This window comes from Alosa pseudoharengus, unplaced genomic scaffold, assembly GCF_046254945.1.
Source record: "Alosa pseudoharengus isolate Yale_2024_CS ecotype anadromous, Long Island Sound unplaced genomic scaffold, YU_APseudo_1.1 YU_APseudo_1.1_scf_7, whole genome shotgun sequence".
Classification (NCBI taxonomy): domain Eukaryota; kingdom Metazoa; phylum Chordata; class Actinopteri; order Clupeiformes; family Clupeidae; genus Alosa; species Alosa pseudoharengus.
Window position 1 is genome coordinate 10,164,178 of NW_027468859.1, and position 72,089 is coordinate 10,236,266.

At 39.9% G+C, this 72,089-nt stretch overlaps 3 protein-coding genes and 3 pseudogenes across 3 annotated transcripts; all 6 read right to left on the reverse strand.

Annotated features, from left to right (window-relative positions):
* Nucleotides 1–8,195: 8,195 nt before the first annotated feature.
* LOC143110310 (uncharacterized) lies at nucleotides 8,196–14,480 on the reverse strand. Its single transcript, XM_076273195.1, has 2 exons — nucleotides 13,652–14,480; nucleotides 8,196–8,374 (listed from the first exon to the last, which is right to left on the reverse strand). The coding sequence occupies exons 1-2, from the start codon at nucleotides 14,478–14,480 to the stop codon at nucleotides 8,196–8,198; spliced, it is 1,008 nt and encodes a 335-aa protein (XP_076129310.1).
* Nucleotides 14,481–19,496: 5,016 nt separating this feature from the next.
* LOC143110311 (uncharacterized) lies at nucleotides 19,497–20,429 on the reverse strand. The gene has a single exon (XM_076273196.1). The coding sequence runs from the start codon at nucleotides 20,427–20,429 to the stop codon at nucleotides 19,497–19,499; it is 933 nt and encodes a 310-aa protein (XP_076129311.1).
* A 4,559-nt stretch (nucleotides 20,430–24,988) lies between these two features.
* On the reverse strand, nucleotides 24,989–25,921 carry LOC143110312 (uncharacterized). The gene is made up of 2 exons (XM_076273197.1): nucleotides 25,512–25,921; nucleotides 24,989–25,427 (listed from the first exon to the last, which is right to left on the reverse strand). Exons 1-2 carry the CDS (start codon nucleotides 25,919–25,921, stop codon nucleotides 24,989–24,991), a joined length of 849 nt encoding a protein of 282 aa, XP_076129312.1.
* Nucleotides 25,922–36,284: 10,363 nt separating this feature from the next.
* LOC143110314 (uncharacterized) lies at nucleotides 36,285–37,460 on the reverse strand (annotated as a pseudogene).
* A 10,081-nt stretch (nucleotides 37,461–47,541) lies between these two features.
* Nucleotides 47,542–48,717, reverse strand: LOC143110315 (uncharacterized; annotated as a pseudogene).
* A 10,541-nt stretch (nucleotides 48,718–59,258) lies between these two features.
* On the reverse strand, nucleotides 59,259–60,434 carry LOC143110316 (uncharacterized; annotated as a pseudogene).
* Nucleotides 60,435–72,089: the final 11,655 nt, after the last annotated feature.

Here is a 72,089-nt window from a genome sequence, read left to right on the forward strand (position 1 = left end):
AAAAACAGCCAAACGGGAAAGTTGTGTGGAGGTAGCCTACAGTGCAACCAGGGGTTAAAGTGGGGCGAAACGGGGCGAAATGCAGACACCTCAGATAAATTAATAAATACATATCCTTTCATACCAACGATATAGCGCGATGATATTGTTAAAATAAATGTTGAGTTAATTTTTCGCGTGTAGCCTACCAGCAAATTGTAGCCTGCCTCTCCTGCAAGATCACGGTGTTCAACAAATCAAAATATAATATCACCCCCTGGCCCCGCCTTCGCCAACACCCGTTATCCTATGGTTATATTTTTGACCATTTCTGAACTGTGAAACTCAAATATGCATAGATGCAGATATCATTACTATACAATATAAACACTGGGTCCTTTAAATAATGATTACAGATTTGAGCTTGTGACCCAGTGAGCTTTTTATACTTGAAATTGCACAATGCATAGAAAACTTCAGATTAGTTTACTACTGAATGAGAAGGAACACTTATTGATTGAAAATAAAACCATCTCATTCCTCAAGACTAGTGACACTGAAATGGTCTTGAGTTGATCAAACAGAACACAATAAAATGGTTATTAAAATTGCCTCTTTATAATTCACAATTTTGGAATCCAACATAATCTGTTGAGAGAGTGTAAGTGAAAAAACACCTTTAAATGATTTAATAACATTCCAAAATGTTACTGATTTGCTACCACAGTCTGACAGATTGCTCAAATAATAGATTTAGGTAGATTTAGCCCTTTTCTAGAAATAGGGGCATTTACATGTATTTCTACATTTATTTATGTCTTGTGGTAATCTATACATTTCCTGCAGAAAATGTGGTGCTAAGACACTGGCTGTCTGTTTGTGTGGGTGGGTCCTGGGGGTTGCTGAATAGATGGGGCAGAGGGTTTGTGTGTGTGTGTGTGTGTGTGTGTGCAGGGGCGGAGTGGGGCACTAAATTCTCCCGGGAAAATTCTGACGGCACCGCCCCCAAACACGCACACACATCAATAGCACAAACAAAATAAATGTCTATATTTATGGAATAGACCACCGGAGGAAAATAGGGGAGGGTCATGTCTTTTTATTCTGTGAAAACAGCAAAATTTCAAAGTGGCTTGTTTGGTGCATATTTTCCATGTAGCTCTCAGTCTCAGTCTTCACACTTCGGGGCGGGCACCCCTCTGCACACAACGTTTACCCCTCATTTCCTTTTTTCTTGCAGAGTAACCTGGAGTAAAATAAAGGCCTCACGCTGTGGCTCTCCTAGAGACTCAGTGGAGACTGAGGGTCATCTAGGCACTAGCAAAGATTCTAGAGCGAATGTGACTTCTGGCGCCACACTACGTTCTCTTTTGTTCCATGGCTGTCAACATTGAACATTGAAAATAAGGAAGATTTCCCGGGTTTCTCACCCAAAATACGGGAAAATGGCAACATTCGTCCCCATTAACGTTGGAAGGGCTGCAGTAGTAGCAACAAAGTAGCCTACTTTATTCACAGCCTACCGGTATATTCATTTGGTCAACTTTATACAGCCCTAAAAAGGCTAAATTTACCTTTGTTTTACTTTTAGTTTACCGTGTAACTTTAAACAGTGTGCATGCTTAACATTAGTAAAGCATTGTGCTTCATTAATCCACACATCCAGCTCCTAACATTTTGACAAGCATCAAATGACCTTGTTCCTGCCCATCTCTAGCTTTGCTGTTTCCATCCTTTCTGTTTTTGTTGTTTGCAAAAAAATATATAGTATTTATTGGTAACCAGCAACAAGTGCAATTTGTTAATCGCTGTCATTCTCTCTTCTGCGCAAACAAAAATGTGTTACGTTCGAAATAGCCTATAGTGCGTAATTCTGCTTGATGAAGTTGAACACATACATTTGGTTATTTCACAGAAAATAAATAGCCAGTTTATGGTCTACAGTGCAGAGTTGGTAAGTTATGGTAGGCCAACTTGGAGTGAATATACAAACAGGGGAAATTCTTTCTCTACTCGTAGCTGAGTAGCCTGATATAGGCAGGTGCGCACATAGACATACGGCCGAATATGAAAGCGCCAATGAATCGTGCTCACACGACAACCACGCCGTTAACTTAAATAGGTTAACATCCAGGGGCGGAGCTACGTGGTGGCCAGGGGGGGCCACGGCCACCACTGGTCAAAGCTTGGCCACCCTGCTGGCCCCGCCAGCTCCGTTCAGTGAAAAGTAAAAAAAAAAAAACGAGGCATTGTAAAAGTAAGAAGGAAGCAATAACATGAACGTTTTGGTATATCCCAGTTTTTTTTTTTTCCGAACTGTTTACAACTTAGTGTTAACTAATAATTGTTGCAAACTGGTACTACGAACAAAATATTAGTGCATTCCTGGATCTACATCCTTATGCATGCTTCCTGCCAGGACTTTTACGGGCTTTTCCCAAATCACGAAAGTAACGTTGATGCAGCGGTATAGTAGCAGATAGTAGCATCCATCAGGCAAGTGTTATTTAAATAAACTCCTGGTGTACTTACAAACTTTTCAATGCCTCGTTTTATGAGTAAAGAACATAGTTGTACTACTGTAGAAGTTTCGTACCATTCAGGGCATTATTAGTGGGGTAATTTAAGAGATAAAAGTAGGTTCCATTACGCCTGCAGAAAGTCATTCGTTTCTGACAGCGCTACTCGACCAGGGTTCGACCAAGGGAAAACACGTTCTGGGAGGGTGTGGTGCAAAGGACCCTAGGGTGAAATTACTCCGAACCATCGCTTTAACTGCGTGACAGAGCAGATGTGGGGCTTTCCAACTAGACTAAACACTTGTCTGTGCGATCAAGTATGAAAATAAAAAAATCATGAAATTAAATCAAATTGCATCATATTTACAGTTCACCTGCGCACCCATTACTCTCATTTGAATTAGGCTACTCGCGAACCCGTGATCGCAGATATGGCAAGCATATCAGAAGAAAGAGGAGGCACAGGGCTATCCATTGGTACCAAGTATATTGATCCTTCAGGGCTATAAAAACAGACAACGTGACTGCAAAATAATAACTTCATATAGCTTGACTTACTTACCCCACGTTTTGCGTGTTGTGGTGGCAAAGCATGTACATAATCCAACGCTATCATGTTTCTCTATGGCAAAGCATGTTCATAACCCGGTTTTGAGATCCTAGCAAATTCCTGTGGCATCCAATTCAAGACTCGACAAGAATTTATTCGACAAAGGAACACCTTTTTGCCTTCACTTTGTTCATGGCAATGCAGTAAAAAGTTCTTGTAGAATCATCATGAGTGCACACACAGACTAACACGCAAACTCGGGTCAAGTCGGGTCAGATCAGTTCGTGCCACAGATATGGAACGCAGAAAGGTCATTTTTCATTACTAAATAAAAAAAATGGCATTTATTTCTGTAAGGCTCACACCACATGTCTGTAAATTGCTCAGCCCCAAAGCCCCCCTCCACCATGGTTCTTATATTGCCAGATTCAGGACAGTCTGCCCTACACATATGAAAGTCATGTCCAGCTGATAGAGATACATTTCAAAATGTAAGAATTGTATAATAGGCTTTTTGTCTTTGTATTATTTAAAAATCTAAATCAAATCAATGCAAGTATTAATATATTAATTGGTGGCAGATATGGGTGGCCTAGACTGTTCTGAAAAAATATAGCTGTCATGAGTCCTCTCACTCCACCGGGTTACCACCTTAATTGGTTTCCATTATCTTCTACTCTGCTCACCACTCTCTCTACTCAGCCTAACTAGCTCCACCTGTCCCTGCACTGCTCTGCTCTAATTACTCTGCCAGCTGCGCTGCATTACCCACTAACCCCAGTATTTAAAGCCCTGTCTTTCAACTCTCCTTTGTCAGATCGTCTGCAAAGCTCACACCCGGAACCTGTTTGCTCGCGCTTCTGGCTGACTCTTGTTTTGTGACCACGGACCTGCCTGAATCTTGGCTACTCTTCTGCCCCTGAAAACCAGACCTGCTTTCTGCTGTAACGTAGTGATGGCGAACTGAAGCTTTCTGAACCAGTGAGGCTTCCAATCCAATTGTATCGAAAAAAGGTTCAGTACTCGAAGCTTCAGAACTCTATGAGGACCTCTGGTGGTGAAAGTTAAGGATAGCATTGTGTCACAAACTGTTTCGTAGATATTAGCCATGAATGGCTTTGAGTCGAAGATGAATACATTTTGAGTATGAATTTATGGATACATAAATAATGACACAATTACTAAGCCTATTTGGGACCTTGCATAAATAAAAATGTAATTGCCTTCTCCACACAAAAAATCAATAAAGTAAAGATTTTGGTTGTGAACGTGTCTTGTGTTTGTAAGCAAATACATCAATTTAGGAGGGAGATGAATGAAGAACACACATTTCTGTGATTATTTTGAGTGTGTAGCCTAGAGCAACTTTGTCTCCTCAGCCAAATAGGTGAGATAGGCAGTGCAGAAGGCATAGGCTATGAGCAATCTAACTGTCTGCCATGTAGTCTACTGCCAGTGTAGTGTTTATAGAAATTGTTTGAGTCAATTGATTGGGGAAGTGCTGTGACGGTTAACAGTGATAGTGCTTATGGACAATAACAGTGTTCATGGACAGGTCAGTGATGGTGCTTATGGACAATAACAGTGCTTGTGGACAGGTCAGGGGGATATGATTGTGCTTGGTGACAAGTGTTTGTGGGAAAAGAAATTAAATGTCATTTTTATTAAGGAATAAAATTTGTTCCACTGTGCCAGGGCTTAGTCTGTTTCGCTTCTTGCTGACCACTTCACCAGCTTTAGAAAAAACCCGCTCACATGGCACAGAGGAGGCTGGTGTGCACAGGATGTTACGGGCCAGCACATACAAATGAGGATACACATGCTTGTGCTGTGCCCAAAACTGGAGTGGGTCTTCTGATCGAGGAATGTTCGGCTCACTCAAGTACCGCTGCACCTCTACAGTTGCATTAGCAGTGGCACTTTTCACTCTCCTGGTCTCCGAAACATGTTGGTCCAGCAAATCCCATAGGCCAGTTCCTGAATGGCGACAAAAAACAATGCATTACAAAAATACAATATAAACATGGCAATATTGACCATAGATTCATACCTGAGGATTCAGCAGGCTCTTGTGCTGCTGGGTCAGGTGGAGTGCTGTCTCTTAAAAGAGAAGAACATTCTGCTGTGAGCCTTCTCACAGCATTTTGTGAATTTCCTGAATTGCAAAACCCCATCGCTTTGAATCGTGGATCCAGAAGAGTGGCAAGGGAGTGTTGACTGGCTGTCTCATAGTGACTCAATCTTTCCGTCATAAGCCGTGTGAGGTTGTTGCAGAGTTGCTTCGCCATTTCACCCTTCACCTCCCTGTGTTTGGATGTTATGGCATGCCTCAACATTCGCACAAGGGGGATAATTTTGGAGCCAGAGACAGTTTTTTCGGCTGACAGCTCCACTGTTGCCTCCTTTAGGGGAGACAGTGCTCCAAGGCTTTCGGCTATGCTCTGGTATTCAGCAGAGGTCAGAGCAGCCAAATCGGTGCACAGCGACACCACTGCAGCACCGACGGGTTCCCTTTGCTCATACAGCCTGGACATCATGTCATAGGTGCTGTTCCACCGTGTCTCCACTTCCTGCATGAGCTTGTGAAGAGGTATCCCCATCTGCTGCTGGATGCTGAGGAGTCGCTCTCTGGCGACGGTGCTCGTCCTGAAATAGGCCACAATCTTCCTTGCCTTGCCCCTTATTTCTTCAAGACCCGGTGTCTGGTCAATGGCTTTTTTTACAACCAAGTTTAAAGCATGGGCAATACAAATACTGTGCCTTAACTGCAAAATAGTCCCACATGCCAACATGTTTGCAGCACCATCACTCACAAGGCATCTCAACTTTCCCAGAATCCCCCATTCCTCCATGACAGCAGTCTTTTTAGCAGCTATGTTGGCTGCCGTATGCCTCTCTGGGAACTTCCCCACAGACAATAAAACAGTGGACAATTTGTCATCACCATCGATGAAATGGCAAGTGATGGCAAGATAAGCATCCATGTGGATTGAAGTCCACATGTCTGAGGTCAGACTCACAGCTGTAGCCTTCAGCAACTCTTCTTTGGCCTTCTGCTTTTCCTCCTTATATCTGGACTCCACCATGGCTTTCAGCGTTTGCCGTGATGGCAAAATGTAGGATGGATCCAAAAGGCTCACAAAAGCTCGGAATCCAACATCATCCACAATTCTGAAGGGCTGTGAGTCTTTTACGACCATGTCAACAAGAGCTTTGTCCATCTTGTCCTTTCTAGTTCCTGCAACACAACAAATGTACATTAATAAATTATGCAGTATGACTACATGTATACTTGATAAATGCATGCATGTAGGCCTACTGAATGTGAAAAACACAAACAGTTAAGACAGAAGTATATTGAGACACCAAGTTCACACTTGAAAAGGAACAACTGAGTCAGAAGAAAAATTCACCCTGGCTGCTGGATTCAGCTTGTGCAGAGGCAGAGGCATGCTCATGCTTGGCACGGAAGTGCCTCAACATGGATGAGGTGTTGTTGTTGTAGGCCAGCTTTTGGTCACAAATCAAGCACTGGACCTACAAAAGAATACACAACTAGTAGCCTAAGTGAGGTTTCAATTGAAAGGATGTGCTTCAAGTTTGGCCATAGTGTGTGACCATTCATTTAAAAAAAAATATGAGCTTAGATGATACATGATAGATCAACAGGTTTTGTGAATAGCCTAGGCTACCCCAAGCCTATATCCCAAATTATAGAATAACACTATGCTTGGCTTAATTTATATGAAAGATGTGAATATTAAGAAGCTATTGTCTATAGTCACAAACAATTTTATTATGAAAATATTTAAGTTGTGGCTAATTCAAATCTAGACTTTCCCACATTATGGAGAGCCTATAGCCTAATATAGCCTACACATCAGCGTATCCCAATAAAACAACATAGCCTATGCCTACCTTGTTGGGCGAAATCAGATTAAAGTGTTCCCACATCTCTGAACGCCGTCTCTTCGCAACAGGTTCCATGTCTAATCTATAGACTCTATCACTCAAACTATATGAACTCGCTATAAACTCTCTACTCACTTTCTATTCGCTATCTATTTGATAAACTCTCTACTTGCTATATACTTACTTGCAATAAACTCTCTATTATAATCACTCTACTCAAACTTGCTAGACTATGAATGAACTTTATACGCTTTCTCGCTATGTCTTCTATAAACTCCAGGCTAAACTTTCTACTCACTATAATCTACTCGCTATAAACTTTCTACTCACAATAAACTAAACTAGGCTACTCACTATAAACTCTACTATAATCTACTCGCTATGAATTTACTATGCTAAGGACTCTCTACTTGCTTTAAACTTTCTACTCACAATAAACTAAACTACTCGCTATACACTCTAAACTCACTACTCGCTATGAACTTCCTAGGCTATGAACTTTCTACTTGCTATAAACTTTCTACTTACTATAAACTATCTACTGGCTATACACTTTCTATGAACTCTCTACTCGCTATAATAATCGCTATAATAATCTCTCTATTCACTAACTCTCCTGACTCTGTTGACTCTCCTACTGCAACAACCCACAAGGGCGCGCCCCGTTTCGCACGTCTTTAAAGCTTTGAACCAAACTTCGAAGCAGTCACGTGGGTGTGTGTGAAACGAAGCTTCGGACGTCACTAGTCACGTGATTCTCACGAAACGAATCAAGCTCCGATACAAAGCTCCATTCCAAATTGGTTCATATCTGCGATACATGCCTCGAAGCAGGAGGTTCACGGGTAACATCACTACTGTAACGACTCCTGACTACTCTTCAATCCCGGTAACTCTGACCAGTCTTCTGCCTTGCTACTACGATTTTTGGATTTCCCTTGAACTGTACTTCTGCCTCGTTTCATCCGCCCTGTTGTATCTGTGTTCCCCCCCCAGGACTTCCGGACCACCCACCACCTGCGTCATAGGACGCATCGCTGCCACTGGGGGGGACACAGACACAGCACGTTCCCGGTTACCCCTGGAACCCCTGGAGCCTTCATTCACTCCCTACTTCCCTTTTCCCTTAAGTTTAATAAACTTTCTGGTGTGACGCAATTGTGGTCCTCTGGTCGTCTGTCTGAACCGTGACAATAGCATGGGTAAATGGCACTTACAATGACCAGGATAAATGCTTATAACTGTTGTTTTTCTCCTGTATGTGTCCGCTGATGACTTGTGATGTCTGACTTAGTCCTGAAACTCTTCCCACATGTACTACACTGATGTGGCTTTTCTCCTGTGTGAATCTTCTGGTGTTCCTTGAGACTAGATGTTCGACTAAATGACTTTCCACAGTCAGAGCACACATGTTGTTTTTGTCCTGTATGTGTGCGCTGATGGACGGTGACCTCTGACTTAGTCCTGAAACTCTTCCCACATGTAGCACACTGATGTGGCTTTTCTTCTCTGTTTATCTGGTAGTGGCCATATTCTTTTAAATCAGATTCTTCCTCCTGTTTAATTTCCATCAGTGGAGACTTTTCTTCTTTGCAGTTGAAGATTTGTGATGTGTGTGTCTCAGTCTGAGAGTCATGATGCAGTCCGGGGTTTTCATTTTCTCTCTGACACGCAGACAGATACTCTTGAATGAAATCATCAAACTCTTCTTCTTTTACCTCCTCTTTCATTGGCACAGGCAGCAGTGTTGGTTCAGTAAATCCAGACATTTCAGATTCCAGATCTCTTTTGTAGTCCAAATCCAGTCAAACTTGTCATCAATTGAAGGATTAAGTAGCACACACGTTCAAATAAAATAAATGAAGTATAGGAGTACTGATAATTACATTTATAGAGTATATGTTTAGAGCATCCCAGTGCCTGCCTGTACACATATGAGTTCAGAAATCTGACTCTGCTGGGAGGTGTTGATATAATGCCTCTTCTGTCCCACCCATTACGTTACTGGATTCAAATCTAACCAATTGATAGCAGGAGCTTTTGGAATGCAAACTTGACTGACTAGACTGTTTACACATTTGATGGTCCTCAGGTGGATATGGGCCTAGTTCAACTTGCCTGAAAGAGCGTTAGGTGGGGGTTGGGTGGAGGTGTGAAATGAAAAGGGGTTGGGGAGGAGGGGCGGGGTAACCAACAAAGAAAGCTTCCATTTTTCCTTAAAGCTTTTCCTACTTCATGCCCGTGCTAATTTATTTTATTTACTTCACTTCCGTTGTAGTTATATTTTTGTCCATTAGTATTTTGCCTCTGTGTTTGTATTCTTAAACAAACAAAGACAACAAGTAGGCTCAGTATGATACCATCTACAGTACCCTCCAGAATTATTGACAACTTTGGTAAAGTATATCAGCTAATCTTTTGGTGATTTATTGTTATCTCACAATGAAAACAATGAGGAAAATCCTCTTTGAGAACAAGGGGAAAATCTCATGAAAAAATAAATACTTTTAACAAAAACACATTGTCTGCAATTATTGGTACCCCTAGAGAATCTTATATACAAAAACATTTTCCTATTTATATTCAACTCATTTAAAGGGAAACTTGGCAGGATTAGCTATATTTCCCCCTCTGCTGGAGAAATTGTGCATTATGCTATTTCAAACTGTGGAAAAAGGTAACGATAAAGCACATGGATTTGTTTACAAGCTACCGAAACGGTTAGCATAAGTGCGGCAGAACAATATGGATGTGACAAGGTAAGAAACACGATTTAAAACGAGTTTCTTGTTTCTCACTTCTCCTTCCGGGACAGCAGTCTCAATGTTGCAAGGTTGGTTTTCCGCCTGGGGACGCTAGGGGCAGCGGGGAAAGTCACCATTTTCACCGGAATAGGTCATTTAACCAAAGATTGTTAAGGCGGAGCAAGATACTTCATCAGGAGCCACTTCCGGGAACCCGGATCGCACGAGGGGGGGCTCAAAATCCCCCTTTATGCAGAGCAGAAGCAGCGACTGCTCCATTGAAGTCTATGGGCATAGCTCAGAATTTTACCACATATGCTAAGGTTTTAGTTCTATAGAGTTAGGAATGTGAATTTCGGGCACGTTTTCATGATCCTCAAACCCTTGTGAACATTTCAGGTACATTTGTAGCATTTTTGAGCATTCCAGTCTGGAGAAAATCGACTTTATATCAGGTGTGCACCGGTTATTTATGCCGCTGCTGTTGGCGGTTTGCAATGTACGCTCATCAATACGTCATCGACACGCCTCTTTATGCAGACAGGATTCGATCCCCATTTCGCGCCCATAGACATGAACTACGACAAAGTTGCTCCGCCTTAACAATCTTTGATTTAACCATCCAAATGATTTCTAAACGGGTTTATTACGTTGAAATAGTTGCCAAGTTTCCCTTTAAGTTAATCAGTGTCTGGGAACATGTATGACTTTCTTTTTCATTAAGGTATGAAAATAAAGTGACACATAGGGTAAATCCATTTGTCATTTTTCAACATGGGAAAGACAAGCGAATACACTAAATTTAAATAAAAAGAAAGTTTGTTGACATTTGTAAGTCAGGGAATGGATATAAAATCTACTTCATTGACAATGCCCATAAAAGGTTAAAAGGCTGTAATCAACTGGAAATGTGACAAATATGTTCGGACAAAGACCCATGGTTATCTTGCCCCCACGTACAGTATGGAGGATGGTAAGAGAGGCAAACAATTCCATAAGAACCAACGTTGGAGTGTTACAGAAAAGGTCACGAGATGACGAAAAAATATCATCTTGGGGTCCCCCAAAACATCTTCAAAAGTGTCCTCACTAATAGATTATTTAGAGGGCATGCCAGGTAAAAAACATTTCCAGTCAATTACAAATGTAAACTGTAGGAGTTACTGAATGGTACAGTGAATTTGTCTGGAATTGTGGTCTATTGTCAGATGAAATGAAAACTGTGCTCTTTGGCAAGAAACACTTTAGGTGGGTTTGGCGTACATAGAAGAATGACCATACTGAAAAGAGCCCAGGGCCTAATGACATTTATGGTGGAGGGGCTGTGATATTGTGGGGCTTGTATTCCCTACGGCATGAGAACCTTATTAAGGTGCCTGGTATCATGAACCCCCAGAAAAACCTGAACATTTTCCATGAAAATCTGTCTGCCAAGACACTAAAAGTGGGTCATGATTGGATCATTCATCTGGTGAATGAACCAAAACAAACGTCCAGATCAAAATAAAAATTGTTTACTAAACACAAAATCAAGCTTCTGCCATTGCCATCTCTGTCTCCTGATCTAAACGCCATGGAACAGTAGGGTTAGTCAAGGAGGAGAATGCACAAGTGTGGACCTAGGAATCGGGATGATCTAGGGAGATTTTGTAAAGATAAATGGTCTTATAATCAGGGTTCTAAATTAACACCCGCCAACCCGCCAAATGCGGGTTAAAATTCATTTTGGCGGGTGATAATAAAAACTTACTAGCCAGTTTGGCCGGTGATGCATGAGGCATTAAATGCATGATACATAAGGCTCTGTTTTCGGTCATATATCCCCGGCAGTACTTCCTACATTTCCCATGACCACTGTGCCGCTACGTCGGCTGCACGCAGTTTGCAGTGAAACCAGCGCTAGAGACCATGGAAACGAACGGAGCGTCTACCAGAAAACACAAGGAATTAGAAGAACGAACGGAGCCAGAGCAGGGAGCATAGACTGAAAGAGGAGGGAGTTAACCAGTAAAGTAAAGTAAAAAGTACCTAACACATGTACATAACACAAATGCATAATACATTACGAAATATTAACGCAATTGCATTGTGTTTACCTATTTCCTTTGTGGGGGGCTGATGTCATGTAACGGAGGCCGCAAAACCTGAAGCAGCAAGATCGTTTATTGTATTGTCTATGGAGTTAGCTGAAGATGGAACGCGAGGAGCTTGTAGGCGAACATTTTCAGTTTTAAAAAGGTCGCCTGATCAGTTATCACCACCACCACACGCATCACGCACTGTGCATAGGGCACCAAGAGACAGAAGAGGGACCAACATTTAGCCAATAAACAGTAGCTGTACTGCAAACTGTTTTTCACTCTTGTTAGAGAAAGTAGGCTATACAATGTCAACATGCACCAACAGCATGTTACATAAAGATGATACTTTTCGGGTCCTCTCTATAAAGATCCAACTTGAACATAGGCCCTATGCTACTCCATTTAATTGAGAATGCGTCTGAGTGTGCAGGAGAGGGAGAGAAAACGAGTGGCAGGTTCTAGCTGGCTTGTCATTGTTGATGATAATTGATATCTTCTTTTTATTAAGTTAAGATTAAACTAAATGCGGCAGTGGTTGGTACAGACTGATGGGGGCGAGAATAGGAATGAAGCAGGGGATGAGGATATCGACAGAGAAATAGATAGATAGATCCCAAACATGAAATGAAGTGAAGTGCACTTCTGTGTATATTTTGTGGTATGTATTCATGCCAACAATGTTAATACAATGACCAAATGCATTCAGTGACACTCATCTCATAAACTCATAATTCTCTTATTTTCACCGAAAAAAAAAATGGCTAATAGAAATTCTAATTGGCTAGTAACTTTAGAAAGTTACCAGCCACATTGGCTGGTGATCAAAAAAGTTAATTTAGAACCCTGCTTATAATCCCTTGGTTTGTTTTCTCCAACTTTATGGGGTCTCATAGGAGAATAATACAAGCTGTTTTGTCAAAGGAGATTTAGGAAGGTATTATGAGTAGGGGTTCCAATATTGTGTGCAACGTGTTTTTCTTGAAAAATGTATTTCATTATGAGATTTTCCGTTTTTTCAGAATAAATTTGTTTCCTTTGAAGGTTGGATTTTTCCTCATTAAATCACCATTTATACCTGTTTTTAGTGAACTTTACCAAAGATGCCAATAATTCTGGAGGGTACAACCATGAGTTCTACAGAAGATGATATAAATCATGTAACTAAAGGGACTGTATTTGTACTGCTAATTCCCAGAGGACATCATCATTTGCATGGTCATCCTGTATTTATTTCATTTGTTGTGTTTATGCAGTTTTACCAGCTTTTAAATGTGTGTCTGAACATGCCATTCTGTGTACAAAAATGATCATTCAAACAGCCATCATCAGATAGCATGTCACTGAGATAGTCGCACATCATTATCTTGTCCATGTTAAAGACATTTATTTACAAGGAATACATTTGGAATTGGATAACTTTACACATGGAATAACTCTTCCAATCCCGGTTATTATCAAAGAAGCTCTTTTATTTAATGGTAAGAAAGTTTTTACATCTGACATTTTTGTATAGTTTATCCAGTATGAATGATTTCATGATGATTTCTTTCTTGTATTTATTTTCTGATTTACCAAGTGAGTGCATTATTTAAAATATATGAAAACTTTCTTTGAAAGTTAGAGCTAGTCTGAAAAAGGTTGTGAGCTACTGGTAGCTCATGAGCTACATGTTGGAGACCCCTGTAGGTAAGTGATATAATGTATCTCCTGTGTGGATCTTCTGGTGTACAGCAGATATCCTGACATTCGACTAAACGGCTTTCTACATTGAGAAGTAAGGATGGGGCTTTTCTCCTGTATGTGTGCCCTGATGGATGGTGACCTCTGACTTAGTCCTGAAACTCTTCCCGCATGTAGTACAATGATGCTTCTCTCCTGTGTGGATCCTCTGGTGTTTCTTGAGATTACATGTTTGACTAAATGACTTTCCACAGTCAGAGCAAATATGTGGTTTTTCTCCTGTATGTGTGCGCTGATGGATGGTGACCTCGTACTTAGTCCTGAAACTCTTCCAACATGTAGTACACTGATGTGGCTTTTGTCCTGTGTGAATCTTCTGGTGTTCCTTGAGACTAGATGTTTGACTAAATGACTTTCCACAGTCAGAGCACATATGTGGTTTTTCTCCTGTATGTGTGCGCTGATGGATGGTGACCTTTGACTTACTCCTAAAACCCTTCCCGCATGTAGTACACTGGTGTGTTTTTTCTCCTGTATGTGTGCGCTGATGACTGGTGACCTCATACTTAGTCCTGAAACTCTTCCTACATGTAGTACAATGATATGTTTTTTGTCCTGTGTGGATCCTCTGGTGTACCTTGAGATTATATGATTGACTAAATGACTTTCCACAGTCAGAGCACATATGTGTTTTTTCTCCTGTATGTGTCCGCTGATGACTAGTGATGTCTGATTTAGTCCTGAAACTCTTCCCGCATGTATTACAATGATGTGGCTTTTCTCCTGTGTGAATCTTCTGGTGTTCCTTGAGACTATATGTTCGACTAAATGACTTTCCACAGTCAGAGCACACATGTTGTTTTTGTCCTGTATGTGTGTGCTGATGGACGGTGACCTCTGACTTAGTCCTGAAACTCTTCCCACATGTAGCACACTGATGTGGCTTTTCTTCTCTGTTTATCTGGTAGTGGCCATATTCTTTTAAATCAGATTCTTCCTCCTGTTTAATTTCCATCAGTGGAGAATTTTCTTCTTTGCAGTTGAAGATTTGTGATGTGTGTGTCTCAGTCTGAGAGTCATGATGCAGTCCGGGGTTTTCATTTTCTCTCTGACACGCAGACAGATACTCTTGAATGAAATCATCAAACTCTTCTTCTTTTACCTCCTCTTTCATTGGCACAGGCAGCAGTGTTGGTTCAGTAAATCCAGACATTTCAGATTCCAGATCTCTTTTGTAGTCCAAATCCAGTCAAACTTGTCATCAATTGAAGGATTAAGTAGCACACACGTTCAAATAAAATAAATGAAGTATAGGAGTACTGATAATTACATTTATAGAGTATATGTTTAGAGCATCCCAGTGCCTGCCTGTACACATATGAGTTCAGAAATCTGACTCTGCTGGGAGGTGTTGATATAATGCCTCTTCTGTCCCACCCATTACGTTACTGGATTCAAATCTAACCAATTGATAGCAGGAGCTTTTGGAATGCAAACTTGACTGACTAGACTGTTTACACATTTGATGGTCCTCAGGTGGATATGGGCCTAGTTCAACTTGCCTGAAAGAGCGTTAGGTGGGGGTTGGGTGGAGGTGTGAAATGAAAAGGGGTTGGGGAGGAGGGGCGGGGTAACCAACAAAGAAAGCTTCCATTTTTCCTTAAAGCTTTTCCTACTTCATGCCCGTGCTAATTTATTTTATTTACTTCACTTCCGTTGTAGTTATATTTTTGTCCATTAGTATTTTGCCTCTGTGTTTGTATTCTTAAACAAACAAAGACAACAAGTAGGCTCAGTATGATACCATCTACAGTACCCTCCAGAATTATTGACAACTTTGGTAAAGTATATCAGCTAATCTTTTGGTGATTTATTGTTATCTCACAATGAAAACAATGAGGAAAATCCTCTTTGAGAACAAGGGGAAAATCTCATGAAAAAATAAATACTTTTAACAAAAACACATTGTCTGCAATTATTGGTACCCCTAGAGAATCTTATATACAAAAACATTTTCCTATTTATATTCAACTCATTTAAAGGGAAACTTGGCAGGATTAGCTATATTTCCCCCTCTGCTGGAGAAATTGTGCATTATGCTATTTCAAACTGTGGAAAAAGGTAACGATAAAGCACATGGATTTGTTTACAAGCTACCGAAACGGTTAGCATAAGTGCGGCAGAACAATATGGATGTGACAAGGTAAGAAACACGATTTAAAACGAGTTTCTTGTTTCTCACTTCTCCTTCCGGGACAGCAGTCTCAATGTTGCAAGGTTGGTTTTCCGCCTGGGGACGCTAGGGGCAGCGGGGAAAGTCACCATTTTCACCGGAATAGGTCATTTAACCAAAGATTGTTAAGGCGGAGCAAGATACTTCATCAGGAGCCACTTCCGGGAACCCGGATCGCACGAGGGGGGGCTCAAAATCCCCCTTTATGCAGAGCAGAAGCAGCGACTGCTCCATTGAAGTCTATGGGCATAGCTCAGAATTTTACCACATATGCTAAGGTTTTAGTTCTATAGAGTTAGGAATGTGAATTTCGGGCACGTTTTCATGATCCTCAAACCCTTGTGAACATTTCAGGTACATTTGTAGCATTTTTGAGCATTCCAGTCTGGAGAAAATCGACTTTATATCAGGTGTGCACCGGTTATTTATGCCGCTGCTGTTGGCGGTTTGCAATGTACGCTCATCAATACGTCATCGACACGCCTCTTTATGCAGACAGGATTCGATCCCCATTTCGCGCCCATAGACATGAACTACGACAAAGTTGCTCCGCCTTAACAATCTTTGATTTAACCATCCAAATGATTTCTAAACGGGTTTATTACGTTGAAATAGTTGCCAAGTTTCCCTTTAAGTTAATCAGTGTCTGGGAACATGTATGACTTTCTTTTTCATTAAGGTATGAAAATAAAGTGACACATAGGGTAAATCCATTTGTCATTTTTCAACATGGGAAAGACAAGCGAATACACTAAATTTAAATAAAAAGAAAGTTTGTTGACATTTGTAAGTCAGGGAATGGATATAAAATCTACTTCATTGACAATGCCCATAAAAGGTTAAAAGGCTGTAATCAACTGGAAATGTGACAAATATGTTCGGACAAAGACCCATGGTTATCTTGCCCCCACGTACAGTATGGAGGATGGTAAGAGAGGCAAACAATTCCATAAGAACCAACGTTGGAGTGTTACAGAAAAGGTCACGAGATGACGAAAAAATATCATCTTGGGGTCCCCCAAAACATCTTCAAAAGTGTCCTCACTAATAGATTATTTAGAGGGCATGCCAGGTAAAAAACATTTCCAGTCAATTACAAATGTAAACTGTAGGAGTTACTGAATGGTACAGTGAATTTGTCTGGAATTGTGGTCTATTGTCAGATGAAATGAAAACTGTGCTCTTTGGCAAGAAACACTTTAGGTGGGTTTGGCGTACATAGAAGAATGACCATACTGAAAAGAGCCCAGGGCCTAATGACATTTATGGTGGAGGGGCTGTGATATTGTGGGGCTTGTATTCCCTACGGCATGAGAACCTTATTAAGGTGCCTGGTATCATGAACCCCCAGAAAAACCTGAACATTTTCCATGAAAATCTGTCTGCCAAGACACTAAAAGTGGGTCATGATTGGATCATTCATCTGGTGAATGAACCAAAACAAACGTCCAGATCAAAATAAAAATTGTTTACTAAACACAAAATCAAGCTTCTGCCATTGCCATCTCTGTCTCCTGATCTAAACGCCATGGAACAGTAGGGTTAGTCAAGGAGGAGAATGCACAAGTGTGGACCTAGGAATCGGGATGATCTAGGGAGATTTTGTAAAGATAAATGGTCTTATAATCAGGGTTCTAAATTAACACCCGCCAACCCGCCAAATGCGGGTTAAAATTCATTTTGGCGGGTGATAATAAAAACTTACTAGCCAGTTTGGCCGGTGATGCATGAGGCATTAAATGCATGATACATAAGGCTCTGTTTTCGGTCATATATCCCCGGCAGTACTTCCTACATTTCCCATGACCACTGTGCCGCTACGTCGGCTGCACGCAGTTTGCAGTGAAACCAGCGCTAGAGACCATGGAAACGAACGGAGCGTCTACCAGAAAACACAAGGAATTAGAAGAACGAACGGAGCCAGAGCAGGGAGCATAGACTGAAAGAGGAGGGAGTTAACCAGTAAAGTAAAGTAAAAAGTACCTAACACATGTACATAACACAAATGCATAATACATTACGAAATATTAACGCAATTGCATTGTGTTTACCTATTTCCTTTGTGGGGGGCTGATGTCATGTAACGGAGGCCGCAAAACCTGAAGCAGCAAGATCGTTTATTGTATTGTCTATGGAGTTAGCTGAAGATGGAACGCGAGGAGCTTGTAGGCGAACATTTTCAGTTTTAAAAAGGTCGCCTGATCAGTTATCACCACCACCACACGCATCACGCACTGTGCATAGGGCACCAAGAGACAGAAGAGGGACCAACATTTAGCCAATAAACAGTAGCTGTACTGCAAACTGTTTTTCACTCTTGTTAGAGAAAGTAGGCTATACAATGTCAACATGCACCAACAGCATGTTACATAAAGATGATACTTTTCGGGTCCTCTCTATAAAGATCCAACTTGAACATAGGCCCTATGCTACTCCATTTAATTGAGAATGCGTCTGAGTGTGCAGGAGAGGGAGAGAAAACGAGTGGCAGGTTCTAGCTGGCTTGTCATTGTTGATGATAATTGATATCTTCTTTTTATTAAGTTAAGATTAAACTAAATGCGGCAGTGGTTGGTACAGACTGATGGGGGCGAGAATAGGAATGAAGCAGGGGATGAGGATATCGACAGAGAAATAGATAGATAGATCCCAAACATGAAATGAAGTGAAGTGCACTTCTGTGTATATTTTGTGGTATGTATTCATGCCAACAATGTTAATACAATGACCAAATGCATTCAGTGACACTCATCTCATAAACTCATAATTCTCTTATTTTCACCGAAAAAAAAAATGGCTAATAGAAATTCTAATTGGCTAGTAACTTTAGAAAGTTACCAGCCACATTGGCTGGTGATCAAAAAAGTTAATTTAGAACCCTGCTTATAATCCCTTGGTTTGTTTTCTCCAACTTTATGGGGTCTCATAGGAGAATAATACAAGCTGTTTTGTCAAAGGAGATTTAGGAAGGTATTATGAGTAGGGGTTCCAATATTGTGTGCAACGTGTTTTTCTTGAAAAATGTATTTCATTATGAGATTTTCCGTTTTTTCAGAATAAATTTGTTTCCTTTGAAGGTTGGATTTTTCCTCATTAAATCACCATTTATACCTGTTTTTAGTGAACTTTACCAAAGATGCCAATAATTCTGGAGGGTACAACCATGAGTTCTACAGAAGATGATATAAATCATGTAACTAAAGGGACTGTATTTGTACTGCTAATTCCCAGAGGACATCATCATTTGCATGGTCATCCTGTATTTATTTCATTTGTTGTGTTTATGCAGTTTTACCAGCTTTTAAATGTGTGTCTGAACATGCCATTCTGTGTACAAAAATGATCATTCAAACAGCCATCATCAGATAGCATGTCACTGAGATAGTCGCACATCATTATCTTGTCCATGTTAAAGACATTTATTTACAAGGAATACATTTGGAATTGGATAACTTTACACATGGAATAACTCTTCCAATCCCGGTTATTATCAAAGAAGCTCTTTTATTTAATGGTAAGAAAGTTTTTACATCTGACATTTTTGTATAGTTTATCCAGTATGAATGATTTCATGATGATTTCTTTCTTGTATTTATTTTCTGATTTACCAAGTGAGTGCATTATTTAAAATATATGAAAACTTTCTTTGAAAGTTAGAGCTAGTCTGAAAAAGGTTGTGAGCTACTGGTAGCTCATGAGCTACATGTTGGAGACCCCTGTAGGTAAGTGATATAATGTATCTCCTGTGTGGATCTTCTGGTGTACAGCAGATATCCTGACATTCGACTAAACGGCTTTCTACATTGAGAAGTAAGGATGGGGCTTTTCTCCTGTATGTGTGCCCTGATGGATGGTGACCTCTGACTTAGTCCTGAAACTCTTCCCGCATGTAGTACAATGATGCTTCTCTCCTGTGTGGATCCTCTGGTGTTTCTTGAGATTACATGTTTGACTAAATGACTTTCCACAGTCAGAGCAAATATGTGGTTTTTCTCCTGTATGTGTGCGCTGATGGATGGTGACCTCGTACTTAGTCCTGAAACTCTTCCAACATGTAGTACACTGATGTGGCTTTTGTCCTGTGTGAATCTTCTGGTGTTCCTTGAGACTAGATGTTTGACTAAATGACTTTCCACAGTCAGAGCACATATGTGGTTTTTCTCCTGTATGTGTGCGCTGATGGATGGTGACCTTTGACTTACTCCTAAAACCCTTCCCGCATGTAGTACACTGGTGTGTTTTTTCTCCTGTATGTGTGCGCTGATGACTGGTGACCTCATACTTAGTCCTGAAACTCTTCCTACATGTAGTACAATGATATGTTTTTTGTCCTGTGTGGATCCTCTGGTGTACCTTGAGATTATATGATTGACTAAATGACTTTCCACAGTCAGAGCACATATGTGTTTTTTCTCCTGTATGTGTCCGCTGATGACTAGTGATGTCTGATTTAGTCCTGAAACTCTTCCCGCATGTATTACAATGATGTGGCTTTTCTCCTGTGTGAATCTTCTGGTGTTCCTTGAGACTATATGTTCGACTAAATGACTTTCCACAGTCAGAGCACACATGTTGTTTTTGTCCTGTATGTGTGTGCTGATGGACGGTGACCTCTGACTTAGTCCTGAAACTCTTCCCACATGTAGCACACTGATGTGGCTTTTCTTCTCTGTTTATCTGGTAGTGGCCATATTCTTTTAAATCAGATTCTTCCTCCTGTTTAATTTCCATCAGTGGAGAATTTTCTTCTTTGCAGTTGAAGATTTGTGATGTGTGTGTCTCAGTCTGAGAGTCATGATGCAGTCCGGGGTTTTCATTTTCTCTCTGACACGCAGACAGATACTCTTGAATGAAATCATCAAACTCTTCTTCTTTTACCTCCTCTTTCATTGGCACAGGCAGCAGTGTTGGTTCAGTAAATCCAGACATTTCAGATTCCAGATCTCTTTTGTAGTCCAAATCCAGTCAAACTTGTCATCAATTGAAGGATTAAGTAGCACAGACGTTCAAATAAAATAAATGAAGTATAGGAGTACTGATAATTACATGTATAGAGTATATGTTTACAGCATCCCAGTGCCTGCCTGTACACATATGAGTTCAGAAATCTGACTCTGCTGGGAGGTGTTGATATAATGCCTCTTCTGTCCCACCCATTACGTTACTGGATTCAAATCTAACCAATTGATAGCAGGAGCTTTTGGAATGCAAACTTGACTGACTAGACTGTTTACACATTTGATGGTCCTCAGGTGGATATGGGCCTAGTTCAACTTGCCTGAAAGAGCGTTATAGGTGGGGGTTGGGTGGAGGTGTGAAATGAAAAGGGTTGAGGAGGAGGGGCGGGGTAACCAACAAAGAAAGCTTCCATTTTTCCTTAAAGCTTTTCCTACTTCATGCCCGTGCTAATTTATTTTATTTACTTCACTTCCGTTGTAGTTATATTTTTGTCCATTAGTATTTTGCCTCTGTGTTTGTATTCTTAAACAAACAAAGACAACAAGTAGGCTCAGTATGATACCATCTACAGTACCCTCCAGAATTATTGACAACTTTGGTAAAGTATATCAGCTAATCTTTTGGTGATTTATTGTTATCTCACAATGAAAACAATGAGGAAAATCCTCTTTGAGAACAAGGGGAAAATCTCATGAAGAAATAAATACTTTTAACAAAAACACATTGTCTGCAATTATTGGTACCCCTAGAGAATCTTATATACAAAAACATTTTCCTATTTATATTCAACTCATTTAAAGGGAAACTTGGCAGGATTAGCTATATTTCCCCCACTGCTGGAGAAATTGTGCATTATGCTATTTCAAACTGTGGAAAAAGGTAACGATAAAGCACATGGATTTGTTTACAAGCTACCGAAACGGTTAGCATAAGTGCGGCAGAACAATATGGATGTGACAAGATAAGAAACACGATTTAAAACGAGTTTCTTGTTTCTCACTTCTCTTTCCGGGACGGTAGTCTCAATGTTGCAAGGTTGGTTTTCCGCCTGGGGACGCTAGGGGCAGCGGGGAAAGTCACCATTTTCACCGGAATAGGTCATTTAACCATCCAAATGATTTCTAAACGGGTTTATTACGTTGAAATAGTTGCCAAGTTTCCCTTTAAGTTAATCAGTGTCTGGGAACATGTATGACTTTCTTTTTCATTAAGGTATGAAAATAAAGTGACACATAGGGAAAATCCATTAGTCATTTTTCAACATGGGAAAGACAAGCGAATACACTAAATTTAAATAAAAAGAAAGTTTGTTGACATTTGTAAGTCAGGGAATGGATATAAAATCTACTTCATTGACAATGCCCATAAAAGGTTAAAAGGCTGTAATCAACTGGAAATGTGACAAATATGTTCGGACAAAGACCCATGGTTATCTTGCCCCCACGTACAGTATGGAGGATGGTAAGAGAGGCAAACAATTCCATAAGAACCAACGTTGGAGTGTTACAGAAAAGGTCACGAGATGACGAAAAAATATCATCTTGGGGTCCCCCAAAACATCTTCAAAAGTGTCCTCACTAATAGATTATTTAGAGGGCATGCCAGGTAAAAAACATTTCCAGTCAATTACAAATGTAAACTGTAGGAGTTACTGAATGGTACAGTGAATTTGTCTGGAATTGTGGTCTATTGTCAGATGAAATGAAAACTGTGCTCTTTGGCAAGAAACACTTTAGGTGGGTTTGGCGTACATAGAAGAATGACCATACTGAAAAGAGCCCAGGGCCTAATGACATTTATGGTGGAGGGGCTGTGATATTGTGGGGCTTGTATTCCCTACGGCATGAGAACCTTATTAAGGTGCCTGGTATCATGAACCCCCAGAAAAACCTGAACATTTTCCATGAAAATCTGTCTGCCAAGACACTAAAAGTGGGTCATGATTGGATCATTCATCTGGTGAATGAACCAAAACAAACGTCCAGATCAAAATAAAAATTGTTTACTAAACACAAAATCAAGCTTCTGCCATTGCCATCTCTGTCTCCTGATCTAAACGCCATGGAACAGTAGGGTTAGTCAAGGAGGAGAATGCACAAGTGTGGACCTAGGAATCGGGATGATCTAGGGAGATTTTGTAAAGATAAATGGTCTTATAATCAGGGTTCTAAATTAACACCCGCCAACCCGCCAAATGCGGGTTAAAATTCATTTTGGCGGGTGATAATAAAAACTTACTAGCCAGTTTGGCCGGTGATGCATGAGGCATTAAATGCATGATACATAAGGCTCTGTTTTCGGTCATATATCCCCGGCAGTACTTCCTACATTTCCCATGACCACTGTGCCGCTACGTCGGCTGCACGCAGTTTGCAGTGAAACCAGCGCGAGAGACCATGGAAACGAACGGAGCGTCTACCAGAAAACACAAGGAATTAGAAGAACGAACGGAGCCAGAGCAGGGAGCATAGACTGAAAGAGGAGGGAGTTAACCAGTAAAGTAAAGTAAAAAGTACCTAACACATGTACATAACACAAATGCATAATACATTACGAAATATTAACGCAATTGCATTGTGTTTACCTATTTCCTTTGTGGGGGGCTGATGTCATGTAACGGAGGCCGCAAAACCTGAAGCAGCAAGATCGTTTATTGTATTGTCTATGGAGTTAGCTGAAGATGGAACGCGAGGAGCTTGTAGGCGAACATTTTCAGTTTTAAAAAGGTCGCCTGATCAGTTATCACCACCACCACACGCATCACGCACTGTGCATAGGGCTCCAAGAGACAGAAGAGGGACCAACATTTAGCCAATAAACAGTAGCTGTACTGCAAACTGTTTTTCACTCTTGTTAGAGAAAGTAGGCTATACAATGTCAACATGCACCAACAGCATGTTACATAAAGATGATACTTTTCGGGTCCTCTCTATAAAGATCCAACTTGAACATAGGCCCTATGCTACTCCATTTAATTGAGAATGCGTCTGAGTGTGCAGGAGAGGGAGAGAAAACGAGTGGCAGGTTCTAGCTGGCTTGTCATTGTTGATGATAATTGATATCTTCTTTTTATTAAGTTAAGATTAAACTAAATGCGGCAGTGGTTGGTACAGACTGATGGGGGCGAGAATAGGAATGAAGCAGGGGATGAGGATATCGACAGAGAAATAGATAGATAGATCCCAAACATGAAATGAAGTGAAGTGCACTTCTGTGTATATTTTGTGGTATGTATTCATGCCAACAATGTTAATACAATGACCAAATGCATTCAGTGACACTCATCTCATAAACTCATAATTCTCTTATTTTCACCGAAAAAAAAAATGGCTAATAGAAATTCTAATTGGCTAGTAACTTTAGAAAGTTACCAGCCACATTGGCTGGTGATCAAAAAAGTTAATTTAGAACCCTGCTTATAATCCCTTGGTTTGTTTTCTCCAACTTTATGGGGTCTCATAGGAGAATAATACAAGCTGTTTTGTCAAAGGAGATTTAGGAAGGTATTATGAGTAGGGGTTCCAATATTGTGTGCAACGTGTTTTTCTTGAAAAATGTATTTCATTATGAGATTTTCCGTTTTTTCAGAATAAATTTGTTTCCTTTGAAGGTTGGATTTTTCCTCATTAAATCACCATTTATACCTGTTTTTAGTGAACTTTACCAAAGATGCCAATAATTCTGGAGGGTACAACCATGAGTTCTACAGAAGATGATATAAATCATGTAACTAAAGGGACTGTATTTGTACTGCTAATTCCCAGAGGACATCATCATTTGCATGGTCATCCTGTATTTATTTCATTTGTTGTGTTTATGCAGTTTTACCAGCTTTTAAATGTGTGTCTGAACATGCCATTCTGTGTACAAAAATGATCATTCAAACAGCCATCATCAGATAGCATGTCACTGAGATAGTCGCACATCATTATCTTGTCCATGTTAAAGACATTTATTTACAAGGAATACATTTGGAATTGGATAACTTTACACATGGAATAACTCTTCCAATCCCGGTTATTATCAAAGAAGCTCTTTTATTTAATGGTAAGAAAGTTTTTACATCTGACATTTTTGTATAGTTTATCCAGTATGAATGATTTCATGATGATTTCTTTCTTGTATTTATTTTCTGATTTACCAAGTGAGTGCATTATTTAAAATATATGAAAACTTTCTTTGAAAGTTAGAGCTAGTCTGAAAAAGGTTGTGAGCTACTGGTAGCTCATGAGCTACATGTTGGAGACCCCTGTAGGTAAGTGATATAATGTATCTCCTGTGTGGATCTTCTGGTGTACAGCAGATATCCTGACATTCGACTAAACGGCTTTCTACATTGAGAAGTAAGGATGGGGCTTTTCTCCTGTATGTGTGCCCTGATGGATGGTGACCTCTGACTTAGTCCTGAAACTCTTCCCGCATGTAGTACAATGATGCTTCTCTCCTGTGTGGATCCTCTGGTGTTTCTTGAGATTACATGTTTGACTAAATGACTTTCCACAGTCAGAGCAAATATGTGGTTTTTCTCCTGTATGTGTGCGCTGATGGATGGTGACCTCGTACTTAGTCCTGAAACTCTTCCAACATGTAGTACACTGATGTGGCTTTTGTCCTGTGTGAATCTTCTGGTGTTCCTTGAGACTAGATGTTTGACTAAATGACTTTCCACAGTCAGAGCACATATGTGGTTTTTCTCCTGTATGTGTGCGCTGATGGATGGTGACCTTTGACTTACTCCTAAAACCCTTCCCGCATGTAGTACACTGGTGTGTTTTTTCTCCTGTATGTGTGCGCTGATGACTGGTGACCTCATACTTAGTCCTGAAACTCTTCCTACATGTAGTACAATGATATGTTTTTTGTCCTGTGTGGATCCTCTGGTGTACCTTGAGATTATATGATTGACTAAATGACTTTCCACAGTCAGAGCACATATGTGTTTTTTCTCCTGTATGTGTCCGCTGATGACTAGTGATGTCTGATTTAGTCCTGAAACTCTTCCCGCATGTATTACAATGATGTGGCTTTTCTCCTGTGTGAATCTTCTGGTGTTCCTTGAGACTATATGTTCGACTAAATGACTTTCCACAGTCAGAGCACACATGTTGTTTTTGTCCTGTATGTGTGTGCTGATGGACGGTGACCTCTGACTTAGTCCTGAAACTCTTCCCACATGTAGCACACTGATGTGGCTTTTCTTCTCTGTTTATCTGGTAGTGGCCATATTCTTTTAAATCAGATTCTTCCTCCTGTTTAATTTCCATCAGTGGAGAATTTTCTTCTTTGCAGTTGAAGATTTGTGATGTGTGTGTCTCAGTCTGAGAGTCATGATGCAGTCCGGGGTTTTCATTTTCTCTCTGACACGCAGACAGATACTCTTGAATGAAATCATCAAACTCTTCTTCTTTTACCTCCTCTTTCATTGGCACAGGCAGCAGTGTTGGTTCAGTAAATCCAGACATTTCAGATTCCAGATCTCTTTTGTAGTCCAAATCCAGTCAAACTTGTCATCAATTGAAGGATTAAGTAGCACAGACGTTCAAATAAAATAAATGAAGTATAGGAGTACTGATAATTACATGTATAGAGTATATGTTTACAGCATCCCAGTGCCTGCCTGTACACATATGAGTTCAGAAATCTGACTCTGCTGGGAGGTGTTGATATAATGCCTCTTCTGTCCCACCCATTACGTTACTGGATTCAAATCTAACCAATTGATAGCAGGAGCTTTTGGAATGCAAACTTGACTGACTAGACTGTTTACACATTTGATGGTCCTCAGGTGGATATGGGCCTAGTTCAACTTGCCTGAAAGAGCGTTATAGGTGGGGGTTGGGTGGAGGTGTGAAATGAAAAGGGTTGAGGAGGAGGGGCGGGGTAACCAACAAAGAAAGCTTCCATTTTTCCTTAAAGCTTTTCCTACTTCATGCCCGTGCTAATTTATTTTATTTACTTCACTTCCGTTGTAGTTATATTTTTGTCCATTAGTATTTTGCCTCTGTGTTTGTATTCTTAAACAAACAAAGACAACAAGTAGGCTCAGTATGATACCATCTACAGTACCCTCCAGAATTATTGACAACTTTGGTAAAGTATATCAGCTAATCTTTTGGTGATTTATTGTTATCTCACAATGAAAACAATGAGGAAAATCCTCTTTGAGAACAAGGGGAAAATCTCATGAAGAAATAAATACTTTTAACAAAAACACATTGTCTGCAATTATTGGTACCCCTAGAGAATCTTATATACAAAAACATTTTCCTATTTATATTCAACTCATTTAAAGGGAAACTTGGCAGGATTAGCTATATTTCCCCCACTGCTGGAGAAATTGTGCATTATGCTATTTCAAACTGTGGAAAAAGGTAACGATAAAGCACATGGATTTGTTTACAAGCTACCGAAACGGTTAGCATAAGTGCGGCAGAACAATATGGATGTGACAAGATAAGAAACACGATTTAAAACGAGTTTCTTGTTTCTCACTTCTCTTTCCGGGACGGTAGTCTCAATGTTGCAAGGTTGGTTTTCCGCCTGGGGACGCTAGGGGCAGCGGGGAAAGTCACCATTTTCACCGGAATAGGTCATTTAACCATCCAAATGATTTCTAAACGGGTTTATTACGTTGAAATAGTTGCCAAGTTTCCCTTTAAGTTAATCAGTGTCTGGGAACATGTATGACTTTCTTTTTCATTAAGGTATGAAAATAAAGTGACACATAGGGAAAATCCATTAGTCATTTTTCAACATGGGAAAGACAAGCGAATACACTAAATTTAAATGAAAAGAAAGTTTGTTGACATTTGTAAGTCAGGGAATGGATATAAAATCTACTTCATTGACAATGCCCATAAAAGGTTAAAAGGTTGTAATCAACTGGAAATGTGACAAATATGTTCGGACAAAGACCCATGGTTATCTTGCCCCCACGTACAGTATGGAGGATGGTAAGAGAGGCAAACAATTCCATAAGAACCAACGTTGGGAGTGTTACAGAAAAGGTCACGAGATGACGAAAAAATATCATCTTGGGGTCCCCCAAAACATCTTCAAAAGTGTCCTCACTAATAGATTATTTAGAGGGCATGCCAGGTAAAAAACATTTCCAGTCAATTACAAATGTAATCTGCAGGAGTTACTGAATGGCAGAGTGAATTTGTCTGGAATTGTGGTTTATTGTCAGATGAAATGAAAACTGTGCTCTTTGGCAAGAAACACTTTAGGTGGGTTTGGCGTACATAGAAGAATGACCATATTGAAAAGAGCCCCAGGCCTAATGATATTTATGGTGGAGGGGCTGTGATATTGTGGGGCTTGTATTTCCCACGGCATGAGAAACTTATGAAGGTGCCTTGTATCATGAACCCCCAGAAAAACCTGAACATTTTCCATGAAAATCTGTCTGCCAAGACACTGGTATCATGAACCCCCAGAAAAACCTGAACATTTTCCATGAAAATCTGTCTGCCAAGACACTAAAAGTGGGTCATGATTGGATCATTCATCTGGTGAATGAACCAAAACAAACGTCCAGATCAAAATAAAAATTGTTTACTTAACACAAAATCAAGCTTCTGCCATTGCCATCTCTGTACCCTGATCTAAACGCCATGGAACAGTAGGGTTAGTCATGGAGGAGAATGCACAAGTGTGTACCTAGGAATCGGGACGATCTGGGAGATTTTGTAAAGATAAATGGTCTTATAATCAGTGGCGTAACTATAGTAGGTGCAGCAAGTGCAGTCGGACCTCCCGGGGCCCGTCGCTACCCCCGCCCTGCCTCCTTTTTTTTAATTTATTTCGAACTTTAGAATGTTAGAGCACGGAGAGTGAAGCGTCACTTTGACGATCTATCGGAAGATGAGCGCTTAACCGATGCAGAGAGATACTTCAAAGTGCAGGTATTTAATGCAACTCTGGACATCATAATCAGTCAGCTCTCCCAAAGATTTGCAAGTATGCGGGAAACTTGTGATGTGTTTGAGTCTTTACGTCCTATGACCCTTCAACTCGCAGGTGATGATGAACTGCTTGAAAAGGCAAGACGTTTGTCAGACCATTATAGCAGGGACATTGCACCGACATTCCCAACACAACTCCTCTCATTCAGGTCTTGCTTTAAAGCAGAGATTTCACAGAAGTCATCTATTTTTCAACTTGCCAAAATGCTGGTGGTAGATTATGACAGTGTAACATCCACATTCGGGGAAGTGTCTCATGTTGTTTCTGACATTGCCTGTGACTGCAAAAGCTAAGCGATCTTTTTCCAAACTCAAACTTATTAAGACCTATACCTAAGGAGCAGCATGGGGCAGGAGAGGCTCCGTGGGTTAGCTATCCTGTCCATTGAAAATACGAGAGCCAGAGCATTAAATATAGGGAACACCGTTGACGATTTTGCACAACGAAAGGCTCGTAAGATGGCCTTCTTCTAATGGCCTAATTCACGCATATTGGGGATTGTATGCATATGAATGATTTTATTTGGTTTCTGGACGGTTAAATAAGTTAGGCTACATTAAGTTTTGTTTCTGCGCAGTGCGAGTTTATAAGCAAGCAATCTACGCTTGCAGTTTCAGCAGAGGGTTGAAGAAGCGCATTGAGTGTTCCCATAATTCCATGCGAGTTGATGTTAATGCAGTAATATTAGATTACCCTGGCCTGCAGGCTGTTAATAAAATAATTTTTTAATGTTTTTACATGTAATGGATATGTAGTCGTGTGTTTTTTATTTGAAATTGTAATCTGTAACTACTAAACTACGTCGGTGCCTCAGGCCCTTTGTATAAACAATTGAAGTCACCCTTAATGTGTATTGCATGTATCAGAGCTAATTCATCCTGGGCCAAAATTCATCGGTATGGGGCCCGCTTAGCGCTCTCGCACCTGGGCCCACCATTGGCTTGTTACGCCACTGCTTATAATCCCTTGGTTTGTATTCTCCAACTTTATGGGGTGTTATAGGAGAATAATACAAGCTGTTTTAATGTCAAAAGGAGGTTTAGGAAGGTATTATGAGTAGGGGTTTCAATATTGTGTGCAACGTGTTTTTCTTGAAAAATGTATTTTATTATGAGATTTTCCGTTTTTTTTAGAATAAATTTGTTTCCTTTGAAGGTTGGATTTTTCCTCATTAAATCACCATTTATACCTGTTTTTAGTGAACTTTACCAAAAGGTGCCAATAATTCTGGAGGGTACAACCATGAGTTCTACAGAAGATGATATAAATCATGTAACTAAAAGGACTGTATTTGTACTGCTAATTCCCAGAGGACATCATCATTTGCATGGTCATCCTGTATTTATTTCATTTGTTGTGTTTATGCAGTTTTACCAGCTTTTAAATGTGTGTCTGAACATGCCATTCTGTGTACAAAAATGATCATTCAAACAGCCATCATCAGATAGCATGTCACTGAGATAGTCACACCTCATTATCTTGTCCATGTTAAAGACATTTATTTACAAGGAATACATTTGGAATTGGATAACTTTACACATGGAATAACTCTTCAAATCTCGGTTACTATCAAAGAAGCTCTTTTTTTTAATGGTAAGAAAGTTTTTACATCTGACATTTTTGTTGTAGTTTATCCAGTATGAATGACTTCATGATGATTTCTTTCTTGTATTTATTTTCTGATTTACCAAGTGAGTGCATTATTTAAAATATATGAAAACTTTCTTTGAAAGTTAGAGCTAGTCTGAAAAAGGTTGTGAGCTACTGGTAGCTCATGAGCTACATGTTGGAGACCCCTGTAGGTAAGTGATATAATGTATCTCCTGTGTGGATCTTCTGGTGTACAGCAGATATCCTGACATAAGACTAAACGGCTTTCTACATTGAGAACTAAGGATGGGGCTTTTCTCCTGTATGTGTGCGCTGATGACTGGTGTCCTCTGACTTAGTCCTGAAACTCTTCCCGCATGTAGTACAATGATGTGGCTTTTCTCCTGTGTGGATCCTCTGGTGTTTCTTGAGACTAGATGTTTGACTAAATGACTTTCCACAGTCAGAGCACATATGTGGTTTCTCTCCTGTATGTGTCCGCTGATGACTAGTGATGTCTGATTTAGTCCTGAAACTCTTCCCACATGTAGTACAATGATGTGGCTTTTCTCCTGTGTGAATCTTCTGGTGTTTCTTGAGACTAGATGTTTGACTAAATGACTTTCCACAGTCAGAGCACATATGTGGTTTTTCTCCTGTATGTGTGCGCTGATGGATGGTGACCTCTGACTTACTCCTAAAACCCTTCCCGCATGTAGTACACTGGTGTGTTTTTTCTCCTGTATGTGTGCGCTGATGACTGGTGACCTCATACTTAGTCCTGAAACTCTTCCTACATGTAGTACAATGATATTTTTTTTGTCCTGTGTGGATCCTCTGGTGTACCTTGAGATTATATGATTGACTAAATGACTTTCCACAGTCAGAGCACATATGTGGTTTTTCTCCTGTATGTGTGTGCTGATGATAGGTGAAAGCTGACTTAGTCCTGAAACTCTTCCCGCATGTACTACACTGATGTGGCTTTTCTCCTGTGTGAATCTTCTGGTGTTCCTTGAGACTAGATGTTTGACTAAATTACTTTCCACAGTCAGAGCACATATGTGGTTTTTCTCCTGTATGTGTGCTCAGATGATAGGTCAAAGCTGACTTAGATTTGAAACTCTTCCCGCATGTAGTACACTGATGTGGCTTTTCTCCTGTATGTGTCCGCTGATGACTAGTGATGTCTGATTTAGTCCTGAAACTCTTCCCGCATGTATTACAATGATGTGGCTTTTCTCCTGTGTGAATCTTCTGGTGTTCCTTGAGACTAGATGTTCGAGTAAATGACTTTCCACAGTCAGAGCACACATGTTGTTTTTGTCCTGTATGTGTGTGCTGATGGACGGTGACCTCTGACTTAGTCCTGAAACTCTTCCCACATGTAGCACACTGATGTGGCTTTTCTTCTCTGTTTATCTGGTAGTGGCCATATTCTTTTAAATCAGATTCTTCCTCCTGTTTAATTTCCATCAGTGGAGAATTTTCTTCTTTGCAGTTGAAGATTTGTGATGTGTGTGTCTCAGTATGAGAGTCATGATGCAGTCCGGGGTTTTCATTTTCTCTCTGACACGCAGACAGATACTCTTGAATGAAATCATCAAACTCTTCTTCTTTTACCTCCTCTTTCATTGGCACAGGCAGCAGTGTTGGTTCAGTAAATCCAGACATTTCAGATTCCAGATCTCTTTTGTAGTCCAAATCCAGTCAAACTTGTCATCAATTGAAGGATTAAGTAGCACAGACGTTCAAATAAAATAAATGAAGTATAGGAGTACTGATAATTACATTTATAGAGTATATGTTTAGAGCATCCCAGTGCCTGCCTGTACACATATGAGTTCAGAAATCTGACTCTGCTGGGAGGTGTTGATATAATGCCTCTTCTGTCCCACCCATTACGTTACTGGATTCAAATCTAACCAATCGATAGCAGGAGCTTTTGGAATGCAAACTTGACTGACTAGACTGTTTACACATTTGATGGTCCTCAGGTGGATATGGGCCTAGTTCAACTTGCCTGAAAGAGCGTTATAGGTGGGGGTTGGGTGGAGGTGTGAAATGAAAAGGGTTGAGGAGGAGGGGCGGGGTAACCAACAAAGAAAGCTTCCATTTTTCCTTAAAGCTTTTCCTACTTCATGCCCGTGCTAATTTATTTTATTTACTTCACTTCCGTTGTAGTTATATTTTTGTCCATTAGTATTTTGCCTCTGTGTTTGTATTCTTAAACAAACAAAGACAACAAGTAGGCTCAGTATGATACCATCTACAGTACCCTCCAGAATTATTGACAACTTTGGTAAAGTATATCAGCTAATCTTTTGGTGATTTATTGTTATCTCACAATGAAAACAATGAGGAAAATCCTCTTTGAGAACAAGGGGAAAATCTCATGAAGAAATAAATACTTTTAACAAAAACACATTGTCTGCAATTATTGGTACCCCTAGAGAATCTTATATACAAAAACATTTTCCTATTTATATTCAACTCATTTAAAGGGAAACTTGGCAGGATTAGCTATATTTCCCCCACTGCTGGAGAAATTGTGCATTATGCTATTTCAAACTGTGGAAAAAGGTAACGATAAAGCACATGGATTTGTTTACAAGCTACCGAAACGGTTAGCATAAGTGCGGCAGAACAATATGGATGTGACAAGATAAGAAACACGATTTAAAACGAGTTTCTTGTTTCTCACTTCTCTTTCCGGGACGGTAGTCTCAATGTTGCAAGGTTGGTTTTCCGCCTGGGGACGCTAGGGGCAGCGGGGAAAGTCACCATTTTCACCGGAATAGGTGATTTAACCATCCAAATGATTTCTAAACGGGTTTATTACGTTGAAATAGTTGCCAAGTTTCCCTTTAAGTTAATCAGTGTCTGGGAACATGTATGACTTTCTTTTTCATTAAGGTATGAAAATAAAGTGACACATAGGGAAAATCCATTAGTCATTTTTCAACATGGGAAAGACAAGCGAATACACTAAATTTAAATGAAAAGAAAGTTTGTTGACATTTGTAAGTCAGGGAATGGATATAAAATCTACTTCATTGACAATGCCCATAAAAGGTTAAAAGGTTGTAATCAACTGGAAATGTGACAAATATGTTCGGACAAAGACCCATGGTTATCTTGCCCCCACGTACAGTATGGAGGATGGTAAGAGAGGCAAACAATTCCATAAGAACCAACGTTGGGAGTGTTACAGAAAAGGTCACGAGATGACGAAAAAATATCATCTTGGGGTCCCCCAAAACATCTTCAAAAGTGTCCTCACTAATAGATTATTTAGAGGGCATGCCAGGTAAAAAACATTTCCAGTCAATTACAAATGTAATCTGCAGGAGTTACTGAATGGCAGAGTGAATTTGTCTGGAATTGTGGTTTATTGTCAGATGAAATGAAAACTGTGCTCTTTGGCAAGAAACACTTTAGGTGGGTTTGGCGTACATAGAAGAATGACCATATTGAAAAGAGCCCCAGGCCTAATGATATTTATGGTGGAGGGGCTGTGATATTGTGGGGCTTGTATTTCCCACGGCATGAGAAACTTATGAAGGTGCCTTGTATCATGAACCCCCAGAAAAACCTGAACATTTTCCATGAAAATCTGTCTGCCAAGACACTGGTATCATGAACCCCCAGAAAAACCTGAACATTTTCCATGAAAATCTGTCTGCCAAGACACTAAAAGTGGGTCATGATTGGATCATTCATCTGGTGAATGAACCAAAACAAACGTCCAGATCAAAATAAAAATTGTTTACTTAACACAAAATCAAGCTTCTGCCATTGCCATCTCTGTACCCTGATCTAAACGCCATGGAACAGTAGGGTTAGTCATGGAGGAGAATGCACAAGTGTGTACCTAGGAATCGGGACGATCTGGGAGATTTTGTAAAGATAAATGGTCTTATAATCAGTGGCATAACTATAGTAGGTGCAGCAAGTGCAGTCGGACCTCCCGGGGCCCGTCGCTACCCCCGCCCTGCCTCCTTTTTTTTAATTTATTTCGAACTTTAGAATGTTAGAGCACGGAGAGTGAAGCGTCACTTTGACGATCTATCGGAAGATGAGCGCTTAACCGATGCAGAGAGATACTTCAAAGTGCAGGTATTTAATGCAACTCTGGACATCATAATCAGTCAGCTCTCCCAAAGATTTGCAAGTATGCGGGAAACTTGTGATGTGTTTGAGTCTTTACGTCCTATGACCCTTCAACTCGCAGGTGATGATGAACTGCTTGAAAAGGCAAGACGTTTGTCAGACCATTATAGCAGGGACATTGCACCGACATTCCCAACACAACTCCTCTCATTCAGGTCTTGCTTTAAAGCAGAGATTTCACAGAAGTCATCTATTTTTCAACTTGCCAAAATGCTGGTGGTAGATTATGACAGTGTAACATCCACATTCGGGGAAGTGTCTCATGTTGTTTCTGACATTGCCTGTGACTGCAAAAGCTAAGCGATCTTTTTCCAAACTCAAACTTATTAAGACCTATACCTAAGGAGCAGCATGGGGCAGGAGAGGCTCCGTGGGTTAGCTATCCTGTCCATTGAAAATACGAGAGCCAGAGCATTAAATATAGGGAACACCGTTGACGATTTTGCACAACGAAAGGCTCGTAAGATGGCCTTCTTCTAATGGCCTAATTCACGCATATTGGGGATTGTATGCATATGAATGATTTTATTTGGTTTCTGGACGGTTAAATAAGTTAGGCTACATTAAGTTTTGTTTCTGCGCAGTGCGAGTTTATAAGCAAGCAATCTACGCTTGCAGTTTCAGCAGAGGGTTGAAGAAGCGCATTGAGTGTTCCCATAATTCCATGCGAGTTGATGTTAATGCAGTAATATTAGATTACCCTGGCCTGCAGGCTGTTAATAAAATAATTTTTTAATGTTTTTACATGTAATGGATATGTAGTCGTGTGTTTTTTATTTGAAATTGTAATCTGTAACTACTAAACTACGTCGGTGCCTCAGGCCCTTTGTATAAACAATTGAAGTCACCCTTAATGTGTATTGCATGTATCAGAGCTAATTCATCCTGGGCCAAAATTCATCGGTATGGGGCCCGCTTAGCGCTCTCGCACCTGGGCCCACCATTGGCTTGTTACGCCACTGCTTATAATCCCTTGGTTTGTATTCTCCAACTTTATGGGGTGTTATAGGAGAATAATACAAGCTGTTTTAATGTCAAAAGGAGGTTTAGGAAGGTATTATGAGTAGGGGTTTCAATATTGTGTGCAACGTGTTTTTCTTGAAAAATGTATTTTATTATGAGATTTTCCGTTTTTTCAGAATAAATTTGTTTCCTTTGAAGGTTGGATTTTTCCTCATTAAATCACCATTTATACCTGTTTTTAGTGAACTTTACCAAAAGGTGCCAATAACTCTGGAGGGTACAACCATGAGTTCTACAGAAGATGATATAAATCATGTAACTAAAAGGACTGTATTTGTACTGCTAATTCCCAGAGGACATCATCATTTGCATGGTCATCCTGTATTTATTTCATTTGTTGTGTTTATGCAGTTTTACCAGCTTTTAAATGTGTGTCTGAACATGCCATTCTGTGTACAAAAATGATCATTCAAACAGCCATCATCAGATAGCATGTCACTGAGATAGTCACACCTCATTATCTTGTCCATGTTAAAGACATTTATTTACAAGGAATACATTTGGAATTGGATAACTTTACACATGGAATAACTCTTCAAATCTCGGTTACTATCAAAGAAGCTCTTTTTTTTAATGGTAAGAAAGTTTTTACATCTGACATTTTTGTTGTAGTTTATCCAGTATGAATGACTTCATGATGATTTCTTTCTTGTATTTATTTTCTGATTTACCAAGTGAGTGCATTATTTAAAATATATGAAAACTTTCTTTGAAAGTTAGAGCTAGTCTGAAAAAGGTTGTGAGCTACTGGTAGCTCATGAGCTACATGTTGGAGACCCCTGTAGGTAAGTGATATAATGTATCTCCTGTGTGGATCTTCTGGTGTACAGCAGATATCCTGACATAAGACTAAACGGCTTTCTACATTGAGAACTAAGGATGGGGCTTTTCTCCTGTATGTGTGCGCTGATGACTGGTGTCCTCTGACTTAGTCCTGAAACTCTTCCCGCATGTAGTACAATGATGTGGCTTTTCTCCTGTGTGGATCCTCTGGTGTTTCTTGAGACTAGATGTTTGACTAAATGACTTTCCACAGTCAGAGCACATATGTGGTTTCTCTCCTGTATGTGTCCGCTGATGACTAGTGATGTCTGATTTAGTCCTGAAACTCTTCCCACATGTAGTACAATGATGTGGCTTTTCTCCTGTGTGAATCTTCTGGTGTTTCTTGAGACTAGATGTTTGACTAAATGACTTTCCACAGTCAGAGCACATATGTGGTTTTTCTCCTGTATGTGTGCGCTGATGGATGGTGACCTCTGACTTACTCCTAAAACCCTTCCCGCATGTAGTACACTGGTGTGTTTTTTCTCCTGTATGTGTGCGCTGATGACTGGTGACCTCATACTTAGTCCTGAAACTCTTCCTACATGTAGTACAATGATATTTTTTTTGTCCTGTGTGGATCCTCTGGTGTACCTTGAGATTATATGATTGACTAAATGACTTTCCACAGTCAGAGCACATATGTGGTTTTTCTCCTGTATGTGTGTGCTGATGATAGGTGAAAGCTGACTTAGTCCTGAAACTCTTCCCGCATGTACTACACTGATGTGGCTTTTCTCCTGTGTGAATCTTCTGGTGTTCCTTGAGACTAGATGTTTGACTAAATTACTTTCCACAGTCAGAGCACATATGTGGTTTTTCTCCTGTATGTGTGCTCAGATGATAGGTCAAAGCTGACTTAGATTTGAAACTCTTCCCGCATGTAGTACACTGATGTGGCTTTTCTCCTGTATGTGTCCGCTGATGACTAGTGATGTCTGATTTAGTCCTGAAACTCTTCCCGCATGTATTACAATGATGTGGCTTTTCTCCTGTGTGAATCTTCTGGTGTTCCTTGAGACTAGATGTTCGAGTAAATGACTTTCCACAGTCAGAGCACACATGTTGTTTTTGTCCTGTATGTGTGTGCTGATGGACGGTGACCTCTGACTTAGTCCTGAAACTCTTCCCACATGTAGCACACTGATGTGGCTTTTCTTCTCTGTTTATCTGGTAGTGGCCATATTCTTTTAAATCAGATTCTTCCTCCTGTTTAATTTCCATCAGTGGAGAATTTTCTTCTTTGCAGTTGAAGATTTGTGATGTGTGTGTCTCAGTATGAGAGTCATGATGCAGTCCGGGGTTTTCATTTTCTCTCTGACACGCAGACAGATACTCTTGAATGAAATCATCAAACTCTTCTTCTTTTACCTCCTCTTTCATTGGCACAGGCAGCAGTGTTGGTTCAGTAAATCCAGACATTTCAGATTCCAGATCTCTTTTGTAGTCCAAATCCAGTCAAACTTGTCATCAATTGAAGGATTAAGTAGCACAGACGTTCAAATAAAATAAATGAAGTATAGGAGTACTGATAATTACATTTATAGAGTATATGTTTAGAGCATCCCAGTGCCTGCCTGTACACATATGAGTTCAGAAATCTGACTCTGCTGGGAGGTGTTGATATAATGCCTCTTCTGTCCCACCCATTACGTTACTGGATTCAAATCTAACCAATCGATAGCAGGAGCTTTTGGAATGCAAACTTGACTGACTAGACTGTTTACACATTTGATGGTCCTCAGGTGGATATGGGCCTAGTTCAACTTGCCTGAAAGAGCGTTATAGGTGGGGGTTGGGTGGAGGTGTGAAATGAAAAGGGTTGAGGAGGAGGGGCGGGGTAACCAACAAAGAAAGCTTCCATTTTTCCTTAAAGCTTTTCCTACTTCATGCCCGTGCTAATTTATTTTATTTACTTCACTTCCGTTGTAGTTATATTTTTGTCCATTAGTATTTTGCCTCTGTGTTTGTATTCTTAAACAAACAAAGACAACAAGTAGGCTCAGTATGATACCATCTACAGTACCCTCCAGAATTATTGACAACTTTGGTAAAGTATATCAGCTAATCTTTTGGTGATTTATTGTTATCTCACAATGAAAACAATGAGGAAAATCCTCTTTGAGAACAAGGGGAAAATCTCATGAAGAAATAAATACTTTTAACAAAAACACATTGTCTGCAATTATTGGTACCCCTAGAGAATCTTATATACAAAAACATTTTCCTATTTATATTCAACTCATTTAAAGGGAAACTTGGCAGGATTAGCTATATTTCCCCCACTGCTGGAGAAATTGTGCATTATGCTATTTCAAACTGTGGAAAAAGGTAACGATAAAGCACATGGATTTGTTTACAAGCTACCGAAACGGTTAGCATAAGTGCGGCAGAACAATATGGATGTGACAAGATAAGAAACACGATTTAAAACGAGTTTCTTGTTTCTCACTTCTCTTTCCGGGACGGTAGTCTCAATGTTGCAAGGTTGGTTTTCCGCCTGGGGACGCTAGGGGCAGCGGGGAAAGTCACCATTTTCACCGGAATAGGTGATTTAACCATCCAAATGATTTCTAAACGGGTTTATTACGTTGAAATAGTTGCCAAGTTTCCCTTTAAGTTAATCAGTGTCTGGGAACATGTATGACTTTCTTTTTCATTAAGGTATGAAAATAAAGTGACACATAGGGAAAATCCATTAGTCATTTTTCAACATGGGAAAGACAAGCGAATACACTAAATTTAAATGAAAAGAAAGTTTGTTGACATTTGTAAGTCAGGGAATGGATATAAAATCTACTTCATTGACAATGCCCATAAAAGGTTAAAAGGTTGTAATCAACTGGAAATGTGACAAATATGTTCGGACAAAGACCCATGGTTATCTTGCCCCCACGTACAGTATGGAGGATGGTAAGAGAGGCAAACAATTCCATAAGAACCAACGTTGGGAGTGTTACAGAAAAGGTCACGAGATGACGAAAAAATATCATCTTGGGGTCCCCCAAAACATCTTCAAAAGTGTCCTCACTAATAGATTATTTAGAGGGCATGCCAGGTAAAAAACATTTCCAGTCAATTACAAATGTAATCTGCAGGAGTTACTGAATGGCAGAGTGAATTTGTCTGGAATTGTGGTTTATTGTCAGATGAAATGAAAACTGTGCTCTTTGGCAAGAAACACTTTAGGTGGGTTTGGCGTACATAGAAGAATGACCATACTGAAAAGAGCCCAGGGCCTAATGACATTTATGGTGGAGGGGCTGTGATATTGTGGGGCTTGTATTCCCTACGGCATGAGAACCTTATTAAGGTGCCTGGTATCATGAACCCCCAGAAAAACCTGAACATTTTCCATGAAAATCTGTCTGCCAAGACACTAAAAGTGGGTCATGATTGGATCATTCATCTGGTGAATGAACCAAAACAAACGTCCAGATCAAAATAAAAATTGTTTACTAAACACAAAATCAAGCTTCTGCCATTGCCATCTCTGTCTCCTGATCTAAACGCCATGGAACAGTAGGGTTAGTCAAGGAGGAGAATGCACAAGTGTGGACCTAGGAATCGGGATGATCTAGGGAGATTTTGTAAAGATAAATGGTCTTATAATCAGGGTTCTAAATTAACACCCGCCAACCCGCCAAATGCGGGTTAAAATTCATTTTGGCGGGTGATAATAAAAACTTACTAGCCAGTTTGGCCGGTGATGCATGAGGCATTAAATGCATGATACATAAGGCTCTGTTTTCGGTCATATATCCCCGGCAGTACTTCCTACATTTCCCATGACCACTGTGCCGCTACGTCGGCTGCACGCAGTTTGCAGTGAAACCAGCGCTAGAGACCATGGAAACGAACGGAGCGTCTACCAGAAAACACAAGGAATTAGAAGAACGAACGGAGCCAGAGCAGGGAGCATAGACTGAAAGAGGAGGGAGTTAACCAGTAAAGTAAAGTAAAAAGTACCTAACACATGTACATAACACAAATGCATAATACATTACGAAATATTAACGCAATTGCATTGTGTTTACCTATTTCCTTTGTGGGGGGCTGATGTCATGTAACGGAGGCCGCAAAACCTGAAGCAGCAAGATCGTTTATTGTATTGTCTATGGAGTTAGCTGAAGATGGAACGCGAGGAGCTTGTAGGCGAACATTTTCAGTTTTAAAAAGGTCGCCTGATCAGTTATCACCACCACCACACGCATCACGCACTGTGCATAGGGCACCAAGAGACAGAAGAGGGACCAACATTTAGCCAATAAACAGTAGCTGTACTGCAAACTGTTTTTCACTCTTGTTAGAGAAAGTAGGCTATACAATGTCAACATGCACCAACAGCATGTTACATAAAGATGATACTTTTCGGGTCCTCTCTATAAAGATCCAACTTGAACATAGGCCCTATGCTACTCCATTTAATTGAGAATGCGTCTGAGTGTGCAGGAGAGGGAGAGAAAACGAGTGGCAGGTTCTAGCTGGCTTGTCATTGTTGATGATAATTGATATCTTCTTTTTATTAAGTTAAGATTAAACTAAATGCGGCAGTGGTTGGTACAGACTGATGGGGGCGAGAATAGGAATGAAGCAGGGGATGAGGATATCGACAGAGAAATAGATAGATAGATCCCAAACATGAAATGAAGTGAAGTGCACTTCTGTGTATATTTTGTGGTATGTATTCATGCCAACAATGTTAATACAATGACCAAATGCATTCAGTGACACTCATCTCATAAACTCATAATTCTCTTATTTTCACCGAAAAAAAAAATGGCTAATAGAAATTCTAATTGGCTAGTAACTTTAGAAAGTTACCAGCCACATTGGCTGGTGATCAAAAAAGTTAATTTAGAACCCTGCTTATAATCCCTTGGTTTGTTTTCTCCAACTTTATGGGGTCTCATAGGAGAATAATACAAGCTGTTTTGTCAAAGGAGATTTAGGAAGGTATTATGAGTAGGGGTTCCAATATTGTGTGCAACGTGTTTTTCTTGAAAAATGTATTTCATTATGAGATTTTCCGTTTTTTCAGAATAAATTTGTTTCCTTTGAAGGTTGGATTTTTCCTCATTAAATCACCATTTATACCTGTTTTTAGTGAACTTTACCAAAGATGCCAATAATTCTGGAGGGTACAACCATGAGTTCTACAGAAGATGATATAAATCATGTAACTAAAGGGACTGTATTTGTACTGCTAATTCCCAGAGGACATCATCATTTGCATGGTCATCCTGTATTTATTTCATTTGTTGTGTTTATGCAGTTTTACCAGCTTTTAAATGTGTGTCTGAACATGCCATTCTGTGTACAAAAATGATCATTCAAACAGCCATCATCAGATAGCATGTCACTGAGATAGTCGCACATCATTATCTTGTCCATGTTAAAGACATTTATTTACAAGGAATACATTTGGAATTGGATAACTTTACACATGGAATAACTCTTCCAATCCCGGTTATTATCAAAGAAGCTCTTTTATTTAATGGTAAGAAAGTTTTTACATCTGACATTTTTGTATAGTTTATCCAGTATGAATGATTTCATGATGATTTCTTTCTTGTATTTATTTTCTGATTTACCAAGTGAGTGCATTATTTAAAATATATGAAAACTTTCTTTGAAAGTTAGAGCTAGTCTGAAAAAGGTTGTGAGCTACTGGTAGCTCATGAGCTACATGTTGGAGACCCCTGTAGGTAAGTGATATAATGTATCTCCTGTGTGGATCTTCTGGTGTACAGCAGATATCCTGACATTCGACTAAACGGCTTTCTACATTGAGAAGTAAGGATGGGGCTTTTCTCCTGTATGTGTGCCCTGATGGATGGTGACCTCTGACTTAGTCCTGAAACTCTTCCCGCATGTAGTACAATGATGCTTCTCTCCTGTGTGGATCCTCTGGTGTTTCTTGAGATTACATGTTTGACTAAATGACTTTCCACAGTCAGAGCAAATATGTGGTTTTTCTCCTGTATGTGTGCGCTGATGGATGGTGACCTCGTACTTAGTCCTGAAACTCTTCCAACATGTAGTACACTGATGTGGCTTTTGTCCTGTGTGAATCTTCTGGTGTTCCTTGAGACTAGATGTTTGACTAAATGACTTTCCACAGTCAGAGCACATATGTGGTTTTTCTCCTGTATGTGTGCGCTGATGGATGGTGACCTTTGACTTACTCCTAAAACCCTTCCCGCATGTAGTACACTGGTGTGTTTTTTCTCCTGTATGTGTGCGCTGATGACTGGTGACCTCATACTTAGTCCTGAAACTCTTCCTACATGTAGTACAATGATATGTTTTTTGTCCTGTGTGGATCCTCTGGTGTACCTTGAGATTATATGATTGACTAAATGACTTTCCACAGTCAGAGCACATATGTGTTTTTTCTCCTGTATGTGTCCGCTGATGACTAGTGATGTCTGATTTAGTCCTGAAACTCTTCCCGCATGTATTACAATGATGTGGCTTTTCTCCTGTGTGAATCTTCTGGTGTTCCTTGAGACTATATGTTCGACTAAATGACTTTCCACAGTCAGAGCACACATGTTGTTTTTGTCCTGTATGTGTGTGCTGATGGACGGTGACCTCTGACTTAGTCCTGAAACTCTTCCCACATGTAGCACACTGATGTGGCTTTTCTTCTCTGTTTATCTGGTAGTGGCCATATTCTTTTAAATCAGATTCTTCCTCCTGTTTAATTTCCATCAGTGGAGAATTTTCTTCTTTGCAGTTGAAGATTTGTGATGTGTGTGTCTCAGTCTGAGAGTCATGATGCAGTCCGGGGTTTTCATTTTCTCTCTGACACGCAGACAGATACTCTTGAATGAAATCATCAAACTCTTCTTCTTTTACCTCCTCTTTCATTGGCACAGGCAGCAGTGTTGGTTCAGTAAATCCAGACATTTCAGATTCCAGATCTCTTTTGTAGTCCAAATCCAGTCAAACTTGTCATCAATTGAAGGATTAAGTAGCACAGACGTTCAAATAAAATAAATGAAGTATAGGAGTACTGATAATTACATGTATAGAGTATATGTTTACAGCATCCCAGTGCCTGCCTGTACACATATGAGTTCAGAAATCTGACTCTGCTGGGAGGTGTTGATATAATGCCTCTTCTGTCCCACCCATTACGTTACTGGATTCAAATCTAACCAATTGATAGCAGGAGCTTTTGGAATGCAAACTTGACTGACTAGACTGTTTACACATTTGATGGTCCTCAGGTGGATATGGGCCTAGTTCAACTTGCCTGAAAGAGCGTTATAGGTGGGGGTTGGGTGGAGGTGTGAAATGAAAAGGGTTGAGGAGGAGGGGCGGGGTAACCAACAAAGAAAGCTTCCATTTTTCCTTAAAGCTTTTCCTACTTCATGCCCGTGCTAATTTATTTTATTTACTTCACTTCCGTTGTAGTTATATTTTTGTCCATTAGTATTTTGCCTCTGTGTTTGTATTCTTAAACAAACAAAGACAACAAGTAGGCTCAGTATGATACCATCTACAGTACCCTCCAGAATTATTGACAACTTTGGTAAAGTATATCAGCTAATCTTTTGGTGATTTATTGTTATCTCACAATGAAAACAATGAGGAAAATCCTCTTTGAGAACAAGGGGAAAATCTCATGAAGAAATAAATACTTTTAACAAAAACACATTGTCTGCAATTATTGGTACCCCTAGAGAATCTTATATACAAAAACATTTTCCTATTTATATTCAACTCATTTAAAGGGAAACTTGGCAGGATTAGCTATATTTCCCCCACTGCTGGAGAAATTGTGCATTATGCTATTTCAAACTGTGGAAAAAGGTAACGATAAAGCACATGGATTTGTTTACAAGCTACCGAAACGGTTAGCATAAGTGCGGCAGAACAATATGGATGTGACAAGATAAGAAACACGATTTAAAACGAGTTTCTTGTTTCTCACTTCTCTTTCCGGGACGGTAGTCTCAATGTTGCAAGGTTGGTTTTCCGCCTGGGGACGCTAGGGGCAGCGGGGAAAGTCACCATTTTCACCGGAATAGGTGATTTAACCATCCAAATGATTTCTAAACGGGTTTATTACGTTGAAATAGTTGCCAAGTTTCCCTTTAAGTTAATCAGTGTCTGGGAACATGTATGACTTTCTTTTTCATTAAGGTATGAAAATAAAGTGACACATAGGGAAAATCCATTAGTCATTTTTCAACATGGGAAAGACAAGCGAATACACTAAATTTAAATGAAAAGAAAGTTTGTTGACATTTGTAAGTCAGGGAATGGATATAAAATCTACTTCATTGACAATGCCCATAAAAGGTTAAAAGGTTGTAATCAACTGGAAATGTGACAAATATGTTCGGACAAAGACCCATGGTTATCTTGCCCCCACGTACAGTATGGAGGATGGTAAGAGAGGCAAACAATTCCATAAGAACCAACGTTGGGAGTGTTACAGAAAAGGTCACGAGATGACGAAAAAATATCATCTTGGGGTCCCCCAAAACATCTTCAAAAGTGTCCTCACTAATAGATTATTTAGAGGGCATGCCAGGTAAAAAACATTTCCAGTCAATTACAAATGTAATCTGCAGGAGTTACTGAATGGCAGAGTGAATTTGTCTGGAATTGTGGTTTATTGTCAGATGAAATGAAAACTGTGCTCTTTGGCAAGAAACACTTTAGGTGGGTTTGGCGTACATAGAAGAATGACCATATTGAAAAGAGCCCCAGGCCTAATGATATTTATGGTGGAGGGGCTGTGATATTGTGGGGCTTGTATTTCCCACGGCATGAGAAACTTATGAAGGTGCCTTGTATCATGAACCCCCAGAAAAACCTGAACATTTTCCATGAAAATCTGTCTGCCAAGACACTGGTATCATGAACCCCCAGAAAAACCTGAACATTTTCCATGAAAATCTGTCTGCCAAGACACTAAAAGTGGGTCATGATTGGATCATTCATCTGGTGAATGAACCAAAACAAACGTCCAGATCAAAATAAAAATTGTTTACTTAACACAAAATCAAGCTTCTGCCATTGCCATCTCTGTACCCTGATCTAAACGCCATGGAACAGTAGGGTTAGTCATGGAGGAGAATGCACAAGTGTGTACCTAGGAATCGGGACGATCTGGGAGATTTTGTAAAGATAAATGGTCTTATAATCAGTGGCCTATAGTAGGTGCAGCAAGTGCAGTCGGACCTCCCGGGGCCCGTCGCTACCCCCGCCCTGCCTCCTTTTTTTTAATTTATTTCGAACTTTAGAATGTTAGAGCACGGAGAGTGAAGCGTCACTTTGACGATCTATCGGAAGATGAGCGCTTAACCGATGCAGAGAGATACTTCAAAGTGCAGGTATTTAATGCAACTCTGGACATCATAATCAGTCAGCTCTCCCAAAGATTTGCAAGTATGCGGGAAACTTGTGATGTGTTTGAGTCTTTATGTCCTATGACCCTTCAACTCGCAGGTGATGATGAACTGCTTGAAAAGGCAAGACGTTTGTCAGACCATTATAGCAGGGACATTGCACCGACATTCCCAACACAACTCCTCTCATTCAGGTCTTGCTTTAAAGCAGAGATTTCACAGAAGTCATCTATTTTTCAACTTGCCAAAATGCTGGTGGTAGATTATGACAGTGTAACATCCACATTCGGGGAAGTGTCTCATGTTGTTTCTGACATTGCCTATGACTGCAAAAGCTAAGCGATCTTTTTCCAAACTCAAACTTATTAAGACCTATACCTAAGGAGCAGCATGGGGCAGGAGAGGCTCCGTGGGTTAGCTATCCTGTCCATTGAAAATACGAGAGCCAGAGCATTAAATATAGGGAACACCGTTGACGATTTTGCACAACGAAAGGCTCGTAAGATGGCCTTCTTCTAATGGCCTAATTCACGCATATTGGGGATTGTATGCATATGAATGATTTTATTTGGTTTCTGGACGGTTAAATAAGTTAGGCTACATTAAGTTTTGTTTCTGCGCAGTGCGAGTTTATAAGCAAGCAATCTACGCTTGCAGTTTCAGCAGAGGGTTGAAGAAGCGCATTGAGTGTTCCCATAATTCCATGCGAGTTGATGTTAATGCAGTAATATTAGATTACCCTGGCCTGCAGGCTGTTAATAAAATAATTTTTTAATGTTTTTACATGTAATGGATATGTAGTCGTGTGTTTTTTATTTGAAATTGTAATCTGTAACTACTAAACTACGTCGGTGCCTCAGGCCCTTTGTATAAACAATTGAAGTCACCCTTAATGTGTATTGCATGTATCAGAGCTAATTCATCCTGGGCCAAAATTCATCGGTATGGGGCCCGCTTAGCGCTCTCGCACCTGGGCCCACCATTGGCTTGTTACGCCACTGCTTATAATCCCTTGGTTTGTATTCTCCAACTTTATGGGGTGTTATAGGAGAATAATACAAGCTGTTTTAATGTCAAAAGGAGGTTTAGGAAGGTATTATGAGTAGGGGTTTCAATATTGTGTGCAACGTGTTTTTCTTGAAAAATGTATTTTATTATGAGATTTTCCGTTTTTTCAGAATAAATTTGTTTCCTTTGAAGGTTGGATTTTTCCTCATTAAATCACCATTTATACCTGTTTTTAGTGAACTTTACCAAAAGGTGCCAATAATTCTGGAGGGTACAACCATGAGTTCTACAGAAGATGATATAAATCATGTAACTAAAAGGACTGTATTTGTACTGCTAATTCCCAGAGGACATCATCATTTGCATGGTCATCCTGTATTTATTTCATTTGTTGTGTTTATGCAGTTTTACCAGCTTTTAAATGTGTGTCTGAACATGCCATTCTGTGTACAAAAATATCATTCAAACAGCCATCATCAGATAGCATGTCACTGAGATAGTCACACCTCATTATCTTGTCCATGTTAAAGACATTTATTTACAAGGAATACATTTGGAATTGGATAACTTTACACATGGAATAACTCTTCAAATCTCGGTTACTATCAAAGAAGCTCTTTTTTTTAATGGTAAGAAAGTTTTTACATCTGACATTTTTGTTGTAGTTTATCCAGTATGAATGACTTCATGATGATTTCTTTCTTGTATTTATTTTCTGATTTACCAAGTGAGTGCATTATTTAAAATATATGAAAACTTTCTTTGAAAGTTAGAGCTAGTCTGAAAAAGGTTGTGAGCTACTGGTAGCTCATGAGCTACATGTTGGAGACCCCTGTAGGTAAGTGATATAATGTATCTCCTGTGTGGATCTTCTGGTGTACAGCAGATATCCTGACATAAGACTAAACGGCTTTCTACATTGAGAACTAAGGATGGGGCTTTTCTCCTGTATGTGTGCGCTGATGACTGGTGTCCTCTGACTTAGTCCTGAAACTCTTCCCGCATGTAGTACAATGATGTGGCTTTTCTCCTGTGTGGATCCTCTGGTGTTTCTTGAGACTAGATGTTTGACTAAATGACTTTCCACAGTCAGAGCACATATGTGGTTTCTCTCCTGTATGTGTCCGCTGATGACTAGTGATGTCTGATTTAGTCCTGAAACTCTTCCCACATGTAGTACAATGATGTGGCTTTTCTCCTGTGTGAATCTTCTGGTGTTTCTTGAGACTAGATGTTTGACTAAATGACTTTCCACAGTCAGAGCACATATGTGGTTTTTCTCCTGTATGTGTGCGCTGATGGATGGTGACCTCTGACTTACTCCTAAAACCCTTCCCGCATGTAGTACACTGGTGTGTTTTTTCTCCTGTATGTGTGCGCTGATGACTGGTGACCTCATACTTAGTCCTGAAACTCTTCCTACATGTAGTACAATGATATGTTTTTTGTCCTGTGTGGATCCTCTGGTGTACCTTGAGATTATATGATTGACTAAATGACTTTCCACAGTCAGAGCACATATGTGGTTTTTCTCCTGTATGTGTGTGCTGATGATAGGTGAAAGCTGACTTAGTCCTGAAACTCTTCCCGCATGTACTACACTGATGTGGCTTTTCTCCTGTGTGAATCTTCTGGTGTTCCTTGAGACTAGATGTTTGACTAAATTACTTTCCACAGTCAGAGCACATATGTGGTTTTTCTCCTGTATGTGTGCTCAGATGATAGGTCAAAGCTGACTTAGATTTGAAACTCTTCCCGCATGTAGTACACTGATGTGGCTTTTCTCCTGTATGTGTCCGCTGATGACTAGTGATGTCTGATTTAGTCCTGAAACTCTTCCCGCATGTATTACAATGATGTGGCTTTTCTCCTGTGTGAATCTTCTGGTGTTCCTTGAGACTAGATGTTCGAGTAAATGACTTTCCACAGTCAGAGCACACATGTTGTTTTTGTCCTGTATGTGTGTGCTGATGGACGGTGACCTCTGACTTAGTCCTGAAACTCTTCCCACATGTAGCACACTGATGTGGCTTTTCTTCTCTGTTTATCTGGTAGTGGCCATATTCTTTTAAATCAGATTCTTCCTCCTGTTTAATTTCCATCAGTGGAGAATTTTCTTCTTTGCAGTTGAAGATTTGTGATGTGTGTGTCTCAGTATGAGAGTCATGATGCAGTCCGGGGTTTTCATTTTCTCTCTGACACGCAGACAGATACTCTTGAATGAAATCATCAAACTCTTCTTCTTTTACCTCCTCTTTCATTGGCACAGGCAGCAGTGTTGGTTCAGTAAATCCAGACATTTCAGATTCCAGATCTCTTTTGTAGTCCAAATCCAGTCAAACTTGTCATCAATTGAAGGATTAAGTAGCACAGACGTTCAAATAAAATAAATGAAGTATAGGAGTACTGATAATTACATTTATAGAGTATATGTTTAGAGCATCCCAGTGCCTGCCTGTACACATATGAGTTCAGAAATCTGACTCTGCTGGGAGGTGTTGATATAATGCCTCTTCTGTCCCACCCATTACGTTACTGGATTCAAATCTAACCAATCGATAGCAGGAGCTTTTGGAATGCAAACTTGACTGACTAGACTGTTTACACATTTGATGGTCCTCAGGTGGATATGGGCCTAGTTCAACTTGCCTGAAAGAGCGTTATAGGTGGGGGTTGGGTGGAGGTGTGAAATGAAAAGGGTTGAGGAGGAGGGGCGGGGTAACCAACAAAGAAAGCTTCCATTTTTCCTTAAAGCTTTTCCTACTTCATGCCCGTGCTAATTTATTTTATTTACTTCACTTCCGTTGTAGTTATATTTTTGTCCATTAGTATTTTGCCTCTGTGTTTGTATTCTTAAACAAACAAAGACAACAAGTAGGCTCAGTATGATACCATCTACAGTACCCTCCAGAATTATTGACAACTTTGGTAAAGTATATCAGCTAATCTTTTGGTGATTTATTGTAATCTCACAATGAAAACAATGAGGAAAATCCTCTTTGAGAACAAGGGGAAAATCTCATGAAGAAATAAATACTTTTAACAAAAACACATTGTCTGCAATTATTGGTACCCCTAGAGAATCTTATATACAAAAACATTTTCCTATTTATATTCAACTCATTTAAAGGGAAACTTGGCAGGATTAGCTATATTTCCCCCACTGCTGGAGAAATTGTGCATTATGCTATTTCAAACTGTGGAAAAAGGTAACGATAAAGCACATGGATTTGTTTACAAGCTACCGAAACGGTTAGCATAAGTGCGGCAGAACAATATGGATGTGACAAGGTAAGAAACACGATTTAAAACGAGTTTCTTGTTTCTCACTTCTCCTTCCGGGACAGCAGTCTCAATGTTGCAAGGTTGGTTTTCCGCCTGGGGACGCTAGGGGCAGCGGGGAAAGTCACCATTTTCACCGGAATAGGTCATTTAACCAAAGATTGTTAAGGCGGAGCAAGATACTTCATCAGGAGCCACTTCCGGGAACCCGGATCGCACGAGGGGGGGCTCAAAATCCCCCTTTATGCAGAGCAGAAGCAGCGACTGCTCCATTGAAGTCTATGGGCATAGCTCAGAATTTTACCACATATGCTAAGGTTTTAGTTCTATAGAGTTAGGAATGTGAATTTCGGGCACGTTTTCATGATCCTCAAACCCTTGTGAACATTTCAGGTACATTTGTAGCATTTTTGAGCATTCCAGTCTGGAGAAAATCGACTTTATATCAGGTGTGCACCGGTTATTTATGCCGCTGCTGTTGGCGGTTTGCAATGTACGCTCATCAATACGTCATCGACACGCCTCTTTATGCAGACAGGATTCGATCCCCATTTCGCGCCCATAGACATGAACTACGACAAAGTATCTTGCTCCGCCTTAACAATCTTTGATTTAACCATCCAAATGATTTCTAAACGGGTTTATTACGTTGAAATAGTTGCCAAGTTTCCCTTTAAGTTAATCAGTGTCTGGGAACATGTATGACTTTCTTTTTCATTAAGGTATGAAAATAAAGTGACACATAGGGTAAATCCATTTGTCATTTTTCAACATGGGAAAGACAAGCGAATACACTAAATTTAAATAAAAAGAAAGTTTGTTGACATTTGTAAGTCAGGGAATGGATATAAAATCTACTTCATTGACAATGCCCATAAAAGGTTAAAAGGCTGTAATCAACTGGAAATGTGACAAATATGTTCGGACAAAGACCCATGGTTATCTTGCCCCCACGTACAGTATGGAGGATGGTAAGAGAGGCAAACAATTCCATAAGAACCAACGTTGGAGTGTTACAGAAAAGGTCACGAGATGACGAAAAAATATCATCTTGGGGTCCCCCAAAACATCTTCAAAAGTGTCCTCACTAATAGATTATTTAGAGGGCATGCCAGGTAAAAAACATTTCCAGTCAATTACAAATGTAAACTGTAGGAGTTACTGAATGGTACAGTGAATTTGTCTGGAATTGTGGTCTATTGTCAGATGAAATGAAAACTGTGCTCTTTGGCAAGAAACACTTTAGGTGGGTTTGGCGTACATAGAAGAATGACCATACTGAAAAGAGCCCAGGGCCTAATGACATTTATGGTGGAGGGGCTGTGATATTGTGGGGCTTGTATTCCCTACGGCATGAGAACCTTATTAAGGTGCCTGGTATCATGAACCCCCAGAAAAACCTGAACATTTTCCATGAAAATCTGTCTGCCAAGACATAAAAGTGGGTCATGATTGGATCATTCATCTGGTGAATGAACCAAAACAAACGTCCAGATCAAAATAAAAATTGTTTACTAAACACAAAATCAAGCTTCTGCCATTGCCATCTCTGTCTCCTGATCTAAACGCCATGGAACAGTAGGGTTAGTCAAGGAGGAGAATGCACAAGTGTGGACCTAGGAATCGGGATGATCTAGGGAGATTTTGTAAAGATAAATGGTCTTATAATCAGGGTTCTAAATTAACACCCGCCAACCCGCCAAATGCGGGTTAAAATTCATTTTGGCGGGTGATAATAAAAACTTACTAGCCAGTTTGGCCGGTGATGCATGAGGCATTAAATGCATGATACATAAGGCTCTGTTTTCGGTCATATATCCCCGGCAGTACTTCCTACATTTCCCATGACCACTGTGCCGCTACGTCGGCTGCACGCAGTTTGCAGTGAAACCAGCGCGAGAGACCATGGAAACGAACGGAGCGTCTACCAGAAAACACAAGGAATTAGAAGAACGAACGGAGCCAGAGCAGGGAGCATAGACTGAAAGAGGAGGGAGTTAACCAGTAAAGTAAAGTAAAAAGTACCTAACACATGTACATAACACAAATGCATAATACATTACGAAATATTAACGCAATTGCATTGTGTTTACCTATTTCCTTTGTGGGGGGCTGATGTCATGTAACGGAGGCCGCAAAACCTGAAGCAGCAAGATCGTTTATTGTATTGTCTATGGAGTTAGCTGAAGATGGAACGCGAGGAGCTTGTAGGCGAACATTTTCAGTTTTAAAAAGGTCGCCTGATCAGTTATCACCACCACCACACGCATCACGCACTGTGCATAGGGCACCAAGAGACAGAAGAGGGACCAACATTTAGCCAATAAACAGTAGCTGTACTGCAAACTGTTTTTCACTCTTGTTAGAGAAAGTAGGCTATACAATGTCAACATGCACCAACAGCATGTTACATAAAGATGATACTTTTCGGGTCCTCTCTATAAAGATCCAACTTGAACATAGGCCCTATGCTACTCCATTTAATTGAGAATGCGTCTGAGTGTGCAGGAGAGGGAGAGAAAACGAGTGGCAGGTTCTAGCTGGCTTGTCATTGTTGATGATAATTGATATCTTCTTTTTATTAAGTTAAGATTAAACTAAATGCGGCAGTGGTTGGTACAGACTGATGGGGGCGAGAATAGGAATGAAGCAGGGGATGAGGATATCGACAGAGAAATAGATAGATAGATCCCAAACATGAAATGAAGTGAAGTGCACTTCTGTGTATATTTTGTGGTATGTATTCATGCCAACAATGTTAATACAATGACCAAATGCATTCAGTGACACTCATCTCATAAACTCATAATTCTCTTATTTTCACCGAAAAAAAAAATGGCTAATAGAAATTCTAATTGGCTAGTAACTTTAGAAAGTTACCAGCCACATTGGCTGGTGATCAAAAAAGTTAATTTAGAACCCTGCTTATAATCCCTTGGTTTGTTTTCTCCAACTTTATGGGGTCTCATAGGAGAATAATACAAGCTGTTTTGTCAAAGGAGATTTAGGAAGGTATTATGAGTAGGGGTTCCAATATTGTGTGCAACGTGTTTTTCTTGAAAAATGTATTTCATTATGAGATTTTCCGTTTTTTCAGAATAAATTTGTTTCCTTTGAAGGTTGGATTTTTCCTCATTAAATCACCATTTATACCTGTTTTTAGTGAACTTTACCAAAGATGCCAATAATTCTGGAGGGTACAACCATGAGTTCTACAGAAGATGATATAAATCATGTAACTAAAGGGACTGTATTTGTACTGCTAATTCCCAGAGGACATCATCATTTGCATGGTCATCCTGTATTTATTTCATTTGTTGTGTTTATGCAGTTTTACCAGCTTTTAAATGTGTGTCTGAACATGCCATTCTGTGTACAAAAATGATCATTCAAACAGCCATCATCAGATAGCATGTCACTGAGATAGTCGCACATCATTATCTTGTCCATGTTAAAGACATTTATTTACAAGGAATACATTTGGAATTGGATAACTTTACACATGGAATAACTCTTCCAATCCCGGTTATTATCAAAGAAGCTCTTTTATTTAATGGTAAGAAAGTTTTTACATCTGACATTTTTGTATAGTTTATCCAGTATGAATGATTTCATGATGATTTCTTTCTTGTATTTATTTTCTGATTTACCAAGTGAGTGCATTATTTAAAATATATGAAAACTTTCTTTGAAAGTTAGAGCTAGTCTGAAAAAGGTTGTGAGCTACTGGTAGCTCATGAGCTACATGTTGGAGACCCCTGTAGGTAAGTGATATAATGTATCTCCTGTGTGGATCTTCTGGTGTACAGCAGATATCCTGACATTCGACTAAACGGCTTTCTACATTGAGAAGTAAGGATGGGGCTTTTCTCCTGTATGTGTGCCCTGATGGATGGTGACCTCTGACTTAGTCCTGAAACTCTTCCCGCATGTAGTACAATGATGCTTCTCTCCTGTGTGGATCCTCTGGTGTTTCTTGAGATTACATGTTTGACTAAATGACTTTCCACAGTCAGAGCAAATATGTGGTTTTTCTCCTGTATGTGTGCGCTGATGGATGGTGACCTCGTACTTAGTCCTGAAACTCTTCCAACATGTAGTACACTGATGTGGCTTTTGTCCTGTGTGAATCTTCTGGTGTTCCTTGAGACTAGATGTTTGACTAAATGACTTTCCACAGTCAGAGCACATATGTGGTTTTTCTCCTGTATGTGTGCGCTGATGGATGGTGACCTTTGACTTACTCCTAAAACCCTTCCCGCATGTAGTACACTGGTGTGTTTTTTCTCCTGTATGTGTGCGCTGATGACTGGTGACCTCATACTTAGTCCTGAAACTCTTCCTACATGTAGTACAATGATATGTTTTTTGTCCTGTGTGGATCCTCTGGTGTACCTTGAGATTATATGATTGACTAAATGACTTTCCACAGTCAGAGCACATATGTGTTTTTTCTCCTGTATGTGTCCGCTGATGACTAGTGATGTCTGATTTAGTCCTGAAACTCTTCCCGCATGTATTACAATGATGTGGCTTTTCTCCTGTGTGAATCTTCTGGTGTTCCTTGAGACTATATGTTCGACTAAATGACTTTCCACAGTCAGAGCACACATGTTGTTTTTGTCCTGTATGTGTGTGCTGATGGACGGTGACCTCTGACTTAGTCCTGAAACTCTTCCCACATGTAGCACACTGATGTGGCTTTTCTTCTCTGTTTATCTGGTAGTGGCCATATTCTTTTAAATCAGATTCTTCCTCCTGTTTAATTTCCATCAGTGGAGAATTTTCTTCTTTGCAGTTGAAGATTTGTGATGTGTGTGTCTCAGTCTGAGAGTCATGATGCAGTCCGGGGTTTTCATTTTCTCTCTGACACGCAGACAGATACTCTTGAATGAAATCATCAAACTCTTCTTCTTTTACCTCCTCTTTCATTGGCACAGGCAGCAGTGTTGGTTCAGTAAATCCAGACATTTCAGATTCCAGATCTCTTTTGTAGTCCAAATCCAGTCAAACTTGTCATCAATTGAAGGATTAAGTAGCACAGACGTTCAAATAAAATAAATGAAGTATAGGAGTACTGATAATTACATGTATAGAGTATATGTTTACAGCATCCCAGTGCCTGCCTGTACACATATGAGTTCAGAAATCTGACTCTGCTGGGAGGTGTTGATATAATGCCTCTTCTGTCCCACCCATTACGTTACTGGATTCAAATCTAACCAATTGATAGCAGGAGCTTTTGGAATGCAAACTTGACTGACTAGACTGTTTACACATTTGATGGTCCTCAGGTGGATATGGGCCTAGTTCAACTTGCCTGAAAGAGCGTTATAGGTGGGGGTTGGGTGGAGGTGTGAAATGAAAAGGGTTGAGGAGGAGGGGCGGGGTAACCAACAAAGAAAGCTTCCATTTTTCCTTAAAGCTTTTCCTACTTCATGCCCGTGCTAATTTATTTTATTTACTTCACTTCCGTTGTAGTTATATTTTTGTCCATTAGTATTTTGCCTCTGTGTTTGTATTCTTAAACAAACAAAGACAACAAGTAGGCTCAGTATGATACCATCTACAGTACCCTCCAGAATTATTGACAACTTTGGTAAAGTATATCAGCTAATCTTTTGGTGATTTATTGTTATCTCACAATGAAAACAATGAGGAAAATCCTCTTTGAGAACAAGGGGAAAATCTCATGAAGAAATAAATACTTTTAACAAAAACACATTGTCTGCAATTATTGGTACCCCTAGAGAATCTTATATACAAAAACATTTTCCTATTTATATTCAACTCATTTAAAGGGAAACTTGGCAGGATTAGCTATATTTCCCCCACTGCTGGAGAAATTGTGCATTATGCTATTTCAAACTGTGGAAAAAGGTAACGATAAAGCACATGGATTTGTTTACAAGCTACCGAAACGGTTAGCATAAGTGCGGCAGAACAATATGGATGTGACAAGATAAGAAACACGATTTAAAACGAGTTTCTTGTTTCTCACTTCTCTTTCCGGGACGGTAGTCTCAATGTTGCAAGGTTGGTTTTCCGCCTGGGGACGCTAGGGGCAGCGGGGAAAGTCACCATTTTCACCGGAATAGGTGATTTAACCATCCAAATGATTTCTAAACGGGTTTATTACGTTGAAATAGTTGCCAAGTTTCCCTTTAAGTTAATCAGTGTCTGGGAACATGTATGACTTTCTTTTTCATTAAGGTATGAAAATAAAGTGACACATAGGGAAAATCCATTAGTCATTTTTCAACATGGGAAAGACAAGCGAATACACTAAATTTAAATGAAAAGAAAGTTTGTTGACATTTGTAAGTCAGGGAATGGATATAAAATCTACTTCATTGACAATGCCCATAAAAGGTTAAAAGGTTGTAATCAACTGGAAATGTGACAAATATGTTCGGACAAAGACCCATGGTTATCTTGCCCCCACGTACAGTATGGAGGATGGTAAGAGAGGCAAACAATTCCATAAGAACCAACGTTGGGAGTGTTACAGAAAAGGTCACGAGATGACGAAAAAATATCATCTTGGGGTCCCCCAAAACATCTTCAAAAGTGTCCTCACTAATAGATTATTTAGAGGGCATGCCAGGTAAAAAACATTTCCAGTCAATTACAAATGTAATCTGCAGGAGTTACTGAATGGCAGAGTGAATTTGTCTGGAATTGTGGTTTATTGTCAGATGAAATGAAAACTGTGCTCTTTGGCAAGAAACACTTTAGGTGGGTTTGGCGTACATAGAAGAATGACCATATTGAAAAGAGCCCCAGGCCTAATGATATTTATGGTGGAGGGGCTGTGATATTGTGGGGCTTGTATTTCCCACGGCATGAGAAACTTATGAAGGTGCCTTGTATCATGAACCCCCAGAAAAACCTGAACATTTTCCATGAAAATCTGTCTGCCAAGACACTGGTATCATGAACCCCCAGAAAAACCTGAACATTTTCCATGAAAATCTGTCTGCCAAGACACTAAAAGTGGGTCATGATTGGATCATTCATCTGGTGAATGAACCAAAACAAACGTCCAGATCAAAATAAAAATTGTTTACTTAACACAAAATCAAGCTTCTGCCATTGCCATCTCTGTACCCTGATCTAAACGCCATGGAACAGTAGGGTTAGTCATGGAGGAGAATGCACAAGTGTGTACCTAGGAATCGGGACGATCTGGGAGATTTTGTAAAGATAAATGGTCTTATAATCAGTGGCCTATAGTAGGTGCAGCAAGTGCAGTCGGACCTCCCGGGGCCCGTCGCTACCCCCGCCCTGCCTCCTTTTTTTTAATTTATTTCGAACTTTAGAATGTTAGAGCACGGAGAGTGAAGCGTCACTTTGACGATCTATCGGAAGATGAGCGCTTAACCGATGCAGAGAGATACTTCAAAGTGCAGGTATTTAATGCAACTCTGGACATCATAATCAGTCAGCTCTCCCAAAGATTTGCAAGTATGCGGGAAACTTGTGATGTGTTTGAGTCTTTACGTCCTATGACTCTTCAACTCGCAGGTGATGATGAACTGCTTGAAAAGGCAAGACGTTTGTCAGACCATTATAGCAGGGACATTGCACCGACATTCCCAACACAACTCCTCTCATTCAGGTCTTGCTTTAAAGCAGAGATTTCACAGAAGTCATCTATTTTTCAACTTGCCAAAATGCTGGTGGTAGATTATGACAGTGTAACATCCACATTCGGGGAAGTGTCTCATGTTGTTTCTGACATTGCCTGTGACTGCAAAAGCTAAGCGATCTTTTTCCAAACTCAAACTTATTAAGACCTATACCTAAGGAGCAGCATGGGGCAGGAGAGGCTCCGTGGGTTAGCTATCCTGTCCATTGAAAATACGAGAGCCAGAGCATTAAATATAGGGAACACCGTTGACGATTTTGCACAACGAAAGGCTCGTAAGATGGCCTTCTTCTAATGGCCTAATTCACGCATATTGGGGATTGTATGCATATGAATGATTTTATTTGGTTTCTGGACGGTTAAATAAGTTAGGCTACATTAAGTTTTGTTTCTGCGCAGTGCGAGTTTATAAGCAAGCAATCTACGCTTGCAGTTTCAGCAGAGGGTTGAAGAAGCGCATTGAGTGTTCCCATAATTCCATGCGAGTTGATGTTAATGCAGTAATATTAGATTACCCTGGCCTGCAGGCTGTTAATAAAATAAATTTTTAATGTTTTTACATGTAATGGATATGTAGTCGTGTGTTTTTTATTTGAAATTGTAATCTGTAACTACTAAACTACGTCGGTGCCTCAGGCCCTTTGTATAAACAATTGAAGTCACCCTTAATGTGTATTGCATGTATCAGAGCTAATTCATCCTGGGCCAAAATTCATCGGTATGGGGCCCGCTTAGCGCTCTCGCACCTGGGCCCACCATTGGCTTGTTACGCCACTGCTTATAATCCCTTGGTTTGTATTCTCCAACTTTATGGGGTGTTATAGGAGAATAATACAAGCTGTTTTAATGTCAAAAGGAGGTTTAGGAAGGTATTATGAGTAGGGGTTTCAATATTGTGTGCAACGTGTTTTTCTTGAAAAATGTATTTTATTATGAGATTTTCCGTTTTTTCAGAATAAATTTGTTTCCTTTGAAGGTTGGATTTTTCCTCATTAAATCACCATTTATACCTGTTTTTAGTGAACTTTACCAAAAGGTGCCAATAATTCTGGAGGGTACAACCATGAGTTCTACAGAAGATGATATAAATCATGTAACTAAAAGGACTGTATTTGTACTGCTAATTCCCAGAGGACATCATCATTTGCATGGTCATCCTGTATTTATTTCATTTGTTGTGTTTATGCAGTTTTACCAGCTTTTAAATGTGTGTCTGAACATGCCATTCTGTGTACAAAAATATCATTCAAACAGCCATCATCAGATAGCATGTCACTGAGATAGTCACACCTCATTATCTTGTCCATGTTAAAGACATTTATTTACAAGGAATACATTTGGAATTGGATAACTTTACACATGGAATAACTCTTCAAATCTCGGTTACTATCAAAGAAGCTCTTTTTTTTAATGGTAAGAAAGTTTTTACATCTGACATTTTTGTTGTAGTTTATCCAGTATGAATGACTTCATGATGATTTCTTTCTTGTATTTATTTTCTGATTTACCAAGTGAGTGCATTATTTAAAATATATGAAAACTTTCTTTGAAAGTTAGAGCTAGTCTGAAAAAGGTTGTGAGCTACTGGTAGCTCATGAGCTACATGTTGGAGACCCCTGTAGGTAAGTGATATAATGTATCTCCTGTGTGGATCTTCTGGTGTACAGCAGATATCCTGACATAAGACTAAACGGCTTTCTACATTGAGAACTAAGGATGGGGCTTTTCTCCTGTATGTGTGCGCTGATGACTGGTGTCCTCTGACTTAGTCCTGAAACTCTTCCCGCATGTAGTACAATGATGTGGCTTTTCTCCTGTGTGGATCCTCTGGTGTTTCTTGAGACTAGATGTTTGACTAAATGACTTTCCACAGTCAGAGCACATATGTGGTTTCTCTCCTGTATGTGTCCGCTGATGACTAGTGATGTCTGATTTAGTCCTGAAACTCTTCCCACATGTAGTACAATGATGTGGCTTTTCTCCTGTGTGAATCTTCTGGTGTTTCTTGAGACTAGATGTTTGACTAAATGACTTTCCACAGTCAGAGCACATATGTGGTTTTTCTCCTGTATGTGTGCGCTGATGGATGGTGACCTCTGACTTACTCCTAAAACCCTTCCCGCATGTAGTACACTGGTGTGTTTTTTCTCCTGTATGTGTGCGCTGATGACTGGTGACCTCATACTTAGTCCTGAAACTCTTCCTACATGTAGTACAATGATATGTTTTTTGTCCTGTGTGGATCCTCTGGTGTACCTTGAGATTATATGATTGACTAAATGACTTTCCACAGTCAGAGCACATATGTGGTTTTTCTCCTGTATGTGTGTGCTGATGATAGGTGAAAGCTGACTTAGTCCTGAAACTCTTCCCGCATGTACTACACTGATGTGGCTTTTCTCCTGTGTGAATCTTCTGGTGTTCCTTGAGACTAGATGTTTGACTAAATTACTTTCCACAGTCAGAGCACATATGTGGTTTTTCTCCTGTATGTGTGCTCAGATGATAGGTCAAAGCTGACTTAGATTTGAAACTCTTCCCGCATGTAGTACACTGATGTGGCTTTTCTCCTGTATGTGTCCGCTGATGACTAGTGATGTCTGATTTAGTCCTGAAACTCTTCCCGCATGTATTACAATGATGTGGCTTTTCTCCTGTGTGAATCTTCTGGTGTTCCTTGAGACTAGATGTTCGAGTAAATGACTTTCCACAGTCAGAGCACACATGTTGTTTTTGTCCTGTATGTGTGTGCTGATGGACGGTGACCTCTGACTTAGTCCTGAAACTCTTCCCACATGTAGCACACTGATGTGGCTTTTCTTCTCTGTTTATCTGGTAGTGGCCATATTCTTTTAAATCAGATTCTTCCTCCTGTTTAATTTCCATCAGTGGAGAATTTTCTTCTTTGCAGTTGAAGATTTGTGATGTGTGTGTCTCAGTATGAGAGTCATGATGCAGTCCGGGGTTTTCATTTTCTCTCTGACACGCAGACAGATACTCTTGAATGAAATCATCAAACTCTTCTTCTTTTACCTCCTCTTTCATTGGCACAGGCAGCAGTGTTGGTTCAGTAAATCCAGACATTTCAGATTCCAGATCTCTTTTGTAGTCCAAATCCAGTCAAACTTGTCATCAATTGAAGGATTAAGTAGCACAGACGTTCAAATAAAATAAATGAAGTATAGGAGTACTGATAATTACATTTATAGAGTATATGTTTAGAGCATCCCAGTGCCTGCCTGTACACATATGAGTTCAGAAATCTGACTCTGCTGGGAGGTGTTGATATAATGCCTCTTCTGTCCCACCCATTACGTTACTGGATTCAAATCTAACCAATCGATAGCAGGAGCTTTTGGAATGCAAACTTGACTGACTAGACTGTTTACACATTTGATGGTCCTCAGGTGGATATGGGCCTAGTTCAACTTGCCTGAAAGAGCGTTATAGGTGGGGGTTGGGTGGAGGTGTGAAATGAAAAGGGTTGAGGAGGAGGGGCGGGGTAACCAACAAAGAAAGCTTCCATTTTTCCTTAAAGCTTTTCCTACTTCATGCCCGTGCTAATTTATTTTATTTACTTCACTTCCGTTGTAGTTATATTTTTGTCCATTAGTATTTTGCCTCTGTGTTTGTATTCTTAAACAAACAAAGACAACAAGTAGGCTCAGTATGATACCATCTACAGTACCCTCCAGAATTATTGACAACTTTGGTAAAGTATATCAGCTAATCTTTTGGTGATTTATTGTAATCTCACAATGAAAACAATGAGGAAAATCCTCTTTGAGAACAAGGGGAAAATCTCATGAAGAAATAAATACTTTTAACAAAAACACATTGTCTGCAATTATTGGTACCCCTAGAGAATCTTATATACAAAAACATTTTCCTATTTATATTCAACTCATTTAAAGGGAAACTTGGCAGGATTAGCTATATTTCCCCCACTGCTGGAGAAATTGTGCATTATGCTATTTCAAACTGTGGAAAAAGGTAACGATAAAGCACATGGATTTGTTTACAAGCTACCGAAACGGTTAGCATAAGTGCGGCAGAACAATATGGATGTGACAAGGTAAGAAACACGATTTAAAACGAGTTTCTTGTTTCTCACTTCTCCTTCCGGGACAGCAGTCTCAATGTTGCAAGGTTGGTTTTCCGCCTGGGGACGCTAGGGGCAGCGGGGAAAGTCACCATTTTCACCGGAATAGGTCATTTAACCAAAGATTGTTAAGGCGGAGCAAGATACTTCATCAGGAGCCACTTCCGGGAACCCGGATCGCACGAGGGGGGGCTCAAAATCCCCCTTTATGCAGAGCAGAAGCAGCGACTGCTCCATTGAAGTCTATGGGCATAGCTCAGAATTTTACCACATATGCTAAGGTTTTAGTTCTATAGAGTTAGGAATGTGAATTTCGGGCACGTTTTCATGATCCTCAAACCCTTGTGAACATTTCAGGTACATTTGTAGCATTTTTGAGCATTCCAGTCTGGAGAAAATCGACTTTATATCAGGTGTGCACCGGTTATTTATGCCGCTGCTGTTGGCGGTTTGCAATGTACGCTCATCAATACGTCATCGACACGCCTCTTTATGCAGACAGGATTCGATCCCCATTTCGCGCCCATAGACATGAACTACGACAAAGTATCTTGCTCCGCCTTAACAATCTTTGATTTAACCATCCAAATGATTTCTAAACGGGTTTATTACGTTGAAATAGTTGCCAAGTTTCCCTTTAAGTTAATCAGTGTCTGGGAACATGTATGACTTTCTTTTTCATTAAGGTATGAAAATAAAGTGACACATAGGGTAAATCCATTTGTCATTTTTCAACATGGGAAAGACAAGCGAATACACTAAATTTAAATAAAAAGAAAGTTTGTTGACATTTGTAAGTCAGGGAATGGATATAAAATCTACTTCATTGACAATGCCCATAAAAGGTTAAAAGGCTGTAATCAACTGGAAATGTGACAAATATGTTCGGACAAAGACCCATGGTTATCTTGCCCCCACGTACAGTATGGAGGATGGTAAGAGAGGCAAACAATTCCATAAGAACCAACGTTGGAGTGTTACAGAAAAGGTCACGAGATGACGAAAAAATATCATCTTGGGGTCCCCCAAAACATCTTCAAAAGTGTCCTCACTAATAGATTATTTAGAGGGCATGCCAGGTAAAAAACATTTCCAGTCAATTACAAATGTAAACTGTAGGAGTTACTGAATGGTACAGTGAATTTGTCTGGAATTGTGGTCTATTGTCAGATGAAATGAAAACTGTGCTCTTTGGCAAGAAACACTTTAGGTGGGTTTGGCGTACATAGAAGAATGACCATACTGAAAAGAGCCCAGGGCCTAATGACATTTATGGTGGAGGGGCTGTGATATTGTGGGGCTTGTATTCCCTACGGCATGAGAACCTTATTAAGGTGCCTGGTATCATGAACCCCCAGAAAAACCTGAACATTTTCCATGAAAATCTGTCTGCCAAGACATAAAAGTGGGTCATGATTGGATCATTCATCTGGTGAATGAACCAAAACAAACGTCCAGATCAAAATAAAAATTGTTTACTAAACACAAAATCAAGCTTCTGCCATTGCCATCTCTGTCTCCTGATCTAAACGCCATGGAACAGTAGGGTTAGTCAAGGAGGAGAATGCACAAGTGTGGACCTAGGAATCGGGATGATCTAGGGAGATTTTGTAAAGATAAATGGTCTTATAATCAGGGTTCTAAATTAACACCCGCCAACCCGCCAAATGCGGGTTAAAATTCATTTTGGCGGGTGATAATAAAAACTTACTAGCCAGTTTGGCCGGTGATGCATGAGGCATTAAATGCATGATACATAAGGCTCTGTTTTCGGTCATATATCCCCGGCAGTACTTCCTACATTTCCCATGACCACTGTGCCGCTACGTCGGCTGCACGCAGTTTGCAGTGAAACCAGCGCGAGAGACCATGGAAACGAACGGAGCGTCTACCAGAAAACACAAGGAATTAGAAGAACGAACGGAGCCAGAGCAGGGAGCATAGACTGAAAGAGGAGGGAGTTAACCAGTAAAGTAAAGTAAAAAGTACCTAACACATGTACATAACACAAATGCATAATACATTACGAAATATTAACGCAATTGCATTGTGTTTACCTATTTCCTTTGTGGGGGGCTGATGTCATGTAACGGAGGCCGCAAAACCTGAAGCAGCAAGATCGTTTATTGTATTGTCTATGGAGTTAGCTGAAGATGGAACGCGAGGAGCTTGTAGGCGAACATTTTCAGTTTTAAAAAGGTCGCCTGATCAGTTATCACCACCACCACACGCATCACGCACTGTGCATAGGGCACCAAGAGACAGAAGAGGGACCAACATTTAGCCAATAAACAGTAGCTGTACTGCAAACTGTTTTTCACTCTTGTTAGAGAAAGTAGGCTATACAATGTCAACATGCACCAACAGCATGTTACATAAAGATGATACTTTTCGGGTCCTCTCTATAAAGATCCAACTTGAACATAGGCCCTATGCTACTCCATTTAATTGAGAATGCGTCTGAGTGTGCAGGAGAGGGAGAGAAAACGAGTGGCAGGTTCTAGCTGGCTTGTCATTGTTGATGATAATTGATATCTTCTTTTTATTAAGTTAAGATTAAACTAAATGCGGCAGTGGTTGGTACAGACTGATGGGGGCGAGAATAGGAATGAAGCAGGGGATGAGGATATCGACAGAGAAATAGATAGATAGATCCCAAACATGAAATGAAGTGAAGTGCACTTCTGTGTATATTTTGTGGTATGTATTCATGCCAACAATGTTAATACAATGACCAAATGCATTCAGTGACACTCATCTCATAAACTCATAATTCTCTTATTTTCACCGAAAAAAAAAATGGCTAATAGAAATTCTAATTGGCTAGTAACTTTAGAAAGTTACCAGCCACATTGGCTGGTGATCAAAAAAGTTAATTTAGAACCCTGCTTATAATCCCTTGGTTTGTTTTCTCCAACTTTATGGGGTCTCATAGGAGAATAATACAAGCTGTTTTGTCAAAGGAGATTTAGGAAGGTATTATGAGTAGGGGTTCCAATATTGTGTGCAACGTGTTTTTCTTGAAAAATGTATTTCATTATGAGATTTTCCGTTTTTTCAGAATAAATTTGTTTCCTTTGAAGGTTGGATTTTTCCTCATTAAATCACCATTTATACCTGTTTTTAGTGAACTTTACCAAAGATGCCAATAATTCTGGAGGGTACAACCATGAGTTCTACAGAAGATGATATAAATCATGTAACTAAAGGGACTGTATTTGTACTGCTAATTCCCAGAGGACATCATCATTTGCATGGTCATCCTGTATTTATTTCATTTGTTGTGTTTATGCAGTTTTACCAGCTTTTAAATGTGTGTCTGAACATGCCATTCTGTGTACAAAAATGATCATTCAAACAGCCATCATCAGATAGCATGTCACTGAGATAGTCGCACATCATTATCTTGTCCATGTTAAAGACATTTATTTACAAGGAATACATTTGGAATTGGATAACTTTACACATGGAATAACTCTTCCAATCCCGGTTATTATCAAAGAAGCTCTTTTATTTAATGGTAAGAAAGTTTTTACATCTGACATTTTTGTATAGTTTATCCAGTATGAATGATTTCATGATGATTTCTTTCTTGTATTTATTTTCTGATTTACCAAGTGAGTGCATTATTTAAAATATATGAAAACTTTCTTTGAAAGTTAGAGCTAGTCTGAAAAAGGTTGTGAGCTACTGGTAGCTCATGAGCTACATGTTGGAGACCCCTGTAGGTAAGTGATATAATGTATCTCCTGTGTGGATCTTCTGGTGTACAGCAGATATCCTGACATTCGACTAAACGGCTTTCTACATTGAGAAGTAAGGATGGGGCTTTTCTCCTGTATGTGTGCCCTGATGGATGGTGACCTCTGACTTAGTCCTGAAACTCTTCCCGCATGTAGTACAATGATGCTTCTCTCCTGTGTGGATCCTCTGGTGTTTCTTGAGATTACATGTTTGACTAAATGACTTTCCACAGTCAGAGCAAATATGTGGTTTTTCTCCTGTATGTGTGCGCTGATGGATGGTGACCTCGTACTTAGTCCTGAAACTCTTCCAACATGTAGTACACTGATGTGGCTTTTGTCCTGTGTGAATCTTCTGGTGTTCCTTGAGACTAGATGTTTGACTAAATGACTTTCCACAGTCAGAGCACATATGTGGTTTTTCTCCTGTATGTGTGCGCTGATGGATGGTGACCTTTGACTTACTCCTAAAACCCTTCCCGCATGTAGTACACTGGTGTGTTTTTTCTCCTGTATGTGTGCGCTGATGACTGGTGACCTCATACTTAGTCCTGAAACTCTTCCTACATGTAGTACAATGATATGTTTTTTGTCCTGTGTGGATCCTCTGGTGTACCTTGAGATTATATGATTGACTAAATGACTTTCCACAGTCAGAGCACATATGTGTTTTTTCTCCTGTATGTGTCCGCTGATGACTAGTGATGTCTGATTTAGTCCTGAAACTCTTCCCGCATGTATTACAATGATGTGGCTTTTCTCCTGTGTGAATCTTCTGGTGTTCCTTGAGACTATATGTTCGACTAAATGACTTTCCACAGTCAGAGCACACATGTTGTTTTTGTCCTGTATGTGTGTGCTGATGGACGGTGACCTCTGACTTAGTCCTGAAACTCTTCCCACATGTAGCACACTGATGTGGCTTTTCTTCTCTGTTTATCTGGTAGTGGCCATATTCTTTTAAATCAGATTCTTCCTCCTGTTTAATTTCCATCAGTGGAGAATTTTCTTCTTTGCAGTTGAAGATTTGTGATGTGTGTGTCTCAGTCTGAGAGTCATGATGCAGTCCGGGGTTTTCATTTTCTCTCTGACACGCAGACAGATACTCTTGAATGAAATCATCAAACTCTTCTTCTTTTACCTCCTCTTTCATTGGCACAGGCAGCAGTGTTGGTTCAGTAAATCCAGACATTTCAGATTCCAGATCTCTTTTGTAGTCCAAATCCAGTCAAACTTGTCATCAATTGAAGGATTAAGTAGCACAGACGTTCAAATAAAATAAATGAAGTATAGGAGTACTGATAATTACATGTATAGAGTATATGTTTACAGCATCCCAGTGCCTGCCTGTACACATATGAGTTCAGAAATCTGACTCTGCTGGGAGGTGTTGATATAATGCCTCTTCTGTCCCACCCATTACGTTACTGGATTCAAATCTAACCAATCGATAGCAGGAGCTTTTGGAATGCAAACTTGACTGACTAGACTGTTTACACATTTGATGGTCCTCAGGTGGATATGGGCCTAGTTCAACTTGCCTGAAAGAGCGTTATAGGTGGGGGTTGGGTGGAGGTGTGAAATGAAAAGGGTTGAGGAGGAGGGGCGGGGTAACCAACAAAGAAAGCTTCCATTTTTCCTTAAAGCTTTTCCTACTTCATGCCCGTGCTAATTTATTTTATTTACTTCACTTCCGTTGTAGTTATATTTTTGTCCATTAGTATTTTGCCTCTGTGTTTGTATTCTTAAACAAACAAAGACAACAAGTAGGCTCAGTATGATACCATCTACAGTACCCTCCAGAATTATTGACAACTTTGGTAAAGTATATCAGCTAATCTTTTGGTGATTTATTGTTATCTCACAATGAAAACAATGAGGAAAATCCTCTTTGAGAACAAGGGGAAAATCTCATGAAGAAATAAATACTTTTAACAAAAACACATTGTCTGCAATTATTGGTACCCCTAGAGAATCTTATATACAAAAACATTTTCCTATTTATATTCAACTCATTTAAAGGGAAACTTGGCAGGATTAGCTATATTTCCCCCACTGCTGGAGAAATTGTGCATTATGCTATTTCAAACTGTGGAAAAAGGTAACGATAAAGCACATGGATTTGTTTACAAGCTACCGAAACGGTTAGCATAAGTGCGGCAGAACAATATGGATGTGACAAGATAAGAAACACGATTTAAAACGAGTTTCTTGTTTCTCACTTCTCTTTCCGGGACGGTAGTCTCAATGTTGCAAGGTTGGTTTTCCGCCTGGGGACGCTAGGGGCAGCGGGGAAAGTCACCATTTTCACCGGAATAGGTCATTTAACCATCCAAATGATTTCTAAACGGGTTTATTACGTTGAAATAGTTGCCAAGTTTCCCTTTAAGTTAATCAGTGTCTGGGAACATGTATGACTTTCTTTTTCATTAAGGTATGAAAATAAAGTGACACATAGGGAAAATCCATTAGTCATTTTTCAACATGGGAAAGACAAGCGAATACACTAAATTTAAATGAAAAGAAAGTTTGTTGACATTTGTAAGTCAGGGAATGGATATAAAATCTACTTCATTGACAATGCCCATAAAAGGTTAAAAGGTTGTAATCAACTGGAAATGTGACAAATATGTTCGGACAAAGACCCATGGTTATCTTGCCCCCACGTACAGTATGGAGGATGGTAAGAGAGGCAAACAATTCCATAAGAACCAACGTTGGGAGTGTTACAGAAAAGGTCACGAGATGACGAAAAAATATCATCTTGGGGTCCCCCAAAACATCTTCAAAAGTGTCCTCACTAATAGATTATTTAGAGGGCATGCCAGGTAAAAAACATTTCCAGTCAATTACAAATGTAATCTGCAGGAGTTACTGAATGGCAGAGTGAATTTGTCTGGAATTGTGGTTTATTGTCAGATGAAATGAAAACTGTGCTCTTTGGCAAGAAACACTTTAGGTGGGTTTGGCGTACATAGAAGAATGACCATATTGAAAAGAGCCCCAGGCCTAATGATATTTATGGTGGAGGGGCTGTGATATTGTGGGGCTTGTATTTCCCACGGCATGAGAAACTTATGAAGGTGCCTTGTATCATGAACCCCCAGAAAAACCTGAACATTTTCCATGAAAATCTGTCTGCCAAGACACTGGTATCATGAACCCCCAGAAAAACCTGAACATTTTCCATGAAAATCTGTCTGCCAAGACACTAAAAGTGGGTCATGATTGGATCATTCATCTGGTGAATGAACCAAAACAAACGTCCAGATCAAAATAAAAATTGTTTACTTAACACAAAATCAAGCTTCTGCCATTGCCATCTCTGTACCCTGATCTAAACGCCATGGAACAGTAGGGTTAGTCATGGAGGAGAATGCACAAGTGTGTACCTAGGAATCGGGACGATCTGGGAGATTTTGTAAAGATAAATGGTCTTATAATCAGTGGCATAACTATAGTAGGTGCAGCAAGTGCAGTCGGACCTCCCGGGGCCCGTCGCTACCCCCGCCCTGCCTCCTTTTTTTTAATTTATTTCGAACTTTAGAATGTTAGAGCACGGAGAGTGAAGCGTCACTTTGACGATCTATCGGAAGATGAGCGCTTAACCGATGCAGAGAGATACTTCAAAGTGCAGGTATTTAATGCAACTCTGGACATCATAATCAGTCAGCTCTCCCAAAGATTTGCAAGTATGCGGGAAACTTGTGATGTGTTTGAGTCTTTACGTCCTATGACCCTTCAACTCGCAGGTGATGATGAACTGCTTGAAAAGGCAAGACGTTTGTCAGACCATTATAGCAGGGACATTGCACCGACATTCCCAACACAACTCCTCTCATTCAGGTCTTGCTTTAAAGCAGAGATTTCACAGAAGTCATCTATTTTTCAACTTGCCAAAATGCTGGTGGTAGATTATGACAGTGTAACATCCACATTCGGGGAAGTGTCTCATGTTGTTTCTGACATTGCCTGTGACTGCAAAAGCTAAGCGATCTTTTTCCAAACTCAAACTTATTAAGACCTATACCTAAGGAGCAGCATGGGGCAGGAGAGGCTCCGTGGGTTAGCTATCCTGTCCATTGAAAATACGAGAGCCAGAGCATTAAATATAGGGAACACCGTTGACGATTTTGCACAACGAAAGGCTCGTAAGATGGCCTTCTTCTAATGGCCTAATTCACGCATATTGGGGATTGTATGCATATGAATGATTTTATTTGGTTTCTGGACGGTTAAATAAGTTAGGCTACATTAAGTTTTGTTTCTGCGCAGTGCGAGTTTATAAGCAAGCAATCTACGCTTGCAGTTTCAGCAGAGGGTTGAAGAAGCGCATTGAGTGTTCCCATAATTCCATGCGAGTTGATGTTAATGCAGTAATATTAGATTACCCTGGCCTGCAGGCTGTTAATAAAATAATTTTTTAATGTTTTTACATGTAATGGATATGTAGTCGTGTGTTTTTTATTTGAAATTGTAATCTGTAACTACTAAACTACGTCGGTGCCTCAGGCCCTTTGTATAAACAATTGAAGTCACCCTTAATGTGTATTGCATGTATCAGAGCTAATTCATCCTGGGCCAAAATTCATCGGTATGGGGCCCGCTTAGCGCTCTCGCACCTGGGCCCACCATTGGCTTGTTACGCCACTGCTTATAATCCCTTGGTTTGTATTCTCCAACTTTATGGGGTGTTATAGGAGAATAATACAAGCTGTTTTAATGTCAAAAGGAGGTTTAGGAAGGTATTATGAGTAGGGGTTTCAATATTGTGTGCAACGTGTTTTTCTTGAAAAATGTATTTTATTATGAGATTTTCCGTTTTTTCAGAATAAATTTGTTTCCTTTGAAGGTTGGATTTTTCCTCATTAAATCACCATTTATACCTGTTTTTAGTGAACTTTACCAAAAGGTGCCAATAATTCTGGAGGGTACAACCATGAGTTCTACAGAAGATGATATAAATCATGTAACTAAAAGGACTGTATTTGTACTGCTAATTCCCAGAGGACATCATCATTTGCATGGTCATCCTGTATTTATTTCATTTGTTGTGTTTATGCAGTTTTACCAGCTTTTAAATGTGTGTCTGAACATGCCATTCTGTGTACAAAAATGATCATTCAAACAGCCATCATCAGATAGCATGTCACTGAGATAGTCACACCTCATTATCTTGTCCATGTTAAAGACATTTATTTACAAGGAATACATTTGGAATTGGATAACTTTACACATGGAATAACTCTTCAAATCTCGGTTACTATCAAAGAAGCTCTTTTTTTTAATGGTAAGAAAGTTTTTACATCTGACATTTTTGTTGTAGTTTATCCAGTATGAATGACTTCATGATGATTTCTTTCTTGTATTTATTTTCTGATTTACCAAGTGAGTGCATTATTTAAAATATATGAAAACTTTCTTTGAAAGTTAGAGCTAGTCTGAAAAAGGTTGTGAGCTACTGGTAGCTCATGAGCTACATGTTGGAGACCCCTGTAGGTAAGTGATATAATGTATCTCCTGTGTGGATCTTCTGGTGTACAGCAGATATCCTGACATAAGACTAAACGGCTTTCTACATTGAGAACTAAGGATGGGGATTTTCTCCTGTATGTGTGCGCTGATGACTGGTGTCCTCTGACTTAGTCCTGAAACTCTTCCCGCATGTAGTACAATGATGTGGCTTTTCTCCTGTGTGGATCCTCTGGTGTTTCTTGAGACTAGATGTTTGACTAAATGACTTTCCACAGTCAGAGCACATATGTGGTTTCTCTCCTGTATGTGTCCGCTGATGACTAGTGATGTCTGATTTAGTCCTGAAACTCTTCCCACATGTAGTACAATGATGTGGCTTTTCTCCTGTGTGAATCTTCTGGTGTTTCTTGAGACTAGATGTTTGACTAAATGACTTTCCACAGTCAGAGCACATATGTGGTTTTTCTCCTGTATGTGTGCGCTGATGGATGGTGACCTTTGACTTACTCCTAAAACCCTTCCCGCATGTAGTACACTGGTGTGTTTTTTCTCCTGTATGTGTGCGCTGATGACTGGTGACCTCATACTTAGTCCTGAAACTCTTCCTACATGTAGTACAATGATATGTTTTTTGTCCTGTGTGGATCCTCTGGTGTACCTTGAGATTATATGATTGACTAAATGACTTTCCACAGTCAGAGCACATATGTGGTTTTTCTCCTGTATGTGTGTGCTGATGATAGGTGAAAGCTGACTTAGTCCTGAAACTCTTCCCGCATGTACTACACTGATGTGGCTTTTCTCCTGTGTGAATCTTCTGGTGTTCCTTGAGACTAGATGTTTGACTAAATGACTTTCCACAGTCAGAGCACATATGTGGTTTTTCTCCTGTATGTGTGCTCAGATGATAGGTCAAAGCTGACTTAGATTTGAAACTCTTCCCGCATGTAGTACACTGATGTGGCTTTTCTCCTGTATGTGTCCGCTGATGACTAGTGATGTCTGATTTAGTCCTGAAACTCTTCCCGCATGTATTACAATGATGTGGCTTTTCTCCTGTGTGAATCTTCTGGTGTTCCTTGAGACTAGATGTTCGACTAAATGACTTTCCACAGTCAGAGCACACATGTTGTTTTTGTCCTGTATGTGTGTGCTGATGGACGGTGACCTCTGACTTAGTCCTGAAACTCTTCCCACATGTAGCACACTGATGTGGCTTTT

What these genes read in the sequence shown, in the direction of transcription:
- LOC143110312 (XM_076273197.1), bottom strand. Translation starts at nt 25,921, where the DNA reads ATGGAAATTAAACAGGAGGAAGAATCTGATTTAAAAGAATATGGCCAC. An exon ending in ATCCACACAGGACAAAAAAC is followed by an intron (nt 25,428 to 25,511) that starts ATATCATTGTAC and finishes AGGAGAAAAAAC; the next exon opens with ACACCAGTGTACTACATGCG.
- LOC143110311 (XM_076273196.1), bottom strand. Translation starts at nt 20,429, where the DNA reads ATGGAAATTAAACAGGAGGAAGAATCTGATTTAAAAGAATATGGCCAC.
- LOC143110310 (XM_076273195.1), bottom strand. Translation starts at nt 14,480, where the DNA reads ATGGAAATTAAACAGGAGGAAGAATCTGATTTAAAAGAATATGGCCAC. An exon ending in GATCCACACAGGAGAGAAGC is followed by an intron (nt 8,375 to 13,651) that starts ATCATTGTACTA and finishes CAGGACAAAAAC; the next exon opens with AACATGTGTGCTCTGACTGT.